Consider the following 61,782-nt stretch of genomic DNA (forward strand, 5'->3'; position numbering starts at 1 on the left):
ATCAAAAGAGTCGATAGATTTCAAATGGTGCAACAGTATACTGCTCTGATTCAGTTCTTAGATTGTCTTCAAAGGCTCTTTGCCGTGAGATGGATGAATTTCTCGAACGTGTCCTCTAAGGGGCAGCATTGAAGAGCAGGTGTCTATGAAAACGGCAGTTTCTGTTGATGACAAGCAGTAGGTGTATGTAAGTGAATAATAAGTAGTGCTCATTCTCTGTTGTCTGGAATGACGGGCGTGCAGAGGTAACCAATATGTCTGAGAGTCATTACTGCCAATCTGTCAAAAATCCTGTAGCAGACATGCTTCAGTTTAAGTAGTAATAAAACCATTGTCATTCTCCCCTATGGAGTACTCACAATCATAGAAAAAAGCTGAGTATTTTGCTCATGTTTTGATTGTTTTGGTTTATGTTTGTTTGTTTTATTTTGTTTGAGAAACTGATCGCAGAGCAAAATGCAAATAAATTTGTGTTTCTTTCTTCTGAGAAATATCAATGTTATGTCATTCCTAGAAGCCATATGTCATCTTGAATAATGCTAATTAGATGTCAAGACTTTCCTGTGAGTATTGCACTTAAACAGTATTGTGTGGGTGACTTAATATGGGAATATTTTGGAATATTAATATCACTGATTTAGTTCTGTACATCAGATCACAAGAATATACACTTCTTCCTTACTAAACTCCTGTGATAAAGAGGAAGAGCATGGCATTAATAAAGAAAAATATGGTAGTGCTTGAACCTTCACTTGCAGTCAGCCTCAGGGGTATGGATAATATTTTAGGAAGAACCAAGTTCAAGTGCTCTTTTTCCTCTCTGAAAAAGAAGCACTTTATGGTCCCTGCTCTACTCCTGTCAGTGTCTCAACAGAAAACTGGTAGAGTCTTGTTTTCTGGGCAAGAGCTGTCCCTGGGTAAGATTGCTTTTGGAATTGTCTTGTATAATTAATCTGTCAGAGCAAGACTTTATTTTTCTTTTATTTCCCTTTTTTTTTTCCCTACTGTGCCTTTATAAAAAGATAATATCTTTGGTTTTGCAAAAATGTAATACCTTTCATTGGAACAAGCAATTTTGTTTGAATTTGAGTTCATGGTAGAAAGTGGCATGAGCATCCATCATTAAAGACCATATGTATCAGAGATGTGCAAGGGTTCAAAACCAACTACAAACTGGGAGGCAGGTCATAAGTCTAACAGTTTTTCACCTTTTTGCTTCTTTAATATAGTTCACTCTACAGAACAAGATAAATTAATGTACACATATCCTGCCATTGAATTATATTTATGTGCCTGATACATCTACCACACTGCTGAACTGCCTGCTCTGCTCTTGCTGGTTACAATATCATACCTTTTCTCTTCAGGGAGGGAAGTAAGATAAATATCTAGAAGAGGACTTCCTGGACTATTCTAAGCTTCATTCACTAATTAAAATTTTTGACTAATAAATATTATAGCATATGTTTGCAGCTGGTGGTATTAACTAAGGCAGTTTCAGTGCTGAATCAGCAGTGGGGTTTCAAGTATGAGCAAAACAGCAGCTGCTGCTGGGGATTTTGATACGTTCTTCTGGATGCTGATTTCTTCCTTAAAGCAGCAAAGCTTCATAAAAGAGTGTGGTGACTTGAAAATCTTACACATGTATCCATCAGAGCATGATGACCTCAGACATCATCAAGTGAGGCTGTATTGTAGTATTTCCTTCAGGTAAGTTAAGTAAGGTAAGTTAGGCATTCTTTTAAGGAATGGCAAGCCCAGTCAAAATGCAATGATTACTCTGCTTTTACACAGATATGAGAGAATATTTTTATCCTAGGACATTTGGATGTGGTTTAGTGGCACAACCGATAAGCCAACTCAATGCATTTGTGTTTAAGTGCTTGTGAGAAAGTGCTGGTGTTTCCAGTTAGACAACAACAGCCAATGCTCTCTTTGAGCACTCAGCTGTTGATCTCTCAGGGAATTGCTGCACACTGTCTATCCATATCTTCCTTCACGGTTCCCTGCTGAGGTGACCCACCATCACACTTCCTGTAATTAGTTTCTAAAAGTTATTACCAGCTCTATGCTGATGTAAGTGAAACATCTAAGTCTGCACCTGTTGATTTCTGACAATAGTGATTTTTTTTCGGTAGTATTTCTAACTTCAGGTTCCATCTTACTTTGCATGCCAGAGAAACACAAGGATCGATGGCAGCATCATATCTCAAAGGTTTCAGTTTCCTTCCTCGCAGCAGAATTAGCTTCCCACAATTTCTGTCTAGAGTTTGCTGTGGAAGTGGTGGAATCTTTCACCAGTCAAGTTCTCAAATGACTCAATGTGCAGTTATTTCCAGATGGTCTTAAGGCCGATGTAAAGATTGTTGAGTCACCTCCTGTAAATCCACGTTGCCTTGACTTGGCCAGTTTTTTAATTTCTCTGCAAAATCTCCTTCATTAGATCTGTATGATCCTATATTAATAAATTCAGCTGTTTCTTATCAGTTTGCCATTATAAAGTTTCTTATGTGCTGTTTTTTAAGTCAGTGCTCAATATATGTTTCATGCTGGTTTTAATGACAATTTAATCTGACAGAGTTCAGCCATTTATGTGTCTAGAGTTTGGAAGAAAGTGCATTATTTTACCTGTGTTAAAATACCACTTGGGTAAGGAGACTGTAAGAACAATAATGAAGTGCTCTGTTGGCTGCTCCAGTTTTCAGGAGTTGTGATGTTAGATTGTGAGTGAGGTTCAAGACTAAAGACTTTGTATTTGATCTATAGCTTTCCATTATCTGAAAGACATGAAAGAGGTCTTCATCTCTGGCTCTGAATTTCTGTCTGGAAAAACTGTATTTTGATTACATCATATTGAATGTTCTTATCTCACCTAGGATACCTGCCTCTGCAGTAAAAAACACTTGTCTACCCTGATCCAAACAGACTTGAAATGGTTCTCTTTATAGACTGCAAGAAGAGACCAAGTCAACAAAGAAATCCTGTATTTGTGGCTGTTGTGAGGAAACTTATTCAATTACCATGGCAGATAAATGGAGTATACTATCTAGCTTTTAATATTTGCCAAATTCTGATCCGTGCAATCCAAGTGGTATTGAAAGTTTTAAAGGTAATGCAGAGTTAAAGGATGTGACTCATCAACGTTTCTGCTCTCAAAATTGATTCTCTGTAGCGTGGAGCAGCTTCACCTTGATCAGCCCCAATGTCAGTAAAGGGGACCAAAACCTTCCCACGGTGGGATTTTAAACAAATTTTGTTACAGAAATAAGGTAACCAGAAGCTGTCAGAAATTCAATTCTGTTTGTATTCAGAACACTCTGTAAAATGAACGTTTTGCTCTGTGTGCAGTTTTAGGCAAAGCATTTTTATTGATTTTACATTTCTTCTGGGAACATCTTCCATAAACTACAACTTTTAAAATGTATTTTTAAATAGGGACTGGCAATCTGTGAAACACCATTTTAGTGTCAGTGAGGTCATATGCTACTAAAATACTACTTATACTAGGAAACTGAGATGAATTGAAAGTAGCACAGCTAAAAAAAGGGAAGGCAACAGGTGTTTTATTAGATAGCAGATATTGGCTTTTTTTTTTCCTATCATCTGTAGAATAACTGATATTTCATCCTGAAAATTGTTTTACAAATTTATATGTTTCTATTACCGATTATCAGTTAAGTCCCTGTGTTCCTAATTTAGAGTATGTTCCTTTAAGGTGTTTATGATGAATAAATCATAATCATAGAATCATCAAAGAATGGCCTACTTCTACTCCAACCTCCTTGCCATGGGCAGGGACGCCTCTCAACTAGACTCAGTTGCTCAAGGCCTCATCCAGCCTGACCTTGAACACCCCCAGGGAGGAGGCACCCACAGCTTCCCTGGGAAGCCTGTTTCAGAGTCTCACCACCCTTGAACTGAAGACCTTCTTCCTAAGATCCAATCTAAACCTACTCTCCCTCAGCTTAAAACCATTCCTTCTTGTCCTGTCTCTAGACATCCTTATGAAGAGTCCTTATCCAGCTTTCCTGTAGGATCCTTTCAGGTACTGGAAGGTAGCTATAAGGTCACCATGGACTTTTCTCTTTTCTAGGCTGAACAACCCCTGATCCCTCAGCCTATCCTCATAGCAGAGGTGTTCCAGCCCTTGGATCATCTTTGTTGCCCTTCTCTGAACTTGCTCCAACAGCTCTGTGTCCTTATGATGGGGACACCAGAACTGGACGCAGGACTCAAGGTGGGGTCTAACAAGAGCAGAGGAAAGTAATAGAATCACTTCTCTCGACCTGCTGGCCACAGTCCTCTTGTTGAAGCCTAGGACATGATTTGCCTTCTGGGCTTCATGAGCACACTGCCTGTGCTCCTGGTGAGCTTCTCAGCAATCAATACACCCAAGTCTCTTTCTTCAGAGCTACTGTCAACACACTGCACCCAACCTGTATTTGTGCCTGGGATTGGCCCAGTCTGGATGCAGAACCCTGCACTTTGACAACATGATGGCATTTAACAAGTCTAAGTGCCGGGTGCTGCGCTTTGGCTACAACAACCCCATGCAGTGCTACAGGCTGGGGTCGGAGTGGCTGGAGAGCAGCCAGGTGGAAAGGGACCTGGGGGTACTGGTTGACAGCAGCTGAACATGAGCCAGCAGTGTGCCCAGGTGGCCAAGAGAGCCAATGGCATCCTGGCCAGCAGGAACAGGGAAGTCATTGTGCCCCTGTACTCAGCACTGGTTAGGCTGCACCTCTAGTACTGTGTCCAGTTCTGGGCCCCTCAGTTTAAGAAGGACATTGAGATACTTGAACGAGTCCAGAGAAGGGCAACAAGGCTGGTGAACACAAACCCTACGAGGAGAGGCTGAAGGAGCTGGGATTGTTTAGCCTGGAGAAGAGGAGGCTCAGGGGTGACCTCATGGCTGTCTACAACTACCTGAAGGGAGGTTGTAGCCAGGAGAGGGTTGGTCTCTTCTCCCAGGCAACCAGCACCAGAACAAGAGGACACAGTCTCAAGCTGCACCAGGGGAAGTTTAGGCTCAAGGTGAGGAGAAAGTTCTTCATGGAGAGAGTTGTTAGCCGTTGGAATATGCTGCCCAGGGAGGTGGTGGAGTCACCATCCCTGGAGGTGTTCAAGAGGGGATTGGACATGGCACTTGGTGACTTGGTTTAGTAGTCACGAGGTCTTGGGTGACAGTTTAGACTCTGATGATCCTTGAGGTCTTTTCCAACCTTATTGATTCTGTGATTCTGTGACTTGAACCTCATGCAGTTGGTATCTTCTTCTACCTTATCCCCAGGACTGAAAGAATTTTGCTTGGGCACCAGGCATCTGATGACTAAGAGTGTGCTGGAAAGGAAACAGGTCAGGCTGTGCTATGCACAAAACCCCTGGAGCTATCAGCATTCTGAACTTTTCACACAGATGACTGTAAGGTGTATGTGCATGCTGTTCAAAAGGACTTTTTTTGTGTTGCAATAAATGGGAGAGTAATTTTCTTAGATGTACAGATTTTAGGCATACGCTTAGTGAATAAGAGAAGTAGGATGCCTTTTACAATAAATTTGAGAAGTCACAGAAGTGAAGCAACCTGGACTGCAATCTCTGCATTGTTTAAAATTGATATCTTCCCTATATTGTTATAAAGTAATTTAGAGAACGTTTTACAATGTGCTTTTAAATCCATATTGTTGGGGGTTTTAACACCATAGCCCAAATAATTAACAGATGATAAAAAAGTTTCAGTCAGTCTCTAGAGAGACCTAATTGCCACCTTCCGGTACATGAAGGGGCCTGCAAGAAGGCTGGAGAGGGACTGTTTATGAAGGTCTGTAGTGATAGGATGAGGGGCAATGGTTTGAAATTAGAGAAGAGTAGATTTAGATTGGATGTTTGGAAAAAATTCTTTACAATGAGGGTAGTCAAGGACTGGAACAGGTTGCCCAGAGAGGTGGTTGAGGCCCCATCCCTGAAGATGTTTAAGGTGTGGCTCAACAGGGCTCTGGGTGATCTGATCTTGTTGAGGATGTCCCTGTTCACTGAAGGGGGGTTGGACTAGATGACCTTTAGAGGTCCCTTTCAACCCAGGTGATTCTATGATTTTATAAATCATTCAGCCTGATGTATCAAATTGAATGTTCTGTATACAAAACACTATAATTTTATTACCTTTTGAAACTATGCTACCTTCCATAAAGTAGCAGATTTGTTGTGTAAAGCACATAACTGACATTCAGATGCAAACCATGGGCCTTTTTATTTGTGCAGTTTTGGTGTCTTAGCACGTGATTCACAGCTTTGGGAAGTAGCACACCCCTTAGAAGAGTGCATAGTAAGTGAACTATAGGTGATTCCTCCTTTTATTGTAAAATGAATGTAATAAAACAGATGTAACTGGAAGCACTGACATTTAAAAAATATGTATTCAATGGATACAAAGTGTAAAATTACTAGGAATTTGGTTTTTATAAATGCACATACTATTTAAACCGAGTTCAACTGAAGTATCAGTCTGGAAATGTGGAGTGTCTGAGCCATCTGGAGAAATCACCCCTGGGTTATACACCCATCATTTCTGTCCAAGACTCTTGCTGTCATGGCTATTGAACATTTTCCATGTCTTAAGATTGTAAGTAGAGAGGCTTTTTTAGACTTATTGTGATGGCATGTAATGAAGGCATTCACACCATCTAAGTACCATCTGTCTATTTCAAGCAGAAGAAGATCTTAAGATTTGGGGGAAACCCTGGGTCCACAGAAACTTCAATCAGAATAGTTTTAGTGAATTCACTAGAGCCAGGATTTTGTGTATCTTCAGACAAATACTTTAACAGAAATTGGAACTGGAGCTGAAGATCAATATCAACTGCTTGATGGTATTAAGGTGCAGGATGCTATTTACAGTAATGGCTGTGATTATAGACAAATCTCTCCTCTCCCCTTCCAAAGGAGACATGTAGGGAGGACACCTCAATCCTTTCAGAAACACATTAAGAGAAGATCAAATGGTCACCATAGTCAAAGACACAGCCTCACTTTTCACTAACTCTTTAACTGCAGTTAACTGAGCCAGTTAAAAAGACTGCTTCATCAGATACCTAACTAATGTTGTGGCTGTTTGATATCCTCCCAGGTCATTGCTGGGGAAAGGCAATGTGGGTAGAGTATCTTTTCAGTTTAGTCATTTCAAAATATGAAAAAGGTCTTTTGAGGCCACAAGAGCAACTGCTGGCTTTCTGAGATTTGCACTGATTTGATTAGACGAATTCTGGGCTAAGGCCAGAAGGTGCAAGGATGAGGAAAGCTGAATATGTGACTTCACATCTCTATTTGTCCTGAACCTCCCTATATCTCAGCTGAGCCAAAAGAATCTAACAATGTGCCTATACAAGAGATTTGTGTTAGATAAACCTTTTTGATTTGGAATTAAAAAATTTACTTTCAAAATGCATTTTGAAATGTAAAAGGAGAAGAATCTCCTTTTGAAGCAGAGAAAACTTAAGTATATTCTGTACCGTCAATTAGTAACTGTTCTCCATTTTCCTCCAATTGTTCTAATGACTATGACAGCCATTAATCAAAGAAATCATGTAGGCAGTACAAGTGCATGACACAGCTACAGAAAACAAAACTTTAAGGTGAACAAATTAATCTCTGTGGTGATGCTTTATCTATAAATTGCTTGCCTGTGGTTTCAAAACTGATAAAAGCTATCTGAAATTGCACTAGAAAATTCTCTGAGTTCAGTCAAATCTCTGAGTTAGTCAGGTTTAGCTATCACTGCAATCACCATCTCATCTATAAATACTTCCATTTTCACAGTGTAAGCATACTGAAATCTGCCCATTGCCTCCTCAGAAGTGCAGGGCTATCGTCTGCTGTTAGACAAATCCAGCTTGACCAAAGCCAACATGAATCTAGCCTAACATGCCAAGCCTATCCCTTGTTGTTAGCTTTGATAGTTGCTGCTATCATTTGATAGTTCGCTTGTAGCTAGTCCAAGTTGGCAGTGTCAGCCCAAGCTGATTGGAGCTGCAGACATTTTTGCTGACTGGAGTCATGCTATCTTTGCCAGTTTGCTGGAATAGACACAGACACTGATTGGGTCATGCTGAAAACATTCCTGTCCTATGAAGCAAGTCTGTTTGTATTTTAGGTTTGCCAGGACTAATGAATTAAAAATCTTGGGCTCGCCACAGTTTGCTGCTTAATAATGCCTGTGACAGAAGGATTTTTTCCTCCCTGAAGCATGACAGCATCATAATCCCTTGTCACTGGCAAGGAGAGGAAGGAAAAGCAGAATTGTGGAGAAAAGTGGAAAAGGGTGATCTTTTGGGACAGCAAAGCCTATGGGAAGTGCAGGTAGCAGCATGTTGCTCTGACAGCTGTCTCAGCTTCTCAGACTGTGTCAGTTTGTTGCTATGCAGCAGGTGCAGCCTTTTCTTTTATTGAAGCTTTACTCCATAAAGGCAACAGCAAGCCAAGGCAGTGGCTGGCCCTGGATTATACAAGTGCAGACACTCCGCTAAGTGAGGTAAGGCAACAGGTGTGAAAACCGAACTAAATTGATAGAGCTATAAGGGCACTTAATCTGAGTTTGTGGCAGATTTTTTTATGGAGAAACAGCACCCAGTTCTGTAGGCAATTCTTCTGAAGACAGGAACTGCTCATTAAATCTTGTTAAATTCCAGGTTGCCCACTCACTCTCATATTGTTCTTTGTGAGTGGAGAAAGCAGGTGGGGAGTTGGGGCAGTTGGTCTGCGTGTTTCCTGTATCACCTCATTTGTACACAGACTCTTTCCATCCCTCCCTGTTCCCTTTGATTGCTTTTTTTTCGTGATGAAGAGCTTGAGGATGCCACACAAGAAAGAGTGAAGGGATAAATGTAATATAAAAAAAATTGAATAGCAGGGCAATTGCTTTTAGAGAACTGGAGTAAAATGAAAACACTCTTTTGTGTTATGATAGAATTCATCATTCCTTATTGAAGAGCTAGTGCTTTTTGCCCTTGCATAGTAGGTGGTTAAAAGAGGTAATTTAAAGCTATTGCAGACCACAGAGTATGTGACTGGAATAAGACAATGAATTTACTCCTAGCAACATTTCTAGGGCAACTTTAAAACCTCTAGCAGAATGCATCATTCTAATTTCTTAGGCTATGATATGAAATGTTAAGTATGCTCTTATGTGGAACACCACTTAGGCAGTAAACAGATGTCAGGGGAATGTGTACTACCAACACAGAATGATGAACAGCCTTGTTTCAAGGATGTGCCTGTCACTTAAAATGTTTTGGACAAGCAATTATGTTTTTTGTTTGTTGTTTGTTTTAACAATGAGATGTTTTAGATGTGTCTTATAACGTAAGGGTCTGGGGGTGGGGTGGGGGAAGGAAGAGATCAGTAATGCTTAGAAGGTAAAGTTATTTTGTCAAATGCAATGCACTTCAAAGTAGACTATTTCAATTGATTTCAGGGATCTTTTCATGAGTTCAAAAACATACTGCAGCAGTTTAGTTGACTTTTCTTTGTCTCTGCTCAGTAGATAAAAGTTCAGTTTTTGGTGTGTCTTGATTATTAGCAATTGGGAATAAAGAGCAATTGTTAATATCCCTTATGTATTAGTTGAAAGAGATAAACCTAGATCCAAGTCAACTTTATTCAAAGTTATTATTTTAGAATGTTGTTATTTTAAGGAAAGATTATCCATTGCTACAGAGTAACCATGTCACTCTGCTAGCTAAATATTAAGACAGACAAAGCAAATAAAAAGGAAGTGCTGAAATTAATGGGTCAAATGCAAATTTGATACTCTTCCATTGATTGCAAGGCAATGATGCCAGGAAAGTGTTTGATTCACTGGTGCATCACCAAAGAATATTATAATCCTGAAATATTGTTCTGTTCTATTGATTTTCTGACACTGACAAATAACTGAGTGTAAACTAGAATGCATTGTTGGTATTTCCATGCAATGCAATAGCTACTTTACTAAAAAACTGCTGGACTATTGACTTAGGAAACTGGCTTTTGTTTTCACTAGTTAAATGTTGTGTTGTTTTCACTAGTTAGATGTTGTGTTGTCTATTGGTATGTGGTACAACTTTTAGTATCCTCATCGGATTTTCCTGAAGAATTTGGTTTCTAATTGACTGGGGAGTTTTTATGGCAACCTAAAAGCTCCTTTCATAATTGTCCACATAGTTGGTATGAATACAATGTACTCTGGAGAGCATAGTCTTCAGTCCTAAAATAATTTCTTTATGGGCAGATCTTTTGCATGCATGAAGTTTCATTGACTTCGCATTCTCCAGTACATGGAACAAATCAGAAGATAAATATCTGTGAATTTTAGCAGCTTTGTGTTAGGTATACAAGGGAGATTAAGTTTGTATTCAGCTATTTAACAGAATTTAACCAAAACTGTTAATTCAGACGGTTAAATACACATAAGCAGAGCTCTGAGTACAACTTCTGTGTGTTCAGAGGTGCTTCAGCTATACCATTACAGATCTGTATTAGCTAATTCTTTTGCTGCTCAAGAATTCATTAGTGCACTGCTTGAAATGAACTAGCAGTTTTCTTAATGTACAGGGTTTCATCTCAGTAAAACCACTTTTTGGAGTTGGTGGTCTCAGAAGAAAGACTGAGGACTGAATAAGGTCCCCATCTGGGAGTCAAACCCATGCAGACAGACCCCTACATCTGCACAGAGTTCCACTGAAGAATCACCACCAAGGTTTGGAGACCAAGTAGCTTTCTGACCATTAAGTGTGTGACTATCAGGCATAGTTTGGCTGGGGGAGTATGGGTGGAAGGTAGGAGGATGGGTGTCTCCTCATTGACACCATGTGGAGTGGTGTGCACGTTTACAATCACATGGCAGGCTTGGGGTCATGTTACTCTCAACTCCCCACCCCTTCTTCCTTCTTCACCTTCAGAACCAGGCAGCATTGCCACGAGTCAAGGCTTGCTGAAGGGGCAATGGCGGGGAGCAAGCAGGTGAGGAGAGGGGAAGCTTCCTTTGCCATCATTCTTTCTAATCTGTAAATAGCAAAAGAATGTCTCTGCACTGAATTTCACTTAAATCCTTTATAAGTGGAGAAGTGAAATGATGCTCCCTTGACTTTAAGCATTGCTTAGCTAGAATGAGAAAGGTAGCTGGGAATGCATGAAGAGCATTAAAACTCATTTGTTAAATGGTGTCACATGCTCTGTATTAAATATATTATTTATATAATTGCAGCTGGAACAAACAAGTAAAAGCATTGACTCAAGTGCCCACATGATCACCACTGCCAGGGTACCTGCTGATAAACCAGTGCGAATTGCCTTCAGCCTGAATGACTCCTCAGGTACAGTTTCATTTATGGAGTGCTCCACAATGAAATAATTGCTTTTAATTTTTACATGTTTTTACCAGTGTTTACAATATCAAATGAAGTCCAGTGTTACGGGTGGATTTATTTTCCTGAGTGATAGTATGTGATTGATTTTCACGTCTGATAACTTGTAATGTTTCCATTAACAATCTCATTAGACTAAACTCACCAGACTGACAGTTTAGATTTTGACTTTCTTTCAATGGTTTGTGAAATATACTTAGGACTGTAATTAACGATTGAATTTACCTGCATATACAATATGTCTAATTTTAAGGGATTTTGAAATAATAAAAGCAAAAGGACATTTTGTACTAAGGAGGAAGCTAGAGCAGGAAGAGACTTTCCCTTTAGCAGGAAGGCTGAAAAGTGCCACACGTGCCCAGCTTGGTGAAAGGTTTCAGGAAATGGATGCCCCACATGGCACGTTCCCTGAGAAAGCAGCAGAAATTTCATTGATGTTTTTCTGTCAGTTCATGCTGACTGACCATTAGTTTCCTCAAACATACCATGTACATATATGGACCCTTTGGTCTTTGGAATAAATTGATATAATTAATTTTCACCTTAAATATTATTAAGGTCTAGAGGGCTGTTGCCAAACAGTAAAAGTCATAATGAAATAAAGTAAATTGGAAGCTGGAAAGCACCCTTAAAAAAAGTTAGCTGTGCTGTTGCTATAGGTGAATGCCTGAAGTGAGGGTTGAGATGTGTCTATGGCAGGAAATACAGGGATCTCTGATAATGGTAACTCAAACCCACTGCTGATGATGGGTGCTTTATGGGATGGTATGCATTGTAGCATAATGTAAGGCCAATTCCTGAGCTTTGTGTGAACAAAAATCTCACCTTGAGCATGATTTTCTCATTTTAAAAAGATTTTAAAATATGCATTATCTTTCCCAGGTAAGTTTTGTGTAATATTGCTTTGCAGCTACAAGCCTGAAATGAAATCTCATTCCCTAAGCAAGGGAATTTAAAATCAAACGTCTTCATATATTATGGCACATAATCTTCACCTCGCAAAGATGAGTGATACAGAAAGACTGAGACAAGGAATGTAAAGAAGCACGTGTGACCCTTTGTCATAAATTAAAATAATCTAGTAATTACATTTTTATGACAGAAAGTAATAAGGAATCATTCTCATCTCTCAAGACACAGTAATGTGGTAAATTTCTTACAGGAACTAGGGCAAAGATGGGTCTTGAAGACAGATGTAAAAGACAGGGGAGTACAAATTACTAAAACAAGAATCCTCGTGTGAGACACTGAAAACAAGTCAAGGAAAGCTGAGACCATGGGAAAATCAAAGAGAGTAGAGTGGTTTGTGACAAGAGACGGCAGTAGGAAATGACAAGGTTGTGAATAGCTTGGAAGGAGGGGACATGAAAGGCAGGAAGCCTAGCTTCCTTAACATTGCATCATATTTTATTTTTACTTTTCTATCCTGCTAATAATTCCAGCCTCTCTGTTAGTATTAGAGAAATAAACATAATTACATGAAAGTAGCATTTTTTTTCTACTTTATTTTGTTAATCTTTTCCAAACTTTTTAATCCCTTATTGCACATATATGTCAGTCTTCTGCAGTATGCACTCCAGAATCTCTGTGAGTATTGGTAAAACTAAGTAGTTGCCTGTAAAGTGAGTGCCATGTTCTTCCCTGCATTGCATCCCCTTGGGGACTACCAGGAGGTCTAAACCAGCACATTGGTTTATTGCATTGTAAGGATTCTGCTCTTCTTAGTGGTAATCGTGGACATGTTTATTATATTTAATATATTTAAAGGAGGCAAAAGAAATTAACTTCTTAAGGTCTGAAATTTTCAGCTAACCATAGTTAAAATCAAGAAAGTAGAAATAAGTATTTGATGCTTCTAAGATGAGCTGCAAAAATATTTAACAAGTAGACCTTTAAGTATTTCACGTCTGACTTTTTATTTTCCTCCTTTTTTTAAGCCTTTATTTAACATTTTTCCTTCTTGACAAGGATATTTATTTTGAGTTCAAACAGGAGTTACCTGCTTTAAGTGTGATGGTAAAGTATCAGGTGAGACACATTTACTGCTACAGCATATACAAAAAGTTCTTTGCCTGGGCCAAGTAGTGAGGCAGTCTGTTTGACTTAAGTTTTTCCTTAAACTCTATCTTGCTGGAAAGGGACAGTGACAGATTTTACCAAGAAAGGCTGCATTCTCCTTCCGGGAGTTGTACAAATGCTTACTAGGAGGAACTGGCAGCATAACTAGATATAAAAAGGGGAAATGGAATGTTTCTTCTGGGTGGTGATTATCTCACTGGCTAGGATTGCAACCAAGCACTGGGTGTGAAGAGCAGCAAAACTTTTCCCAGCTGATGAGAAGATACTACTTTGTGTTAACTGAACTACAAGACTAGAGCTGGCCTATCTTAAATGTAGAAGAAATAATTTAATTTTGTTATATCATTTGTCAGTCAGCACCTGATGACTGAAATCCTGGACAGCTCTGCACAGTATTTTTAACGTGGAAGCAGGCTAAACAGTTCCTTAAAAGTCTCATCAGTGAGTGCTATGTAAGAAGACAGTTTTATTGTGTATCTCTTATTTCTGTATATATAGATACCTATGTTTGGCTCTTTTACTCAAGTTCACTAAGCTGGCATCAAACATGGTTTTCTCAGCGTGCACCATTTTGACTTAAGGTATCACATAAAATTGATGAATTTGAAACATATTATTTTAGCCTATCTTATATCACTTGAAAACTACTGCAAGTTAAATAAAATATGGTGTTCCAAAATTTACATAAGTGTTCCCAAATAGAAAGTTCATTGCAGTTTATCAACATCCATATAATTAAACCAATGAAATTCAATATGCCCTAACTTCTATCACTAACTCTTATTTACTGAACATATTAAGATACAATGATTATAACAGCAACTTTATTAAATTTCAACAACTGGGTTTGTTTTGTGTAATAGTTCTAACAGAACTATCAACAGAAGGTTGATAGGTAAGCATCTCTTCATGTTCCCTCCGAGACTAAAAGCTTGAATCTAGCCAAAAAGTTCTGCTAGTGATATGTAAATCACTGGTTTTGAAATTACTAGTAATTTCTTTTGTATGAAATTAGCTTACCTCTGATAGCACTCTTCAGACTAACCACTAATAGCAAAAGCAAAACATACATCTTCTAACAAAACTGGTGGTGGAACTGTGCAATATTTTTGCAAGCATAGCAGAGAACTTAGTCTACTTCTCTGTATGCCTTTTTTATCATAATAACTGTAAAGAATTTTTTGCTTTTATAGTTCATCATGCATGACTGTTTGGCAATGATTGCTTCTTCAATAGCAACCTTCAGATCCCTACTCTATCCTCATTTTGGTTGTAGTTGGCAACAGAGGCTTTCCAGCAGATAATGTATTGCTTGAAAATCAGTAGGGATTGCTAAAAGGCATGGCTAAAATTTACAGAGCTAGTTTCCTAAAACTACTCTTCACCTACAAGTGAATGGCTTGACCTTTGGGAAATTAGACAGGAGATATCCTCAAAGCTATAGTGGCTGTGCATTCAACAGAGGATGCTTTAGGCTTAGGTGAAGATACATGGAGCAAGAGGGTTTTGCTCCTATCCCTTCTGTTATGGGCCATTTCTATTTTGGGGGGGTCCACAACTCTTATTATCGAGCAAGCCTTCGTAGCCTATTCCTGGGTCAGGCTGTGACCATTCCCCACTATTTTACGAGTGAGGTAACTGTGAGGTTGTGTAAGGTCATGTCAGGCAAGGCTGTGAATAGAAGCCTGGGAGCTTCATGCAGCAGTGCCAAGTCGCAGTCACTTAGCCATACAGCCTTCCAGGATGAATTTGATGAGTCTGTGCTTGCCTGTTGGTAAGCAGGGCTAGGGCTTCTGGATCTCACTGCCCTCCTAGGGCCAAGAGTGGACCCCCATACACAGTTTGCCAGTGTGGTCCTGCTGCAAGTTGCAATGCTTGCAGTTGAGTTTGGACACTTTTCCTGTGCGGGGGCTGATCCACTTACAGGATAACAGCCTACTTATGTTACCAATTTAATTCTTTAATTTAAGAGGAAGAGATCTGAATACACTTACCCACTCATGTAAGAGAAAAAAATAGCACCTGATTGTATAATTAAAGACTGGGTCATAACTCAGTTACTCAAGGAAGCAGAGCTGTGATTGGCATTTCCTAAATTTCGAGTGCTTGATTTAGCAACCTTAATGTGATTTCAGCACATTTAAATCTTTGTGTTCTATTTCTGTCCTTGTGAAGATCCTAGACAAACTGTAATTTGTGAGTTTATATTACAATTAAATCAGATGTTGTTCCTAAAGTATTTGTCCATTAACTGTTGCCCACAGTTCAGCTAAATGGAGCAGCCATATACAAAGAAACTTCATTCTACCAGATATTGTGTCAGTCAAACAACAATGTGTGAGAAATTTCACCCATTCATCTACATGTGGAGGTCTGGGCTATTGGAATATTCAGATGCCCAGAACATGATTAAATCAATGAAGCTTTCAGAAGGCATGATTCCTTCTCAAACGTGCCACATTAGCCTATAGCAGGGACTGAATACATCAGTCACTGAATACATCACTGATAAGTAGCAAGCCTTTTGTATGAAGAAAACCAGTCTTGATACAGTCCAGCCTTCTAAATCAGAAGGCTTGGGTCTCTGTGCCATATATTGGAAGACTCTCTCATGTTTGAATTAGTAGGTGCTACCAGCAGAGAGACAAGAGCTCACCTGGGCAGTGAAGACTAAGCAGCTTAGCCTTGCTGTCCTTACAGAACGCTGCCCATCATGCCATTTGAGCATCAAGATGCAGTGACTGGGCAGACATGCTTAGGGTGCTTGTTCTTTTGTTGGTAGTTTCACTCTAAGCATGGTCAGAGGGGCAATTTGTCTCAGCCCAACTAATGGAAAGCACATGGAGAAAGTGATTTCCCTGGAGAGATGCTCTCCGTTATAACGACGGTTTTCAGCACAAGCAAAGCGAGCGTATGAACCTGACAAAACAAACATAAAAGATAAACTAGTCCATACACCAAGTCTTTGGTTAAAAAAACTATCAATTGTATGTGCAGATGTTAATTTTGTAATCAGGGTACATATATTTACCTTTAGTACACTTTTAAATATAGACCTTCAATATTAGTTTTGGAATCTATGGGAAATCAAGAAGTGGGACTCATTTAGAAATCATGCAATGGATACTTGTCCTGAGTTAACACAGCCCACCCTTACAAGCCCTCTTCCTCCCACAAATGGAAGGGAAAGTAGCACAAAAACAACCCCCCTGGGTTGAGATGATGAATATAACGAGATAATACAATACACAATTGCCTTATCCTATTTGCAGAAAAAAGTGCAGCAAAATGCAGAAGCAGCAGCAAAAGCCAGCACCCCTCCCACCCCATGACCCATAGCCCACCCAGTGGAAAAAAAAAAGCAACACCCCAAACCCCAGAAAAAGGAAGCAGCAACCAGGACAAGAAACCTCTCATGTAACAGTCTGAACTTCAAGCCTCATGATGCTTTGCTCCAGCCAGCACTTTCATTTTGAAGCTGTCATGACAGCAGCATGGTATTGAATCATTCATCAGCAGACAAATGACAACCTGTGACAATACTTTAAGTTAGGTGGCTGTGGTGAAGTCCCTGCTCTGATTCTTTGGCATCAGAGCTTAGTGCTATGGAGTTTGCTGGGATGGCTGTAACACTCAAGTGTATGGTTTTCCTACTTTCTTGTTTTGATCAGAATCTCAACTCGTTTTCAGGTACAGCAAGTTGCACTCTCTAAGTTTTGTAATTTTTTTTTTTTTATTTTGAAACAAAATATGTTTTCAACAACCAGCTTGATTTATAAATCCTTTTTCTTTACAAGTAACAAGTAAGGGAGCAGTAAAAAAGTGACCACAGTGGTGAGATATTATTTGTATCTGGTGAAGAATCAGACTAATTGTTTTCAAGGTTTTGTGGTATGGAAAAGCCATTAACATTATTATAAAGCAGGTGTTTGATTGTATCAGTGCTTCCTTATGACAATCTAGGCACTCATTGAATATCAATGATAATAAATTGAGAAAAGGAGGAAAAGACATATTTCTGAAGTCTGTTGTCTAGTTAAGGAGATGTAGAATAAAAAAGAACAAATGCAGACAGATGAGATAGTGACAAGTTTTAAACTGCAGAATATTTTCTTTGACATATCAGGTATTTTCAGTGGTTTTGGTTTTCAGAGTCACAGTTTTTTAAAGATAGAAGACAATATAATTTTGTCTGATCTCCCACGTAAGTATTCAACGCAGCATTCAAGCTTCTATGGGAAATAGTGTTTCTTTTGGGAGAAAATGCAAGAGTTTACATCTTTCCTCTTGACTTTCTGAAAATATCCTCAAAAAAAAGTTTTATGAGGCAAATGACTGCTGTCATTTGCTTTCTCCTGTGTGAAATCTAAATATGTTTAGTTTTTTACCAATGGATTTTTGTTGTTATTGTTGTGGCTGTTACTGTGACAACAGTGAAATGCAGACTAACCTTATGCATTAATTTATTTCGCTGGAACCTGAGGGCAAAGTTTTTTGTTCCTTTTAGGTTTTTTTGTGGAAAACAAGTTATCTATGAAGATGTCTGTTGATATTTGTAAACCAAATATTTCAGCTGAGCCTAAAAGAATTAAGAACTCAGAAAAATTTAAAACCACTGAAGTCCACAACTTCTCTCTATGATGTTCTGCACATCAGATGATGATTTAAACAAGTCTTAAACTAGCACAACCAAAAAAAAACCCTCGCAGCTGTTCATTAGATGCTAGGGCAGGCCCATTATAAAATGTACTATGGTATGTCATAATGGTTCAGATACCAATATGCTCTATTTTTAGTACCATTGACTCAGTCACTTGAGTTCAAAAAATAAGCAAGGAACATCTGTTTATTGAAGGATTTCCTCTATAGTAATTTCTCTCTATATTATATCCTTTTAAAAGTATCTCTAAACTTTTTTTTAATTAACTGATTCTTTTCAGAATGTAGCCCAATATATTTTCTAATATTCTGGTGCTGCATTAATTTTGTGGGTGGGTTGTTTGCTTGTTTGTTTTGCTTCAGTTTTTAAATATCCAATGCAGTAAAAAAGTGTTTATTGGCTAATGTTTCTTTAAAATTCATGGGGTTGCTTTTGCTTTGTTTTTCTTCAGTTAAAGACGTTCAAGGTCCTTCCTTAAAGCTACTCTTCTGAAGATTGTATTGCTGGAATTGTCAAAACAAATAGCAGCTTAAGTGCTGTCCACGACTCTGGCCCAATATCTCTGTCAGAATATTTAACAGCTATTCAGCCAAATATTTGTAGAGCAGCTGTACCTCTAGTCAGACTGAGTCCTATTTCATCCTTCCTTTTAGCCTTGCCATATGATTCATCTTTCTTCTTTTAGAATATTGATCTATTTTTAAACATTGTACAAGAAAGCAACAGCAAATTAAAGGTAGACATTTGTATATCAGTGTGATACAATTCTATAAAATTAGAATAATTTAAGTATTTTCAAGAACTGGCATGTTTGGGACATAGTGTGAAGAATTAAATTGGGGAGGAGACTGGGTATGACTTTTTGATAATACTATCAAGACCTCTACCTCATGAAAATACAGAACTTTGCTTTATTTCTAGAGGAAGTTCAAAAGCTTTTGGTTTTGCCCTATGTATCACAGTATTTTTTTTTCTTTTCTGGGTATCCCTTTCTAGGGGAGCTAAATCAGTTAAAGTAAAACTACAACCATATGTTAGCCAATACGCTTATTCTTCATAGGATAAAGTGACTTTATTTTTTTCCCCAATTTACTTTGCTGTATGACCACTGAGGGCAGGATAAAGAGATAACAAATATTTGAAAAGTAATTAAATCCTAGTCTGTACTCTTTAAGAATATTCAGAATCAGCTTTGAATTGTGGGTCTTTTAGTCTTCTTGGAATTTTGTTGTAGCGTACAAGTCTGCCAGCACAGAGCAGGTTGCAGGCTCTGACCTATGTTAGCAATTTTCTCCTATGAGAACCATCCTTGCCTAATTTTGACACATTACAAGTAACTGACTCTGTACGAGGGCTAATAGTAACCTTCTGTTCACCTCCCGTAACCTGTAGTGAGATGCATAAACAGTCATCACAATCCAGTACAAAACCAATGGTGTGAAAGTCACTGAGAAAGAAATATTGCAGTGGCTAGCTGTGACACTACCAAGTATGATTCATATTTTTGATCTCAGTCCAGCTACTAGTGGGCAGGTGTCCACACCACAACGCTGACGTAACTGGCAAAGTCTATCCCACCTTTGCTGGAAGCCTGTACTAAAAATAAATAAATAAATAAACCCACAGTTTGGCTTGTTGTCATGAATGAACTAACTCTAGTTCATGAACTAAAGCTTGCTATATACAGGTTAGAGTAAAGACATCTCTTTGCAGTTGGGCAAAATTCACAATGACTTACACATTTTAATGCCTGTGTAGCTAACAGTCTTGCAGTTCCATGGTTGCCAGGCTGTTTCGTGTGTTCTTGTGGTTGCTTTTATGGTGGTGGGAGAAAAGATTTCTCTTATTGTGGTTCAGCCCTAGTAAGTAGTTGTATTGTGATGGGAAAGATATCTTACTCTTTAAGAGTAAGGATACTGTCCTTGGAAGGTTCTTTACTTCACACGTTCCACTGTGCTAACTGGCTCTGTTTTATTTCTTAATCACTGCAACATGAAACAGGCTTCCTGTCTCTTCAGCACCTAAACATTTTCTTATTGCCAACCCACTACTGTTTTCAAGGAGTCTATTAAGGCATCTTAAGTGCAGAAAGATAAGCAGTTGCAGAGGTGTTGGCAGGATCCTGAGATTGTGAATATATGCAATGCAGAACTACATTAAACAGATTATTTGAAATGCCCTTTTCGGTAGAGATTGACTTTTAACATCATGTTTACCTTTTAGATGATGCTGCTTCTGAAAACTTCCCTTTGGCATTTCCAGATCTAGATCAGCAGCTGCAGGTAAACTTTTGGTGTTTTTAAATTTTTTTCTTTTTTTTCTTTTTTCTTTTTTTTTTTGTTTGGTTTGGTTTGGTTTGGTTTTGTTACTTTGTTTACTACAGTTCTATGTCACATTCACTACATTTGCTATGAAAAAAACCCTCTGGTTGTTATATTAAGGTAAAAGTTTTCAGTGGTGCTTCTCTAATATATTAACATTTATTAAGATTGTGTATTTCCATAGGGAAAACAAATGCCATTTCAGGATTTGCAGAAAAATTGATTTCACATCTTCAGTCCAACTGCAGTCTCGTCCAATTTGCCCACATAGCAAAACGGAGCCCTGATATACTGAACAATCAGATAAATGGCAGTCGATGGGAACTCCATGTTGCACCAGGCACAGAGCCAGTTTTGTATCCAGGGATTATTTCCCTTTCCTCTGTGGCAGTTCTGGAGTGTTTGTTGGCTTTTGTAAACTACTTCAGATCATCTGTTTCCCAGGAGCATTTAGACTTCCTCTGATATTTCAATATGAAGGCAGTTGTTTCCTGAGTGTAAACTGAGAAAGGCATTAGCAGACTGTGTTGTCCAATGATGTCATCCTTCCTGTCCACATCAACTAGTGAGACAACACTGGAGGACTGCTGACTTAAAGGACTAAGTTTTCTTTCCTGCTGTTCTCATCTAAAGGCTGACTGAGGATGACAGAGACTCTTCTTGCTCTGTGCCTCTAATCCTGAGAATAGAGGCAGGTTCCTTAGGATTAACTAGGAAAGATTAAAAGAATGAATAGAAACCTAAGATTTGGGCTGAAAGGAGCAGGGTAGTATGTTGGCCACTTTACTCCACTGATCTTCCAGTACAGCAAAGACAATTGATATTTTTTTTCCTCTCAGAAAAATTAAATTTGAGAAAAGCAGTATTGTTTCATGGCTGAAGCACTGAACTGAAAATAAAGAACCTGCATTCTGTTTCCATCTCTATCAGTGATCACACTCTGTGATCCTGGGAGAGTTGCTTCATCCATCTGAAAAAAATCCATGTCTGAAAAGAGGTTAATAATTTTGACCTTTGTTGTTAAAGAGCATTGAGATCAGTGGGTGAAGACCTCTCGAAAAGAGCAAAGTATGATTAGCATTACTGCTGTTAGTGTATATAAACAAAATTACTAATGTCAGATGTAGGTACTTCACAGGCCAAGTGGTGATTTTTTAATTAGGACTTTTATGACCTATTTCTGCAACATAGAATGTGCTCTAAACATGTAACTTCATGACAAGCTGAAATTGCTCCTCTGGAAGCATTCAGGTCTGCTGGATAAATAATAGTCTTCCAGCAGAAGTTTAAGCACATGCTAGAGCAATTCCACAAGGTACACCCTCTTGGTCTGTTAAGTACCTGACATTTTTTCCAGAAGAACCTTCCTTTACTCTCATGATCCTAATATGATAACAAAATCAAAGAAACAGTAGAAAGCTTTGATTCAGATAAAGTTATTTTTATTATCCTTCAGAAACTTTTTTTGGCAATATTGAGGTAGTTGAAAGGATAACTTGTGAGGTCTATCTGTCTGACTCAGCCACTTGAAAGTATAATCTTAGAGGCAGGGCCTCATCCTTTAGCTTTTCAAGCTTACGTGCATTTTTATTTTTAGATGTCTTTATGTTTGACCAGAGGCAGTTAAGTCAATGTAGGGTTCTGAGATGCTGCAGAGGTAATAGTGCATTTAGCTTTAGCAATGAACTTTGAATTTCCTTGCTCTTATCAATCCAGATCACAGTGTAACATTATAACTATTTAATGTAATTATGTGGTTTATACTCCTATAACATTTCACAGAAGCAATAACTGTAATGAAGTTATAATTTACCCAGTCCTATTTTCTTATTAATTACTTTTTAAAATTGCTATAATCCAAACTGTTAAGGATGTGTCAGCCCTGTATAGCATGGGGTTGCAATTTGTGTTAACAGAACCATAGCAGCTTTGAACCAGGTAACTGCTGTATTACAGTAGCAAAGTACAACATGGGCTTCACCAGGACATTAAGAAGTACTGAATGATGGTGTCCCTTGTCATTTTCTCTATTCCCAAGTTAGCTAATATAAAGCAGCTCACATTAAGTGTCATGTAAACGAACCCTATAATCAACTGTCATAGCAGCCTGAAATGCCTGAGTTCATAAGAAAGCTGGTACATATTTTCATAGTAAAAATATCACTTCTAGAGCCACAAGATTTTCATCACCCATGCCTTAAACATAGTCAAAAGGACTTGTGTTTTATTTAAAGTAGCAAACTATAAATGCAAGGTAGGTGGCTATATAATAATAATAAGCACTTAAAAGGAAAAAAGGGGAAAAAAAATCAATAACTTTCCAGGTTTTAAACATACAAAGAAACATTATTAGCTGATCTTCAGGTTGGATTTTGAAAGCTATGTAAGTTCACCGAGTGAATTGGAAAATCAAAGCCTTAGAATTTTATGCATGTAAGCTACAGACCACAACCTGAGTACCAAGCAATTTGCACCTCTGTTTTAGCCTTCAAGCCGTTGTCCTGATGTGTGAGGCCCTGGCAGACAACTTGTCTGTTTAAACAGAATTATCTAGTGTTCCCAATTTTCCTGCCACAATCCTGCCATACCTATTCCCTTGGCACTGGTATCCAGTGGCTGGGCAAACTTCAGCACAGCCTTACCCTGACAGGACAATAAACCCTGCTGTCCAAGCACCAGCACCAGCTTTACAGAAGTAGAGGCAGGACTGGCTGGAGAAAAGGTATTTCTAGGAGACTAATTGCAAATAGCTAATTATCTGTAAGAACTCTTACTAAAGGACAGTCCTAGCTGAATGTTACAGCTTCTTTCTTAAGAATAAAACTGATCAGTCTAGTGTTCTGATGTACTAGCTAGGCTTAGACCAAAAATGTTGTCTTTTCCAATTATCTTTTTGAATGTTTGTTGTTTTTTTTTTCTGCTTCTCTGAGGGCAAGAAGCCCCAAGAAGCAATTAGTAAGAAAATCATATAAATTCTCTAATTTGAAAGTTTTACTTTTTCCTTTTTTTTCTTTTCTTTTTCTTTTTACTTAAAAAAAAATACTGTATGGTGAAGCAGATATAAAAGCCATACATATGAGAACAGAACAGTTTAAGCTATATGCAGGAAAAGTTTGTCCTTTTTTTTGTAGCTTCAGTATGGAAAAAAACTACAAAGAAGTTCCTGATACGCTACCAGTGAAACAAACCTCATATTGATAAAATTCTTGCTTTCAGTTCTGTTTGTCTGCAGTATTGGAAATTATTCTGTTCCCACTGATGAGTAACACTTTGAATAAGGATAAAGCATTTGCTTCTTTGGGTGTCAGTGTCATTTCCCTCCTGCCCTTGTCTGAGCAATGTGGGTAGTGCAGCAAGGGTAGGCTTGCTACATTTGTCAGTTTGCTATTGGGAAATGCTAACCTCTTTGCCTTGTGTAAAAGTTGGACAGGACCTCGGAAGGCGCTTCCTTGATTAGCTGCATAGTGGGTGGTGGCCCCTCTGACAGACACTCAACTGCGGGTTGCCTGCTATATTTAGATACCGACATCAGCATCTAAGGCCTTCTTGTTTAGGTCACTGAATATAGAAGATATCAAGTGTTAAGTACCTGCATTACTATGCCCTGTGTGCTGTCTGTCCTCTTCCAGCATTTCCTGTGACATGCTCAGTTCATCTCGCTCTTCTCCATTGAAGTCTTTATTTCAGCTGGGAGTTTGACCCTAAAGAGGGAAGAACAAAAGCCACAGATGGATGCACTGTGTGTTCCGTAATTCTTTATCGTCTCCTCTCATGAAATTTTGAGCTTGAGAGAGGAATTTATGTCATATTTTTGTATTACAACTCTGTTGACATCGATGGAGTTAGATGACCATAAAATTTGTGCAACAGAGAAAAGGCTCCAACCATTTATAATATCAGTTTGTTAAGTCAAGGGGTAGTTTTTCATGCTTTAGTGGGAAATGTCTGTACAAATGAAGCAACGAAAATATTATGAAAGGCAGAGTTGTGTGCAATATAAGCATTTAGCAGAAACCTTGTTTACTATGGAACTTTAATAACGGAACTACTGCTTCTACTGAGTGCAAAGACTCTTCTTAGACACATGCAAATTATTTTAGAAAGCTTCAAAGTGTACTGTGTTTTTAAAGGCTATGCTGTATTTTTTTAATATGTATTAATTCCAAGAGAATTCCTAGAGTACTGTGGTACTCTATAATTAGATTTGATTGCCTATGAACTTGGTAAGTCTCCTGTAATGCTACTGTGATAATTATGATCTTGAATTACGTAAGACATGGATGTTTACCAAGTCAGGGCATCATACTAAGGTTAGGAAAAAATAGAAAATCTTTCATGAAAGAGCAAAACTCTCTCATTCAGTTGACTTAAGCTGTTTGGAGACAAGAGAACTGCTTACTTTCATAGTACAACTAGACTAGATATATCCTAGGCTACATGTTTGAAAATGGTTGAATTGTTCCAGTTGCACAATAAAATGTAGCTGAAATCTTTTGGGTGGAATAACATGGTTTCTTTCATTGTAAAAGAATACACAAGACCATACAGTGAATATGGTCCATATGTAAAATACTGGCACTGAATGTTCTGGTTTTCAAGAATAGTTTAGCTGAAAATTAAATTTGGAGAAAGTGAGATACCACTTTTTAACTAGACCATTGCAAGTCCTCATGCTCAGCTTTCAGAACTGCATGATACAATTTTTTCTTTAAACATCAACTTTTTCAGGATAAAATTTTGGTTTTTTCACAGGAGAATCAAAAGGTTAATGTAAGCAAACGAAAGTGAAGTAAAAAAGTTTCCATTTTAAATTTTTTGACCGCTTGAGTGACTCTATCAATTATACAAGTGATAAGACAAAACACACTGTGTCATGTGAGTGACACAAAAAAATTACTGAAGACTATCCTCTTGTGTTCCCCAGAAATTATTTTAATTAGAATAGCTCCTTCAAACTTTCTTGAAAAACAAGATGGATAGCTTAGGCTCTTCCTATGTCTTCATGAACTGTCATTGTGTATCATCTTCCAATATCTTTCACATCTCAGTTCCAAACAAAAATCTAAATAAATGATGGATATGTCTTGTAAAGATGTACAGACATGTTACAGAACAGCCTATAGCAAGGATCTCTCAGTGTTTACTTGCTGTATTCTGTAGAAAGTTTGTCAGTGTCACAGTGAAGTATTCAACAAAACACAAGGAAAATTCAGACCTTGTTGAGAATGGGGCATAGTGGGATAGACCACCAGTATGACTGAAAACTGTAGGTTTTATAATAGCTTTGTGAACAAAATCAGAGGTGCTGTGTGTGCATATTTTGCCAGCACAGGAAAATGAGGGTGGATGACACTGAAGCCTGAAATAAGCAGGATTACAAGTAGCAACTGTTGCCCTTAAAATATAACTTTCTTTGGCAGAGGTGTTTTTTTTTGCTTATGTAGCAGGTATGTTTTTACATACATTAATTTATGGATGGGCAAGATACTTCATGAAGTAACAAGCTTGGGCTGTTTTAAGGAAGTGAAAATTATACAGAGACTGCAAATTTACCATTATTAAGGTCTGTTGCAATGAATTGCCTGGGTAAACCATCAAGCTTTTACCAAAAAATATAGTATACAGACTTCATAGATGAAAAGCACTTATTGCTGGGAATTCCAGTTCTTCTCTGCCATGGGAATGCCAACAGTGTAGCATCTGCAGCACTTCCCACAGCCTGGCCGCAGGATCCAAAAAAGTCATTGTGGGTGGAATGGGAAGCATAAAAAGATATCTTGGGTAAGTGAAGGAAAAGTGGAAATTTCATCAAGGATAGCTTGGAGGAATGCAGCGTTATGGAGGCATAGGTCTTGGAAAGTGTATGAGAGCCCTCTAAAACACATCTCACGAGTAAAACAGGTAAGACAGAGAGCCACCATTTGGATGATAGTGCTGGGACATTCAAAGACTACACAAACCTGTCTTCAACAAAAACAGCCACCAGTTGGAAGATAGTGCTAGGACATTCAAAGACTATACAAACCTGTCTTCAACAAAAACAAAGTGGAAATGACAAAAATGTTTCTAATCTGTGGTGATTCTCTGAGTCAGTCTTACAGCTGAGACAGGGACTTCGTTTTTTCTAAGACAGAACTGGGCAAGCCTGTGAATTGCAGGATTCGTCCCATTCTCATTTAGATGTATATGGCCTAGTCTGGTAACTGTTACTATGATGTTATTATTTTACTTTACATGGGAATGTGTTAATATTGTAAATATTTGCTGGCCAATTGGAACACATAAGTTTTGCTTCTGTTTCTGTGTTTGTTTGTCAGGAGTTTGCTCTGCCATCTTACAAAAATGCTTCTGTTGGTGGGAACAGATCTAGCCTAAATTTTTTGCACTCTTTTTATGTAAAAAAATTAGGCTGTTAGACACAGATAAAATAATTTCTTTGTGCTTTTGTGTTGGCTTGCGTTCTCTGATGGGCAAGCAAAGAACTGACTAGACTTGTATCTCTCCATTTTCTCTTGTGATTGCAGTAGAGGTGTTTGTTAAATAATGAATGCATAAGCCTGTTTCATGTCCTCCTGGCCAGAAATTACTCATGAACTCTCTAGGTACTAATTTCAAAACTTACCTTTGACATGACAAAATTGCAAAAGAGCAAACCAAGTTGCTTAGTCATCTAGTCACATTAAAAAAAAACAAAACAAAACAAAACAAAAAAACCACCAACAAAACCAAACATAATACATTTACATTTTGAAGTAAATATACAGAATATTCAGAATTTTAAAAGATCTTGATAGAATGTTTAATACCATCAGCCAGAACTGCAAAGGACTGCACAAACAGAAAATTAGTAAACTGACTGTATCTTTTATTGTTAGTTTATTTTGAGTGGTAAAACGACAATATAAGAAAAAATGACACTGAAGAGGAAACAATGATAGGAAGGGGTTTGAAAGTCAGCAACTGGTTCTAAGCAGGAATTAGATACTAAGTCTCAGCATGACTAGATAATTTTTAGCTCACTATATATATCTATTGAGTGGGAAGCTGGAATATAGAAACTGAATGCTGCTTTAATTTTTAAACTGGTTTAAACTAGCTAGATTAGCAGAAAGTGAGTTGGAAGCAAAAGCAAGAGTTTTCTTTCTTTTGATGTGTCTCCGTTTGGGGACTTTCCCTGAGTACCATTCAAAATTGTTTTATTGTGACGCATTTGTTGTTTGCTGCTGCCTGGTAGATACCAGAGATGCTACTTTGGCTCACCCTTGCATTCTTGGATTAGAGCATTGAGACTTCTATATTCTGTCCTGTTAAATTTATGCTTATTATTTGGGTGGTTATATGAATGGTGCTATTGTTTATCTACATTGAAATGCAATTAAAAGTCCTTTCCCAGGGACCATATTCATCTGGTAATGGACTGCTCTTTCCCTGGGTTCCCAAATTCTCCAGGTTCAGAAACGATGAAACAGTGTCCTGTGAAACAATGCTGCCACAGCATTTTTACATTTAGAGGCATACATTTAGAACACCACATACCATCTACAAGAACTTGCAAGGTCCAGACATAAGTTACATTTGTGCATTGGGATACATCTGAAGCAAATTTACCATCCTTCCTGGATAAAAATATTTTTAATCTTTGTCTCTGAATATATTTAGTAAAAACTAAATTTCAAGAACATAGAGAAACTCAGACTTGTGCTTTTGTTTTGCTAACAATGTCATTGAATGAATATTGTATTACAGAGAAGAGTCAAAGTAGGACAACAAGAAATAAAACAACATACTTATATTGTGAAAGACAATTGGATGTTCTTTAACTGGATAGTAAAGGAACTATTTAGAGTGCTTCCTTTTGCTTCAAACAGGTGGCTCCAGCATGCTATTTGGAGTTCATTTACAGTCAATTGATTCATGGTTAATAATTTAAAAATACTACACTTCCTGAAAGTGTTATAGCCAAAATGTGACAGTCAATCCTGAAGACTGACTTAAGTTATGTTCTTTTTAAAGAACAAAAACCACTGATGTTTTACCAAAATGTATTTTCAAGATCTTAATTGAAATTTATATGAGGAGTCCTAGGATAGAGTAGGTGTATTTGTTATATTTAATACCTTCAGTGTGCACTGAAAAAAATTAAAATCTTGCAGCAATAATGTCAGTATCTAGGCTAAGAGGTAAGAGCTTTTGCCTTCACTGTGCCTTTTTTATCTGATCTTTTGTTTTTAGTTGCTATTCTTAATCTCACCTGCACTTCTCATGGAAATTTCAAACACTCTGCAAATATAGCTGATTTAACTCATAACATTTCCTCTAACAAGGTGTATGTATCCTTCTACCACACAGGGAATAGAGATGCAGAGAAACTGACTATGATCTTGAGCAAACTACTTACACCTTGAAGCATTGCTGGGATAGAAAAATCTTAACTGCACCAGAGTCAGCAGTATAACTAATGTTGAGTTCAGCAGAATCCGCTTTAGTGTCCCAATTCATGGTCCTGTCCCATTTAGTATTAAACTGGAATAAGCAATGCCTTTATGACCAAAAAAAAAAAAAAGTGTAGTCAGTAGAGGTTGTTAGCTTCTTTAGCCTTCTGCCCAGTGCTGCAATTTCTGCAGTGAAAACATGGTCATGTCTTTTATGGGTCTGACCAATACATTCTTATATCACTGTCACTGAAAAAAGAGGGAGGTAAGGGAGAAATCTTTCTTGGAACAGTCTTTAGAGATACTTTGCAAAGGTGGCACAGAAAGTTCTGAAAGTTCTTACAAGGTTTGAAAGTTTATGCATATTCTTATTCAGGGAAATGTTTCAGGTTTGGTTTTTTTTTTTTTCCTTCCTTGAAAGGCCACCATTAGGAATATTTGACAGTATCCTGCAATTACTAGGTGTTGTGGTTTTAAGGCATTGGGATGTCTTAAACCATAGAGTACAGACCTCCAGAGGGCTAGACAGGACCCAGAAAATCGTAAATTGTTATTCTATCCCATAATTCTGCTATCTCTTCACAAGCTGGCTGTACAGTCAGCTCTTCCTCTTTCCTCCCTTCTCTCTTCTCCTGGGAAGGCACAAGCTCTTACCTGGTATGGGGGAGGATTTCAGCTCTATCTGCAGCCTTGAGCAGCCTGGCTAATTTCTCCTGTGCAATTCTGGCCTGATAAGGAGGCATGAGGGGGGAGAGAAAAGAGCACTGGAGCCTGGGTGTTAAGGTATGGTTGAGGAGAAGGTTTTTCTTAGTATGTAGTGTGTGTTATGGATTTGTGTATTTTATATACTTTGTACTGTTATATGTAGTTATGAATAACACTTCCATTTAAACTTCTAATTCTTTCCAATCCAGTGTGGAACAGTTTTCTTTAACTCCTTTGAGAAAGATTAATGAGCATCCATCTTGCTCCTTAAACAAAGACACTAGGGAAAAAAATCCTTAAGTATTCTCACAAGAATTAAGATGAACATTGCATCTTTCAAAATATGCATTATTTTCCTAATATTTCATTCAAAAGCAGTAATATTTTCTTTTCTCCTTCTTTTCTTAAAGCCACTGCCTCCTTGTCATGACTCTAAGGAATCTATGCAGGTATACAAACAGCACTGCAAAATAGCAGAAGAATACCATGAAGTCAAGAAAGAAATTGCTCTACTGGAAGAAAGAAAGTGAGTACTTTTCTAAAGTGTTTACTGTTGTATATCCTCTTTGTAAAATCCTGTTTTTAAAATGAGAGTTTCACATGGTAGTCCCTGACCTTGTACCTCTGACGTGCACAGTATAGTACAATTAGGTCATTGGTCTGTAGGATCAACTGGGGATGCTAAGGACACAGAACTGTTGTAGTCCTGGGCCGTCAGTTATACAGGTGTCCCTTAAAACCTTCATTGTCAGCCTCCAGGTCACATAACAGTCTAGTTCAGATGGCGTGAGTCCCTTTTTAGTATTACAGAATTTTCTTCAGTTCGACTTTACATGTTTTAATGAAGAACATAGTGGATCCTCAATTAGGTTTGAGTACTTGACAATATTAGTAAATATTGTTCTGTGAGGTGTATTGTCTCTAGGTACAGTGATATTTTAAGTGTTCATTTCCAAAGTGCATAAACTGCAAGCTTTCTTTCATGTCTATGACGTATACTCATACCTCTGTAATCTTTGTGTGACTATTAAATGGCAAAGTGCACTCTGTGACTCTTGGTCCCTTTCCATAAGAAAGGAATTCAGAGAGAGGAAAGAGGGTGAGTAATGGAAGTTTCTAATGGACAGCAACCTTAGGAATAATAGTTACTGCTGAGTAAGCTTTTACTTTCAAATATTTTGGGTTTTGTAATCTTTTTTTACATTTTACATTCTCATTGAAGTTGACTTCAAGCAGGGTTGCCTCCTTCAGGAAAAGTTACTTCAATGTCAGTCTCTAAGTCTTCTTGTGAAAACGAAGACCACACCATTGTTCTTCCAAATGCTTCTTGAACAGAAACATTTATAATATAGCAACAGGGGTTGAAAAACCTCTGTTGAAGAGCGGGTTTTGAGTAGAAGGTGCTCCACTGTATCTGTTTCATAGCAAAATTTGCACAGCTGATCATGCAATTCAGACAAGTTTGCATCCATGGGTGTAGTCAGCTGCATAAGCAAGCTGATGAGAAGGAAACTGGTGAAATATTGTAGTCTTACAAGTAAGATAACCAAACACATCCTTGAATCCAGACTACAAAGGGTAAGAAAGTGAGACTTGCCTTTACTGGGATTGATGACTACAGGCCATAATGCATAGTTGTTGTCTAAAGTGATGAAACTAGTTAAGGTTTCCGACTACAAACCCCCTTTCCACTGCATGGAATTCAGTTGCTGACAGACTGGCACAAAAATTAAAAAAAAAAAAAAAAAAAGAACTAAACCAGAAGAGATTAAGTCTACATAATCCCAGTGTTTGCATTTGATTCATTGTTAATTAAACTTGCCCAATCAAAAGTAATCTGTGTTTTAAAAAAAGAGTAGAGGAGAAAATTAATTAAAAAATTTCTGGAAAGATTTGTCAAATCTGGTTTCCTACTATAAACTGCTTGCCTGTGTATTTACCAACTAAGTGAATGCAGCAGAAAGCATGTGTTTGTCTTCCCACAAAATCCAAAAAAAATCTAAAATACTAAATGATTGTTTAAGGGCCTAAATTTAGACATATCTTTTCAAAACCTATCCTTAGATAGTTTGTTTTTTAAGTCTACTGATATAAATGCATTATTATTATTGCCAAATCCCTGAATCACTTATGCACATTTATGAAGTATTCTTAGAGCCCTTGAACACTGGATCCTCAGACATATTTTTACGTTTACTAGAATGATTAAAAATGCTGTTTGAATGCATTTTTGCTTATTTGTGAAGTCTATGGTACTAGCTGAAGCAGAAATATTTTGCTCTTTGGGAGCAACAGATACATGCACAAATTTTTTTTACCTGATCTCATAACTATGAGCCCAGAAGTCAGCCTCTCAGCAGTGGCTATCCTGGATAAACTAAGGGGCTTCGTGCTGGCATATTTTCATTCCACCAGTGGATGTCAACAGGGGGACAATGTGAGAAAGCCTCAATCACTGCTATCTTTGCTGAACCTGTTCTGTGGATGGAAGATTTCATGCCCCAGTAAACACAGTTCAAACAAGAGTGGCTGAATAAGACAGCAAATATAATTATATTACTGTGATTCTTACATGCCTTCTAGTTACATATTTGTGGCCTATGTGTGTCTGTCTATCTGTGAAATGCCTAAACATGACAAATGTCAGTGTAGCACATTTCACCACTTTCCAAATCTCTTAATCTGAAGATGTAGTCTTACAAGCACTGGGATTGAAGATGCTTTATTTCCTACAGGTTGGTCCACTCTGGATATTTGATTTTGAGGTTTAAAAAGCTGAAAATGCCAACTGAAGCTTTCCCCCCACCCTCCCAAAAGGAAACTATTTATGACTCCTCCCTTGATGTAGATTCTCCATTTTGTAGTATTTTGGAGGAGGTCTCACAACACTGCTTTCCCCATTTGAAAACAGCAGCCATTTCCTATAAAACCTTCCAGAAATTAACTGGGACTTCTTTACTGCATGAAGTTTGGTTGAAATTGGAAAATGGATTAAAAAGCTATTAGGAGACACATACATGTACACAAAAATGTACATATATAGGTACACGTGCAAGCTTATGCCACCTGAACACGTTAGCCTTGCTTTTTATATAAAACTAGATATGCGGAGTTGAATGAGTAAGCAAGAAGTAAAAGAGAGTTTGGTCTAGTGATCACTGATTTATTTCCAAAAACATTCTCAACAGTGATAGTTTGAAAGTTAAAGGAAGTTTATGGGGTAGCATATCCTGAATGAAGAGTGGATTACAGTGGCTGGAGTAGCATATGTATTGAACATGCCATTCTCAGAAGGGAAGGATGCTTGTACTTTTCCAAGAAGTATGATGAGGTGTACAGGTATTTAACTTCAGAAGCAGTTATAATCAAATTGGAAAGATGGAGTTTGCAGCTTTCTGAAATTTGCCCCTGTTGAAGGTGTCTTTCCCTTCTTTTACATTTGAATTTGAATGTATGGAGATAAAGATTCACAACTGCCTAATACATATGATATCTATGGTCTATTTCTTTTAAATATTACTTTGATAAAATGGACAGAGATAGAGTTTCATTTCTTGTAATGGGAACAAACAGTTTGTGCAGTGTTCCTCAGTGTACATTTTCACCATTTTCTGCTTCTTAAAGAGGCCTCCTTTAGAAATATGCCTGCATGTCCTATTTCATGAAAGAATTTAAAAGAATGTTGAGTAGAATTTTGTTAATTTAAATAATCAGAGCTTTGTTTGCAGTCTTCACTGAAACTCTTCCTGTGTATGCCAGCAATACATTGTACAAGGGATAAAATCACTCTGGAATGGGAAATATGATTGAAAAGAAAGAAAAGGGTGTGGAAGCAAGAACACACCACATTTAGGTCACTGAATGTAATTTAATTTATGTTCCAGAAACACACATGTATTTCCATAACAGATGTTTTTGGCTATCTAAGTTTGGGTGAAAGGGATGGGATGGCTGGTTATTTTGAGCACTCGTTATATTGCTATTACTAGATAATGACCTTGGATTATGTAGTTAAATATTAGAGTTGCCATGGTTGCCAGCTATATCTTATATTCTTAGCACTGGCTGGGTTTTTTCCTCCTCCAGACAATTCTAATATAACTCTCCAGAAAATATAATTTGATCACCACCTGATTTAGGATCAATTCTTTTCTTTGACATGGATATGATTTATTTTCCTTCTTTTACACATATTACAGTAAAAAGTGCAGTGCAGATGTCTGCTTAGTTTTGTGGGATTCTTCTGCATGCTTTAGCATGCTCTCATAACCATAGGACTGTTTCTGTGGTCTCAAGTCCAGATGGTTTCTCTGGTAGGTACACTATTTTTTAAGTGTCTTTCCCAATCCTGTTGAGACAAACAATCTTCAGACTTTAGGATACTGCAGAAAAAGACTGATGCAAACCACAAATGCAACCTTTTATCTTAATATCAGGTAGTGATAGGACTAGGGGGAATGGAATAAAGCTGGAAGTGGGGAGATTCAGACTGGACGTGAGGAAGAAATTCTTCACCATGAGAGTGGTGAGAGCCTGGAATGGGTTGTCCAGGGAGGTGGTTGGGGCCCCATTCCTGGAGGTGTTTAAGGCCAGGCTGGATGAGGCTCTGGCCAGCCTGTGTGAGGTGTCACTGCCCATGGCAGGGGGATTGGAACTAGATGATCCTTGTGGTCCCTTCCAACCCTGACTGATTCTATGATTCTATGATAATTTGGCCATTTTAGGCTTGATTTTTCATCACCTTGCATGTATCCAAAATTTGTGTTACTTGCCAAAGAGTGGAAATTACTGCTTTTGTAATACAAAATTGAAACTTCAGCTTGCCCAATTACAGTGATTAATACTTGTATGTGCTGGCATCCGAGACACACTTTCCTTTACATTTGAGCAGGCTGTCTTATTGTTTAAAAAAAAAAATTAATTAGGAGACTTTAAACAGAGAAGAGCAGTCTCCTCAGACAGCAATTACCTTACAGGGTCTCATGATTTCCCTTGATGTGAAAGCCATGTCACATATGGGAGGAGTAAATGGCCACCAGAACGCATAGACACATGTTAGCTGTGAAGAAATGTCTGGTGCCACACACTGTTCACAACGGGAGGAAGACAAGTCTGCCTCTTTGCAGTGTGGAAGCTCTTTTCCTTGAGTCTAGTTCATCTCCAAACACACTTATCTCCAGACAGATTTATCTGCTTCATCTGTAATTTTCCTTGGTATTTATTCATAGAATCTTAGAATTATTTAGATTGGAAAAGACCTTTTAAGATCATTAAGTCCAACTTGTTGAATATTCTTGTAAAGGAATGCTGTTCTCTGCATGGTCAGTCATTAAGGCTAGGACAAAAAAAAAAAAAATTTCCCTAAGACCACGCTGGGTTTTTCTTCTGCTGCATAATGGCTTGTGGTTTATTGGTTTATGATGCAGATCACACTTGTCTTCTCTACCCACCCAAACCCCTCCCCAAAAAGGAACACTTGAAGTGTACATTACAAATTGCCTCGAATCTTCAAGTACCTCAGAAATGTTTTTAAAAATACTTTATTAATGCTGTTAATATTTAAACTCAGGGTAGCCGTTAACAGAAAACACAGATTACACAGTGCTAGAACTATTTATTAAGCATCAATAACAAAAGCTAGATGGTGCAAGAGCTTAGTGTGGTGTTCTTTAACTTCTGGAAGCTAAGTTCAAATCCTGGATTAGATCAGAAGCAAATATTAGTTACTGTCCTCATCCTTTTGTGAGCTTCGTAAACTACACCATTCATAACATTTAGCAATTCCCTGGTAGTCTAATTTTAGATCTCAGTGGCAGGCTGGCAGTATTTGCCTGAAACATCACCCTACCCTGTAAACAGGTGTTGATCCTGATGGGAAGGGAATAAGTAGGTTCTGCTGACTCAGAAGTGGGAAATTTTACTACCTCATTGCAAGGAAAACGCTTTCCGCAAAGGAGGTCCTAGGGTGTGGACTACAGCAATGAGTATACTTTTGTTTTAATACATTTATATTTTGTTTAATAGAAAAACTAAATCCCAGGGGGAAAAAAAGTTGTCTGAGCTGCTTGAGTATTACTGGAGAGCAGCATGAAAGCTTTGCCTGCACATAACCTCATCTTATCAAATCAGGGCAGACATTCATTAATAGAGCTGTCTGAGTTTGCACACTGTTTGTCTGTGCCACTCCTGGCTCAAGTTCAAATGGAGTAGTTAGTACCTTTCTCTCACACATACTAAAAGTCCTCTTGGAAAAGTTTTAGCTGCTTTTAAGATTCTGATTACTTATCAGCGTGTTCACTGCATATCCTTTAAGAACCTCTGAAGTGTAGGAAACGTAAGGATGAATGATTTTGAATTAATTTGTTTGGAACACTACTGGCTCAACAGTCTGTAATTTGAAAGCTTTTCATTTAATCCTTCAGTCTAGATTGCACCAGTAGAGTAATTGCAAAGAATATTGCTGAAGCTCTCTTTTGTTCCCAAGAGACAAAAGTCTTCTAGAGGAAGCCCTAAGAGACTGAAGTGATTAAAGCTGCCAGGCTTGTAAAATCTCATTGTCCCTAAATGCATTTCTCACTCTCTAAAGCATGCATGCAATTACTGCTTTGTGGCCTGCAGTCGCCTTAATAGGAGATGGAATATTGAACTGTCTTGGCAAGATCAGTTACTCCTGGCCAATTTGAACATTGGTTGATTTAGAAAAAGAGAAATGAATCTGTTATTAATGGCTTGCTGGTTTTAAATTTTTTACAGCTGTATTGTGCCAAATGTTAACAGAGTTCTGCTGAACAAAACCACACCCTCGATATCTTCTCTTGAAGACCTGATTGAATATACCTTTGACCTGGTGAAAGGAAAGAGAAGAGGCTTTCCTGCAGCATAACTGCTGTGTATTACTTCAGTATAAAACAAAGCCAACATAGAATTATGGAATCATAGAATCAGTCAGGGTTGGAAGGGACCACAAGGATTATCTAGTTCCAACCCCCCTGCCATGGGCAGGGACACCTCACACTAGATCAGGCTGGCCAGAGCCTCATCCAGCCTGGCCTTAAACACCTTCAGGGATGGGGCCTCAACCACCTCCCTGGACAACCCATTCCAGGCTCTCACCACTCTCATGGTGAAGAACTTCTTCCTCACGTCCAGTCTGAATCTCCCCACTTCCAGCTTTATTCCATTCCCCCTAGTCCTATCACTACCTGATATCCTAAAAAGTCCCTCCCCAGCTTTCTTGTAGGCCCCCTTCAGATATTGAAAAGCCACAATAAGGTCACCTCGGAGCCTTCTCTTCTCCAGACTGAACAGCCCCAAACATATTTAGCTACAGGAGAGTTTCTAGATACTGCAACTTTTGAATGATTTAAAATTGCTGTAACGTCTGCTAACTCTTTTTAAAATTATTTAGTTATTTGTTTATTAATACGGGAAACACAGCAGTGTGCCGGAGGAGTCTCTTATTTGTGACTTCTTGAACTCCAGTAACTGTGACTGCAGGCAGCTAAAGAATGGGCAAACCATGCTGTCACTGAAAGCTGTAGTAAGGACACAATCCTAAAAGAATGCCAGACAGAAGTGTTTTTCAAAACCCAGGTGCTTACAGTTTTGCTTCCATAAGTGGTAGTTTTGCAGCCACAAGTAATCTAAGTGATCAGCAAATACAGAAATGTTATCATTTCAGGAATATTTTGACTGTGGCGACAGAATTACTGATCTGTAGGAATTTCCTGAAAGCTGTGATGGTTTAAAGTGAAGCTGGCATGAGGCAGGATGGTATGAATAGCAGCAGACTAAAACTTAACCTGTGACAAAGCACTGGTCTAGTTTGACAAGAGGGCTCCTTTAAAGATTGGAGCTATGCACTTTGAAGGCATTACGTTTTCCCACTGATGGTCTACAAGTGTTGTTTTGACATGACTGAGAAATAAAGTCACAGGGGTATGAACAGTTAAAGATTAACTAATCTCCAAGATAGAATGATCAAAAGAACTAAGAACCTTTTAGAAGAGAATTCCTGCAGGAGGGGTGAATAAATGACTTAACTTAAAGGGAAAAAAAAAAAAAAAAGCAGAGGCCAGGTTAGGCCTGCTGGGTGACTAAGTGGAAAGCAATTAGATAGCCTGTGAGTTACTCAAGCCTTCTGTATGTTTTGTTTTAATACCTCTTTTATCTCAACTTGTGCTGAGGTAATTTCAGCTGATACTATACAGCTCCTGGCCAGCTCTGGGAATACAGGGCACTGTGTGACTCCATCCAGAAATAAGCACCAGCTTGAATCCTCCTGTGTCTGCTCTTAAAAAGACCAGACCAGAAGGGGTAGGTTTTCAGCTCTATCACTCTTCCTCAGCAGTAGGACTAAGGTATGAGCATAAACACATAGAAACAATATATATATATATATTTCAGATTTGCATGTCTAGTTTTTTAATAGAATATTTTTTCTTTGTAGCACTGAAAAGGAGACCATGTGTGCTTCATAGAACTTACTGATAAAGCTAACCAGCTGAATAAAAAAAAATCCCTCACTCTCTTTCAGATTTGTTTGATACTGAAAGAAAAAAAAAATTGTTATTCTTCAGGCAAAATATTAGCATGTGGTTTTGAGGAACTTGATTCTCCTCCATGAATTGCATGTTCAAGTCTTACTGAAACTGGAGATCCTTGAAGGTCCTCAACATTTTGCATGTTGGGTTGCTGAAAAGCAAACCTATCAGAGATTCTGACAGCTTCATATTTTAAGGGGAAAAAAAGAACTCCAACAAATTAATTTTCTAGGTCTTTATTTCACAAGAATTCAGGTAACACCATGTTAAGAACCTATAGTCCAGCTTTAACCTAACACATGATGACAAATTTTTGCATACTGCCATTTTTAATCTTTGTTTTTGTTTTTCTTCATAATTGTCAGAAAGGAGCTGATTGCCAGGCTGGAAGAAGTGGAAAAAGAAAGCATGGACGCTGCTCAGCTGGCTAAGGAGTATGCAGAACTGACAGAGGAGAACCGAACACTGAAGATGGCCCAGACACAGTGTGTAGAGCAACTGGAAAAGCTCAGAATACAGTACCAAAAAAGACAGGGGTCCTCATAACTCTCAGCTAGCTTATGTGAGGCAGTTAATACAGGATTGGTCCTGTGCTGGAAAGAGATTTTAAAATAAAGGTCTGTTCAATATGTTATAATACTGTACTACAGATACAGAGTATGTAGAAGTCTATATTTGATTTAATGCTTGCCAGCCAGTAGCTTAATATAATGGATATTTCATCCATTATATAATGGATATTTTATTTCAAGTAACATAATTGAAGTTAATTTATTCCCATTATATGTTCTAGTAGATCAGGTTTCATTTCTAAACATATTTCTTCCAATTTAAGAAGATATGAACACACTAGAAAATGATATAAATAGTCTCTGTGTTGGGAATTTGGACCATACTAAGGCATACAGCAGGGACAGTGTTAATATATGGAATACATGTATGTTAATTTTAGTTTGGTGAAGATCTTTTTAAATTATTTTGCTCATGCCTAAAGTGTTTGGAAGTTATCCTGAAACAGATCTCCTCACGGGTAAAAACCATGCTTCATTATCCCATGTCAACTTTACCTAGTTGCATAAAATCTGAGAAATTACATATTAAAAAAATGAAGTAACCTAATTTTTTTTTATCAAATGAGGGCACTGCCAGAAATAATTGGCAAGTTATGAAGTTAAAAGGAAACAGATAAGATCAAACTTTCCTTCCTCAAGTGTAAAGATAGATGAGAGTATTTTATTGTGCTTTTTGTCATGCAAGAAATAAGAAATTAATATATGAATAGTACTGTCAAATATTCATCTGAGAATATGTCAGTAAAAGTACTGTGATGATATTTTGTTCTTATTTTCAAATCTATTTTGAAACATAAGTAGCTATAAGGAGGGACAGGAGTTCTGTGATATACAAATAACCCTGAAGTAAAAGGTTAGTTTTACTTGCTCTATTTATCCCTGTATTTTCCTAGATCAACTAAAAATTCTTTGTTATACTTCCATTTCTATTCATACAGTATTTTTTTCATTAAAAATGGATATAGAAAAGCCATCTTATGTTCTGAGTGTTCTTATATCACACTGTATTTTTAACTCCACTTGACAGATGCAGCTTGTTACATCTTCCTGAAGCTGGAATTTAACTTGATGTGTCATGAAATGTGTCTTAGTAATCGGTAACTATGAATTTAAGATTACCTCCAGAGTGTTAGTTGTGATTACTACCACTAATCTACTATAAAAATGGGATTTTGTTTTAATCAGAACAATATCTGGGGAAATTTTTCAGTACCAAGCATCTCCCAGTAATTCTGGTAGCAGAGAGGACCAAAAAAACCCAACAAGCTGCTCTTTGTTTCTCTTGTGCTAACTACCTCCAGTATTTCCTGCAGCACAGGTGTGAAAGCAGGCTCCACATTGGTACAAGCACCTGATGTTGCAGGTGGAAAGTATGAGGTGGTGGGAGAGGACAGCTTTGCCTCCACTTCTCCTCCTGAGCTGTGGGGGCAGGAGTAGAATAACTGCTTGCTACCTTGCTCTGGTCACTGTGGAGACACGAAAGGAAATTACCATTCTGAAACATGGGCTTTCTCCTGGGGTGCTCTGCAGCAGTATAACACTGTATTTATTCCTCTTTTGTTGTTATCTGAGGTCCTATTTTAATTACCTTGTGAAAGCTGAAGAGAAAAAAAAGCATCATAACAAATGAAAAAAAACCCAAAACATTTGGATGTCAAGCCTGGAAATGCTGGAAAAGCCTTGCATGAGTTTTGCACTGAGAGGAAACATACCCTGTATTGGACTTCAGGGTTTTGCTTTGAGCACACAATGCTGCATAATTTGTGATGTATTTTTATCTCTATTTATTTTTCTGAACTGGATTGTCATTTGCGAAGTTAATGTGTTGATTTAGCCAGAGATTTTTCTAACTAGCTTTGAAAACATCTGCCAATCTGTTTGGTGATTTCAGTGAATTCATGGGAGACTGCATAAAGTATATAAAATTATTTCATTAGTAGACTGTCTTTGGATGCAAATGGATCAGATAGCATAACTTTACTTACAGGTAGTTTTGTTTGCCTCGAAACTTTATATTAAAGTGCAGCCAATATGTTTCAGATGCGAGATTAATATCAGATCATACTCTGAGAAAAACGTGAGAGAGAGCCAAAGTCATGTAGAGAAAGAAAGCTGGGCATCATTTCTGACATACAGTGATTTGAAAGTAGCCAGGGAAAATGGCTTTCCTAACCTAGAGACTGACTAGAACAAGAGTTTTCAGGTGTACAGACACCAAATCTGTGGTGTGATCCAGAACTCCTGAAATACCTCAAACTAACTGAAGTGAGAGATCTGTGTTTAATCTGGACTGTGGCTATTTGCAATCAAATTACTCTGTTACTTATAATTACGGTAAAAGTAAAAAAAAAATAATTGCTTTGTATCAATATATTTGCCTGGATTGTCATATACCTGAGAATAGTCATTCAGAGAAAATCCAAATGAGTAGAACTGAAATACAAGTACCGAGGAAGAAAAACTAAAGTTTCTTAGGGGGAAAAAAAAAGAAAAAGAAAAAGCAGGAAAATGAGATTGAAAAATAAAGGCAGTTTTCTGAAAATATTCACAGGCAAGTTAAAATAAACTACAGAAAATTCAACATAACACAGAAAATCATTCAAGTGCTGTAAAGAATGGCTAGAATAGCCTTCTGTGAGGAAACTGCTGTGTCTATCATCAATCTCTTGTTTTTTTTTTTTTTTTATCAAGAGCATAGTAGTGATAAACACTTTCATATTTAAAAAAATAATTTCCAATTTTGACATGCTGAATTTTTCTCTAGATATTAATTTGAAGTGCATAGCTCTGTTAACATCTGAAATGAAGTTTTTAAAGAAAACAGTTGTCACATTTATTCTGTGTTTGCCAAATAGGCAGTATGATTTGTGTCCTTCTGGTATTTCAGGAGAGATCTTTAACAGCCATTTTAAGTCCATTTTAAGTATAGCACAGTACGAAAAAAAATACAATTATTTCAAAGATGTTTTTACATCATATTTCATGCAAGAATTTTGAAGCCAGTTTCAGCTTTTGAGTTCAACTGACAACAAAACTTCCGATTTTATGACTGCTGATTACAGCCTGTTCCAACTGCAGTTATATTCAGCGAAACAACAGCATAGTGTTCAACTCTTGCTGGCAATTCACCAGTGGTCAGAAGGCAAGGGAAGATGTGGAAGACTTGGATGACCAAAGAATTTGCTAAATGCATGCAGCTACATAAATACAGTCTGTTACACAGATAAAGGGTATTTCTTGTTATTCTCCAGGTTATTGAGGTTAGCAGAAATAAGCATGCCACTACAATGACAAATGCATTTGCTTCAGATCGCTTAGGAAAACAGTGAAGTAAATGGGTCTACAAAACCAAGACCTGTGCTTTCCATTTCCTATTATTAACTAACTTCCTTCCATCATAACAAATGCTGAACAAGCTCAATTTAATTATTCCAGTTAGTAAGGATATGACTCATGCACTCTTGAAACAGCCAGAGGTTAAGGCAATTTTACACTTGAAAAGTCTGGAAGATAAGGACCTACAAGCTTCAGTTTAGTTGCTTGTTTGTTTTTGTGATTTTTCTTCTTTTTTGTGTGTGTGTGTTTTGTGGTTGGTTGGTTTGTTTGTTTTGGGGTTTTTGGTGGTGGTGGGTTTTTTTTCCCCTAATAATTCCCTTTCCAGGTTTGTCTTTATTCTGTCTGGTTTTGCAAATTAATGAACTTTGGAAGTGTGTCACCTCCCCCTAGAGGCTTTTCCACCATCTAGGCCTTTGTGAGCATTACACATCATTGTTCATAGCAGCACAAATAACCCAAGAGTATGACACAGAGGTCTTCTCATCCTTCCTTTGGGCTATGTGGTTAGGAAGCTCTGGCATATGTCTTTCTGCTCAAACTCCAGTCGCAGACCACTTTGCAGAAACAAGCTAGTTGCATTCTTAGTCATGTAGTCACTTGGAGTTCTTTTCTACACAAAATTCTTTGCTTGTTCAACACACAAAATGGAAGTGTCGAGAGGAGCAGGGAAGGCTTTTGTCTGAAGGAATCCTGCCCCTCTCCTCATGGAGAGTCCAAGATGTGCCATGATCAAACAATAGTGTTGCGTGGAAAGGAAGCTTGGGCCAGGCAGTGATGTTGCAGGAAGAGTGCTGGTCTTGGCCAGCAGGCTTGTGAGGAGAGTTGACAAAACTTGGATTCTGGTGTGACTTTTCTTTCCTATGCATGTATTTCCACAGAGATACGTGCACACCCACAGCCCTGAGGGTTTTCTGCTTTCCTGTTAAGAGTGTGCTGGCATGTTTATTCATGGGCAATATGGTGATGATCATCTCTGGAAAACCTATGATGACACTATTGACTGTCTTGATGTGCAGCAATGAAGGTCTAGGGCTGTTACTGACGAAAAACCAAAAAGCTGGCCCCCGTTGCCCATCTTGTTGGGCTTCTCTGGGACAAGACCAGACATTGTGACTGCATGACTGTACCACAGTGCACATTAAGCAGGGAAGAGTGTGGCAAGGGGGAGTCGGATGAGCAGCCTTTCGATTCCCTTGGTTTTGTGATATTAAACTGGGAGTTACTGATATGGTCCTTCAGATGCACACTAAAACTGTGCAGCTGACATTTTAAATTTAAGGAGGTCAATTATTTTGTAAGAATGGAAAAAAAAACATCTACCTTGCTTGGAGCAATGCCAGTCACCTCTAGGTTTGTCAGTGCTCCTTACAAGGAATGTCATGCATTATTCATACTTGTATGAATGAAAGTAAAGATGACAGTCATTCACAATTTACTGTTAACCTCAACCCAGGCTTTCTAGACTGCACAGTCTGGTGGTTTACACTGTGGAAAGCATAAGATACAGCGTATGAGTCACTCAGGTTCCCTACATACCAATCAACAGTTCCCCCTTCTAAACCTCAGTTCCCCTAATCCCCCCTGACCACAGCCCATGCATCTACACGCTCTACTAAGCAGTGTCAGTCTGGAGCTGACATCTAGTTGACTGGTGATCTCATGACATGGTCTGATGACTGCCATGTGCTTGAGATGGTTTCTAAATGTTACACTTATATGATGTTTTGTGATTTGGTGCTGGTATATGGCAGTAAAGCACTCTGCCAACCTGCAGGTGTTGCCTGTGAGCTGTTCTTGCATTCTTTGAACTGGTTAGGAAAATAGGAGAACAGGGAGTCTGTGGATTTAGTTATTTACCTGAATTTTGTATTAAATTTTAATACAGAAATCAGGGAAATGAAATGAGGATGTGTGTGCTGATGTAACAAATGTGTGGCCAGATGCCAGACTGTGCCTTGAGTGCTCAGAATGAGCAAAGTGATATGAGAACTGTAAGTGATGGAAAGGAACTAGTTACAGCTAGGAAGAGGAACTGGTGAGTGAGCTGTGTGCCTTAGCCACTTGCTTTCTTGCTTTTTATGGCTTGCACCAGTGGGATGGATAGGCTGTTGTCCTTAGCTTGACATTAAAAAGTTTGGGCTTTAATGTTTCCCAAGGCTTTTTCAAGTTCAGTCTACACAAACATTTTATACTGGAATATTTACTTCATTGAGGTTATGTTTTTGTCTTTTATCCAGTATAAACAGAGCTAAACTGTGATAAAGATGCTCACAGCATTGCAGGTGGTTCTTCTACTATAGAAAGAGGAATAACCAGTATCAGTATATGATTCTATTCTGCTAATCATAGGATGTCTCAAATTGGAAGCTGTCCCTGCAGGATCATTGAGCCCAACACCATGCCAACTGCTGTATTTGCATTAACAATAAATAAACCACAGCCTTGATAAATAGTCTGCATATGGTAGAAATGACACTGAAGCTTAGAGCACTTCAATACTGAAAGCAATGCATCCCTGCTAATGAGCTTTTGCTGCTTTCATTACACAAGCAGTCCGGTGCTTCTGTTAACTAGATCCCCAGTTACACACACAAAGAGATATTGATGTGATGTTCTGTGATCACATCTTCCACCTCTGTCTCTTGACTTTCCTACAAGTGTATAACACATTTTGGTGCACAAACCTTATTGCCCTGTGCCTTCAGACTTTTCCCTGGCTTCCACCTTTGACTCTTGCCTGTCACATTCCTCTGCTGTGCTTGGATAGCTGTGAAATAAATTTGCCACTCGGGAATTTTTAAGAGTAGCCAGAAGCAAAAGCATCATTTAAAAACATTACCTGCCCAAAACCTTGACTGTCCTGTGGTCAAACCCTTTTGCACTCATGTTCCACAAACACATCAGTTTACTGATGTGATGTCAGTACAAAAAAATATGAGGTGAGAGTTAATACTCATGGAAGATACAGGCACATGCCAACATGAATACTGTTCTAAATGTTAGGCTTATTCAGAGAGTTCATTACTTGGTTGTATGTCTAATCAGAAAACCCTCCACTATTCACATATGAAATAGTATCTCTTTAGGAAGTTATCTTCACCAAGAAGAATGTGAACACTTGTTTCTGAAATAATTTCAGAAAAAGAGTATTCTTTCAAGGACAAAACTCACCACAATACAGTTCCCAGCTAATAGAAATTACACCCAGCTATGCACTAATTGGTAAAAATGTGCTAAAAGCTTTTAATAACCCTTTCAATAGATCTCATTTGTTCGTCTGTGAAAGATAACCCTCACATTTGACTGTATGAGCTCCATCTGGTGGGTAATGTGACATCTACCACTATTATTTTGAGCAAATAGGGATACCTTAGTAAAATGTTTTGGCTATACAATTATGTTTGTCCAAGTGGAGTTTTGTTGAAATGTTTATAGCTACCAATTCTTTCTATATATAGGTATAGGACAGTATATTAATTTCTCAACATCTGATCATGTCTGAAGCTACCAAAAGAGTGATATCCAATATTTTTAAGATACTAGAGATGCTTGCACCAAGGCCTAGCTTTCAACAACATACTGAACAATGGCTAACATGAGCACTCAAGTTAAATGAGTTCTGGCATCCTAGAGAAGCTGAAAGAGTTTGTAATTCTTACAAATTATATATTAATGTCTTTATTTGTCCAAAGTACTTCTGTTGAATTCAGCTGGATCTATCTGTCTGTAAATCAGACCTGTATAGCTTTACTTTTCCAAAGTATTAGACAGTTGTATCTGATTGTAGACACTTTAGGTAAAAGGTGTTTATTTAATGACACAAAAACTAAGAGTCAAATATGGTTTAAATAACAGTGCAGAACAGATGACTTATATACCTGTTTTTTTTTGGGGGGGAGGTTGTTGTGTGTTTTTTTTTTTTCTGGCAAATTTTAATATGCCTTAAAATTCATACAGCCTGGTATTGATGTGTTACACTTTTAAAAAATTAAAAACAAGTGCTATCTTACCATTTTCCTCTTTGTATTTAGGTTAAATCATCTGAACATAGGAAGTGTTACAATTAGAAAGAGTGCCTTAATGCATGGGCAATGTTCCAGCCACGGTTCGAGTTTCAACAACCCAAAGTGGTTGTGCTGGATTATTAGGATTGTTTTACCAGCAATGAATTCCAGTGTCTCCTGCACATTCCATGGTTTATTTGAACAACTACCTTTTTTGAAAATTTGAGTTCCTAGAATGTTTTGGAAGGAAAAAGAGCAGGGAAAAAAAAGCATGCTAGTAAGTTTGCTTTTCTATTTTAGGTGTTTTAGAATTCTCTTTTAATTAATAAATAAGGGGTTGTGCTTTGTCACTTGTCTGAAACCTGGGAAGAGGCAAAGTTCTAGCTATACTCTATTTAAAGGTGAGGCATGAAGATGAAAGAAAATAATCAGGATTTTACCAAGGGCAGTGGACAAAATTTTTAATTAGCAGTTTTTGATAGCTTTGTTTTTCCTCAGTAAGACTGTATGTGCAGTGTTTTCAGATGTTTATGATAGTCTCCTAATCCTGTAGTTTCTATTCAAGAGACATTTAATTCACAGGCTGACTGCCAGAGTGCTCTGATGTGTATTTGGCCTGACATAAATCTACTATTAATGTTACTGTCCAAAAGCAAATCATCACTGAATTTTTATCATAAGAAAGTGGCATTTAAAAGTGCTTAACATCATTTCTGGCATGAAGGTGTTCATTTCTAAGTGAGCAAGGCTGCCTTATAGGTAATCAGCCAAGACTGTCAAGAAGGCACCACATGGTAAATTGGATTTAGGGCCTCGTTCAACACAGTACTTACAGTGGGGCACTGTGGCCACATCAAACAAATCTCTTGAACATACACACACCCCTAACTTTAAGTTCCCTGTTTTCTGATAGTGCTGTTCAAAGAGGTAAATTTTTATTCATGGACTGAATTGTTTTGCTTCATCAAGGTCAGAGAGAGCAGCACCTCAGCTTGAAACATGACTGTTAAAAGTTCATTGGAATTTAATTAGGTGCTTGGAGTGTTTAAACACTATGCTGCCTCAAGGCCTTTCTGTTGAGCTGTCTGTCAATGAGCTAAACAGGTCCACAGAGCATTTAATAGAGGGAGGACCTTCATGCTGTGGGGTGTACACAAAACTCAGGCATCTTGCTCCAGTGCTTTGACCTAGGTCTAGGTCCAGCTGCATCTGCCAAACAAACCAAATGCTGGCATGAGATGACAAAAGTAATGAAGAAAACATTCTCTTTTGTCATTCTTGGTAAGCACATTTGTTCCCACTCACACCACTGCAGCCATGCCAACCCTTATGAAGTGGCCCTGCATGGTCATTTCATGGAACTATATGAGTTAAAGAAAAAGTAAGCAAACACAGAAGAAATGTCAAATATTTACAAAGCACTACAAAGTGCATCTAGAAATGGTTCTTAACTAGAAGAGTAACAGCAGAATAGTATTAAAGAATTTTAGAAATACTCATCTTGCTTTTCTTTGGGAAAAATTATCAGAAATACTGCACTATGACAAAAATGCCATTGTTGTCTCCACCAGATAGGTCCTGTTCCTTCTTTCTCTTCCTTTTATATATCTCTCCCTCTCCCTTCGGTAAGAGATCATCTCAGGTGCTTCAATGAGGAGACAGAGAAATAAAGTATTTCTCAGAATTGTGGTTGTGGCACCCTTTTCTCAGAGAAACTCTCTACTTTTGACATTGGAAATGGGCAAAGGAGGAGTGCTTGGGTTAAGAGTATGTTCTCTGCCCTCCACATGAATGTCTACTCCAATCTAGATGTATAATAAGTATTAAAAAAAAAAATCCAGTTTGCATGGGATAAATAGAGAACTGGAGCCAAAATTTTCCTAGGTGAATTTATTCTGTAACCCAAAAGCTTCATTGCATTGATGACTGTTCAGCATGCAAATTGCTCTTCCCAGCAAACACATACTTGACACAGGCTTATATGACCACAGACAATTTTACTTGTGAAGTCATCTTGCAATTTGATTCTGCCATGCTGTCCATACCCTTCCTTTGGTCATGGCACTCTGTGAAGGAGGAAGATGCCACGATCAAATACAAAATAATTGGATGCCTGGATGCACAAAGGAAGAAGATACTGCCTTTAAATTTGGCTAGAACCTGTTGCTGCTTTTTCTTAGCTACTTTATCATCACCAATTGCTACTAATCAAAACCAAATCTCTTCCTTCTTTGTCTTTCTTTCTCCCTTCCCTTTCTCTTCTCCCCAACATCATCCCATCTGTCAGTCCCTGCGCCCCTGTCCCCGTTCCCCTCCCCTCTGCTTTATTGATTTGTTTTTAATTTCTTTTTTTTTTTTCACAGAATTGTCAGGGTTGGAAGGGACCTCAAGGATCATCTAGTTCCAACCCCCCTGCCATGGGCAGGGACACCGTCCACTAAATCAGGTTGCGCAGAACCGCATCCAGCCTGGCCTTAAAAACCTCCAGGGATGGGGCTTCCACCACCTCCCTGAGCAACCTGTTCCAGTGTCTCACCACCCTTATGGTGAAGAACTTCTTCCTGATGCCTAACCTAAATCTGCCCTCCTCTAGCTTGGATCCATCCTTTCCTTTTCTTCCTTTTTATCTAGTCAGGAGTATTGCAACACAGGCTTGCAAAAGGTAAGGAACATAAAATAGAGTGCCTTTGTAAGACAGGTAAGTAGTGAGTTAAAACCTGTCATGATGTGTACAGCTGAACAAACAAAATTACTATTTCAGTATGGTATTAAGCTTTTTGTCTGATGATGCACTCTCCTGTTTCAAGACTGGGAATTATTTAGTATCTATCTGAAGAAAAACAGAGGATTTATACAACATTTTACCTAGTCTCAGCCATACTAGAGCATTATTGAGGGCTCTAAAAGTAAATAAGGAAAACCCTTCAGTCCCATTTAATTATTTATTAAATACCATTTTACTTAGAAGAGTCCATGCTAGCTAAAGGATGATGGGCTTAGATTACTGTACAATTGAATTCAAGTTGAAGTAGTGTTTGGGTGAGCAGCATGCAGCAGTCCTTCAGGGCTTCATTCTCAGGGACTTGTTAACAGGGCTTTCTGAATACCTTCCTTTTGAAATAAATCAAAATTGACATATCAGAGCAAGCCAGAATTCACCTTTGAAAACCTGGACTGCATGAAGATCTTCTCTGACATCTGATAAGGACTTGGACAACACAGAAAGTGCCCAAGTCAAAACAAAACAAAACAAAACAAAAAACCCCAAAACAACAACAACAACAACAAAAAAAAACCCTAAACCCCAAACAACTCACATTCCATGGGGCTAGTGCTATTCTGGGAACAGGCTCAATAGCAGGGAATAGACATTTGTTCAGAATGGAAGTGCCTTAGACAGAGGTCTTTGGCTTTTCCACTGACTGCATATGGACCAACAACCCACCAGCTGTCTCCATGGACCTCTCCCTTACTGCATCTCTCTTACATCTGTATAAAAGAGCCATTCATTCACTTAAAATTTGGCTCTCTACACTTAAGTAGTATCTTTCTGGGAATGCTGTTAAGGCTGAGACTCTGAGTCATGCTATGTGGACAGAAAAAGTACCTAAAACTCAGATTCTGAGTAGTGTGAGCACCAAATTTTTCTGCCTTCACTTGAAAAACCCTTCCAGAAACCAGATACATATCAACAAACTATTCTGCCAATTACATAAAGCTGAGTATGGCATGGGTATGAACTGAGCACACATGGAAAACTTGAAAACTTAGTCCTGTGCAGCCATAGTCATTGCTCTCTTAAATCTAGGGGTCTGACATAAAGCCCCACTGGATGTCACACACAGTGCAGCAGGTTTGTCACTTCCTTATGGAGCCAACTCCAACTTTTGCAGGGGAAAGTGAAGGAAAAGGGACTGCTCCACGCCTTGCCTGGCTCATTCTGCCTATTGCTCTTCATGTGACTGGCAAAATGCAGAGAGGTATTCAGAGGACATAAAATGTGGCCATTTGTCATCAAGGCCCCAAAGGCACTATCAGATGGCAAAGAAGAATCACAGAACCACAGAGTGTTAGGGGTCAGAAGGGACCTTGAAAGATCATCCAGTCCCACCCCTCTGCTAGAGCAGGATCACCTAGAGTATGTCACATACGAATGCATTCAGGCAGGTTTTGAATGTCTCTGTAGAAGGAGACTCCACAACCTATCTGTGCAGCCTATTCAAGTGTTCTGTCACCCTCACAGTGGGCAACTATATTCAACAAGAAGCTGAATTTTTTTGGGGTTCAGCCAGAAGCTTTCTTCAAAGTGGAACAAGATCATTTGGTACTTATATATTCTGTGAAACAAACAAGCAAACAAACCACCCACCCAACCCCCCAAGCTGAGAAATGCTGTCTGTCTGCTGCTTCTGGTTTGAAATTTGATAAAATGAAGCCCAGGAGTGAGACAGCTGAATGGTGGTAGGGCATTGCTTTTCTAATATGCTGAAAGAAGAAATTGCTTGGTGAAACATAGAGAAAATATATCCTACAAAGAAGTTTGTTTGTCAGCACTCTTTTACCTTCAGAGGTTTTTGATATCTCAAGACTAGACTTTTTATTCTATCTTTGCAGAATAGTAAAGATGTGGAAAGAAGACAAAAATGCATTGTAAACCCTGTGACAGTGTAAGTGGGTCTTTTGGGGTTTCCTTGGAAAACTGTTTGGGACTGTTTCCTTTATGTCCACAGGACAGAGAGAGAAAGGCATTCAGTGATTTCTTACCATCCTCCCCTCTGCAGGCTGCTGCTTCACCTCCACTGCTGCATGAACTCTTGGGGATTCCAAGGATGAGCACATCCATGAGGGAGAGAAGTGCTGCTCCTGGGCACCCCAGCATCCTTTGCCATGCTCCCACCTGCTGCCTGCTTTGTTCACTCTGAACAGCTGACAAGCTGGATTGCTTTTTTTTCCCCAGTTGCTATTCCAGGTGATTCCATGCTGGATCTTGTTACAAATTTTCTTTGAGGTTGGTCTAAGCACTCTGTGAAGTCAGCTCCAATTTCATCCTTCCTTCTGCCTACTCATTCCTGGAAAAATCTGCATGCAGTTTATCTATGCATCATTCATATGAACCAACAGTCCATTTTGAGAAAGCAGAAATGTTTCATTTTAATGCTGTTTATAAATGGTCTCAGGACCAAACTTTTCTGTTACCTGTTATTCCTTCCACAACTTTGTTCCTCATTTCCTTTTGTGAACTGAACCATTTGATTGTTTCTTGTTACAATTGCCTCCAATCTGCTGTCAGATGACTGTTTCACAAGAGTTCCTCTCTTTGTAGAAAAGTTATTTTAACCCTCACCCCAAAACTTTATTACAAAAATTGAATTGATTGGTAGCAACATAGTAACTCTTTAGTTAATTTATTAACTAATTTATTAAGAGACAATCAACTTTCTTCATGCACAGCTTTTCTCTGATTGTGAGAGTCCCTAGAAATAAAGTTTGTTTCATAATTATTCTGCTTTCCAGTCTCTGACTGAGAATTTGATGTATTTTTCCTTAATGCACTTCTGACCCTCCTTTTTTTTGTCCTTTTTTTTTTTTTTTTTTTTTTTTTGTAACCAACAGCAACAACTTTTCCCCCCAGTATAAGCTAAATTCTCACTGCCTGTAGGGTGGGGAGAGGACTCTATCTCTAGTCTGCCTGCTTTGGCATTGATAGTCTGGAGGCACCTCGCCTACCTGGAACCCATTTTCCTAGAAGTTTGTTTCCTGCCTTTATCTGGTAATACAAACATAATTTGTACTTCAACAGCTTCTAAAAGCAGGGTGACTTTACACTCAACAGACAACAATACATCTTTTAAAATTTGCTTTCCAGGGGAGTTTTTGATTAACTAATTATACGTCATTCCATCAGTGGTTAAATCATATGCTTTCACCATAAGGATTTTCCAGGCCATTATCTACTTAAATACCATTTTTTGCCTTCAGACAAAGCATCATTTTTAATATGTGTATCCCATAATACTTGCTTAACTATGGTGGCCACCTTGCTGGAAGTTAGCTGGAATAGCTGGCAATGTTGTATGTTGCTGTTTGAAACCTTGACACTGAACAAGCTCGGTTTAATCCTAGCTAATTTTTACGTTTTTGATGGCCTGCTGCCTATTTTTATAGCCCAGCAATTACAAGCTTAAAATAATTCACATGGATTTAAATAAAATCCTTGTGATGTGTTCAGAAGAGCAGCTGTTTGATCAACAGACATGGGCTAATGTCTTGAGACCTAGTGAAGAGGAGATGAAAAACAGAAATGGGACAGGCTGCCCTGGGTGGTTGTGGAGTCTTTCTCGTTGGAGATATTCAAGACCAGCCTGGATGTGTTCCTTTGTGATCTGGTATAGGTGATCCTGCTCTGGCAGCAGGGTTGAGCTAGATGATCTTTTGAGATCCCTTTCAGCCCCTAACATTCTGTGATTCTGTGCAAATGGTGACAATGTTATCTGTTTATCTGTGACTTTTCAGTAATTTCTACCAAAATCATGCCAAAGATGCTGAGAGGAAAGAACTGGAAAGTCTTGTCAGCTCCACAGACGCTGTCTCTGTCACCAGAACACAGTTAAATAGGTCGAAGTGTACATGTGGAGGAGGAACACTGATCCTCTCATGTTGCAAGTGGTTTCTTGTGTAGCAAACCTTGCAAAATCTGTGAGTGGGGGAGGGCAAAAAAGAATCAAGGCCTTAAGGTTTGGGTACTGGCACTCCCCAACCGAATTTTATGCTTATATTTTTTGTTGTAATTTACAGAGCTGGGGTAAGCAACTAAGTACTTTTCTGTTTCCAGCCAGGTGCCCCAGTCAGAAAGCAATGTGCTGCGTTTTGTGGGAAGCCAGGCCTTGCTTACACCCACCAGATGAACTGCCCTTGCAGGCTGAGAATACTGGAAATGTCACTCAGCACATTTAGGCAAGAATGAGACACCAACCTTCCTGGGCTGCAGCTCACCTGCACATAACTGAGAAGCACAATCAGAAGCACCAAGAGAATACTGGGTTCAGAGAAGGAAGAACAGAGTAAAGAGAGACATGTTCTGGAGGAAAGCAAGCAACATATTACTTGGCTGTACATCTTGGATGTAAGTGGGCCTCAGTTTTAGATAACCAGATATATTTGTATACCTAGATATACCCAGATATGTTTCCAGACTGCTCCCACAGCCCAGTATTTGCAGTTGTGCTTCTCTATATCACCAGCTTACAACTGCTGTTTTAACTGCTACACCATATGCAGTATCTTTAAAATGCCCTAGCTTTTTGATTTGTGAAGTTGCCTCCCTCCTTTTTTTTTTTTTTTTTTCTGGTTAGTATTTTACGCCTTGTAGTTCCCCAGAAGGAACACTGAAGAGCAATGTTTGCAAATATATTGAGGCTCTTTAATTTGTCAGAGCAAGCTTTCTAAGAATTCTGTGCTAATTCTTCAGGCATAAGCTACCTACCTAAAGTTAGAAGATCAGAGGGGTGCATAGACCCCAGCTACTACAGTCAGCCTTCTGAGGACAGACACTCGGCACAGGTTCCCCATAGCTGGCATGCACGAACTGCTGGAAATTTTCTGGAGTGTGAGGCTGCTCAGTTCTCTGTGGGTCACTTGGTTTCAGAATATGACTAAGGGCCTGTAAAGTCATGCTTTGCTTGTCAGGGAGCCCCATCACAGGTCTCACCTGCTAAAAATGCTGTCTTTCTTGAGTGAGACTCATCATCTTTATTATCGTTCATCAGGGTATACTGATTTATAGTCCTGAAGGAGTTGTGTCGCCTTGCACCAGTGCATGTTAACTCTCATCCTTCTGGTTGTTCCCTTGTTCTGGTAAATTGTAGCTCTCTGCAACAGGGGATGGCTGCTCTACAATACCTGATATTATCTTTACAAGACTGTTATGATCCCATGTCACTTAAGGGAATTTCATGACAAAAAAAAAAAAAAAGATACATGAGACACTGAATTTTAACATAATTTAAAATTTAATAATGAAAACCACAAGAGGTTATTTCAGAAGTTGCTTCTAAGGTAGATTTCTCTATTTTTAACAGTTTCAGCAGCACAAAACTTGGCAGAGGTTAAATTGAAATAACTGCACCACCTGTGACGAATCTGTAGTGTTATTTCAAAATCAGAAAATACCTAGAAAATACAAGTTTTTTTGTGCTGCATCATTTTCAGGGCAATTGGCAAGTTATACAAAGCCACATAAGCTGCTCCTGCCCTGACAGAAATGAAGCTTCTTTGGCACTGACAACTTTTAAGCCAAATCTATGATGCAATGTCTATTTGAGAAGTTTCTACCAAATTTTAAGTGTTTACCTAAAGAATTTCTCATTTTATGCAACAGCAAGTATTGGTATCAATTTCTATTTGTATTAATAGAAACATGCAAAGCTTTGTCATTGTGCCCTTACAAATATAACTGCCAATGAACACAGAAGCAGTTACAAGTTTGTTGGTATAACAGCCACTAATCCAAATAAACATGATTGTACTGACACATGACCTCTCTCAAAGTGACAAGATGAGAGACAGAACTGGTAGAACCTCAAACTGTTGTATTTAGATATCAGTTTACATTTTAGCTGATCTAAATGAACAGACAGGTTTATAAGCCTCATACAAGGACCAGGTGGGGGAAAATGTAATTTCTGCTATTTATTGTTTTGTAAGATCCGTGTTTGGAAGTTTCATTCCCATTCTGCTGCATCATTTCAGCCTTCCAAATCAAATTGTCACCAATGGTAAGTTGACTTTGGCTGGATGCCAGGTGTTCACCAAGCCTTTCTACCATTCTCCTCTTCAGAAGGACAGGTTGGGGAGAAAATAAGATAGAAATCAACTCATGGGTCAAGACAAAGGCACTTTAATAAAGCAAAAGCAAAGGCTGCACATAAAAGCAAAGGAAAACAAAAATTTACTCTCCAATTCCCATCTCCTAATTCCCGGGAAGTAGGGCTTTAGGACCTGCAGAAGTAGCTACAGAGGACAAACATCATAATAACAAATGCCTCCTCCTTCTCTCTCTGAGCTTTTGTTGTTGAGCAGCTGTCCTATAGTATAAAATATCCTATATGGAATATTCCTTTGCTCATTTTGGGTCAGCTGTCCTGGCTATGTTCCCTCCCAAGATCTTGTCCACACCCCAGTCTACCAGTGAGGGGAGAATGTTGGAGAGACAGCCTTCTCACTGTGTGAGCCAAAACACTGCTGTGTTATCAGCACCTTACTAGATGCTATGGGTAGACAAACTCCACCTCAGCCAGACCCAATACAGCCATCAATGAAACTGCCAAATGGCTACAACCACCCCATGCAGTGTTACAGGCTGGAGTCAGAGTGGCTGGAGAGCAGCCAGACAGAAAGGGACCTGGGGGTACTGATTGACAGCAGCTGAACATGAGCCAGCAGTGTGCCCAGGTGGCCAAGAGAGCCAATGGCATCCTGGCCTGGATCAAGAACAATGTGGCCAACAGGAGCAGGGAAGTCATTGTGCCCCTGTTCTCAGCACTGGTTAGGCTGCACCTTGAGTACTGTGTCCAGTTCTGGACCCCTCAATTTAAGAAGGACATTGAGATACTTGAACGTGTCCAGAGAAGGGCAAGGAGGCTGGGGAGAGGCCTCGAACACAAACCCTATGAGGAGAGGCTGAAGGAGCTGGGATTGTTTAGCCTGGAGAAGAGGAGGCTCAGGGGTGACCTCGTTGCTGTCTACAACTACCTGAAGGGAGGTTGTAGCCAGGAGGGGTTTGGTCTCTTCTCCCACGCAACCAGCACCAGAACAAGAGGACACAGTCTCAAGCTGCGCCAGGGGAAGTTTAGGCTCGGGGTGAGGAGAAAGTTCTTCATGGAGAGAGTTGGAATGTGCTGCCCAGGGAGGTGGTGGAGTCACCATCCCTGGAGGTGTTCAAGAGAGAATTGGACGTGGCATTTGGTGACATGGTTTAATAGTCACGAGGTCTTGGTTGACAGGTTGGACTTTGATGATCCTTGAGGTCTTTTCCAACCTTGTTGAATCTGTGATTCTGTGGTGTTATAAGAACTGAAACCAAAACAGTAAGAAAAAAAAAAAAAAAGTCTCTGATAGTGTCTGAAATAGGGTATTTTCTGAAGCAGGGTATGTTTTGACTAGATTTTTAAAAGGCTTGTTCATTTAGATCTTAGTGGGACTCAGTCTCCTTTCCATACTGGTAACTACTCTGTTAAATGTCTTAGTAGATGAGGGACTCAGTCTCCCTTTTGGAGCATTCAGCACACAACTCCACAGTTGTGTAATTTTGCATAAACATTACTTATGTAGGCTATAAAAGCCAATGTCAAAGCCCACGTTCCCAGCTGGCGTGGCAGATCATTTGTGTTCCTGAATGCTCTCTTTCATTTATTGCTTTATTCAAGAAACATTGTTTAAAATGCCCCTAGATTGTTCATTCTTACCCACGCCTTACAATCTATTAAGAAGGCAATAGTCACTACTATGTATCTACATGCAATTTTTGCATATAATTATTAAGTTCATAAAGAAAGATAGTGAAACTGTGTATGACTCTCTAGATTAAAAAAAAAAATTTACAAAATTGGGTTTTGTTACTTAAACTACCATGTTAAGTAGTTTCTACCATGTTAAGGTTTCTTCTCCTAGCAGTGTCAGCTGTGCAGTTTCTCTGCCTGGAAGAAATGTGGAGTATGATATATCTCCTGATGTCATGTAATAACCACTGTCCAACACAGTCCCTAGCTGCCTCGGTTCAGTATGTTCTCATTTTCTGAGAAGGCACATGAAATGTGACAGGTGGGTTCATTTCCTATTGCATAGTGATTCATAAGGAATTAACAAGAACATTGGTATTTTGTTCTTTCTTAGAGGGACTTCATGTGAGATAATTACCACAATTTCTGATTTACAGCATTTGTCATAAAGGACAAGGCATTTGTATTTTCAAAGGCAGTAAGCTGCATTCATGTGGTGGGAAGGCATGCCAACAAGCACTCAGAACTGAAGGCCTATATCTTATCAGGACCAAACACGACTGCGCTCTGCTGTGACTGCACATAGAGATGTAAACAGTTTGACCATGACTTGCAAAACTCTACCGGAACCCCAGGATCTCAATTTTTTCAACTCATTCTTAGGTAGAAAGATGTGAAGTAGGTAATATGCCCAGGTACAACATACTCCAAAGAACACTGCTCCTGTGAGTACCTCACAAACCTTAACCTGACCCTGGATGTTTTGAGAGGTTAGTCACCAGGAGACTGCTCTGCTAAGCACTTCTTCTTAAAGCTTTGAAAAAAGTAAGTAGAGAAGATACTGCTCTGAAGATCCTATACACAGTCACAGCCCTTAGAAAGGCTGTAGGGTCTTAACCTCCTAAGGAGTACACCCAACCACAGAAAACAGCCTTGCACAATCAAACAGTCTGTGAGTTGACATAGTCAGTATTTGCCAGAACCACAAAAAGATGAGGATTTTGTACATGAGAAAAGAGATCATGGTGTTATGTGAAATAATACGAGAAAAATAATCCCCTAAACTAAACAAGAGTTGGAAAGCACTTTACAGGCAAACTTTACAGGGAATCCAAGATCATATTTGTAATACTCCATATCAAGAAACAAGTCTGTGTGCGAAGTACCCGCAGGAATTTGAATCTCTCCCATCCTTCTGGTAGAGCAGCAGCCCTTCCAGTTTTCCACCTTCCCTCTTCTTCCTCACTGCTTCAAATACTTGTTGAGAGGTTAAGTAGCTAACTGTAACAGTAGACAACACGTAACCCAACCCAGCTGGACTTTTCTTGGGACTGAAGGCCCTATGTGAGCTCTGCAAATAAAAGACAGGGGCTTACTTCAAGAGAGACAGAAAATATGCAACTGGAACTATCACCAACATACTCACAGGCTGCTTTTCATGACTACACTCAAGCCTAAGATACATTCATGCAGCCTGGATATTGAACCTGGCACAAGGCATAAGGTAGCAAGGAATAGGCTGCCGTATAGTTCAGGATGTCTAAGCAAGTCTTCACCAACTACAGGCGTTTTTTGTAGGGTGTTTTGAAAAGTTTCCAGGCTAGGGAACCTCTGTCTGAGACAGCATCCAGGCTCCAACAACACCCAAGGCCTGCACTGTCATTACATGCAACATTTGTACACTTGCCTGACAAAAAGCACATCTCAAAAAGCAACATTCGACAGAGCAGGAACATTACCAGAGGTTTTTGCTGAGTGCCATGTCAGCTTAGTCTCTAGCTATGCTGCCTGGTCTGTTTGAGCCCTTCTTTAGTACTTCACCCCCATTAAGGGAAGGGGCATCTCATTAATGAGCACAAATATGTGAAGGGAGGGTGTACATATGATGAAGACAGGCTCTTTTCCATGGTATCCAGTGAGATGCATTGAGCACACACTGGAACACAGAAAGCTCTATCTGAACATCAGGAAACAGTTTTTCACTGAGCAAGCACCGGTACAGGTCACACAGACAGATTGTGAACTGTTCATCTCTGGAAATACTCAAAAGCCATCTGGGCATGGTCCTGGGCAACTTGCTCTGTGTAGCCTTGCTTGAGAAGAAGGATTGGGCCAGAGGACATCCAGAAGTCACTTCCAATGTCAACCACCCTGTGATTCTGTGTAAGGGGGAAATAAACTCTGTTCCTAAGATAAACTTTGAAAGTGGTTTCAAGAAGCTCCCAACCTGCACCATAAGAAGCCCAACTCAAATAGGTTTCTAAAAAAGGTTATGAGTCTTCTCCAGTCCTGGCATAACCAGTCTCCTCAGGTGCGGATCATCAGATGTCCAAAGGGAGAGGAAAAGCAGGAAAAGTAGGAAACCATCCACCTATTGTGTCCTAGGCAATACCTCATAAGAAAAAAAATTAACAAAGAACCAAGTTATCAGGATGACACCATATAATCAGTTTCATCATTTCTATAACAAGTTCCAGATTTGCAAGTACTCTTCTCAATTGTTAGCTTGCTGTTTTCAGCAACTTTTATCCTCTGATGACAGATGACCAAGTCTGTGCACCATCTAATGCCCTATTTTTGAGAAGAGATTCCATGACAGTTAGAACCAGTGCAGAAAATTGCAGGTACATTTCTCTCTCTCTTTTTGTTTTTTGGATGTTGATGATGATACCTCCCGTGTCTTATTTGCACCGGGTTACCTTTTGCTGTGTTTTAGGTTCTTTGTGGCTTTCACAGAATTAAACTACAGATAAAAATCAAAAGTAAAGTTAAAATTGGCCTTGTTTTCTTTTCAGTATGATTTGTGCACTTAAACCATGACTCATCATGGCTTGCAGTCACACCCAAGCACAGGACAAGCTGATGACTAGCCAGCTGCCAGAGAACAAGAGGAAATCTAGATAAGACACAACAGATGGGTTAAGATTGGCTCCATCTACTTACTGGATCAGTGCAGTGACAAACAAACTAGTAAGCACTCTGATTTCTCAGTTGAGACTCCAGCTTGGTAATGAGTCCCAGAAACTGAACAGCTTCTGTTGTGGGGCATTTAACATGCAGCTCTAAACAGAAGCAGGCACTGAATCAATTTTTCCCCTGTTATGACAAATGGGAAATTGTACAGCTTCAGAAAGATAAACCCTCTTTTCAGAAAGCTGTTACAGTAGAGTTAATATGTTGAACAGTCAAACTGTTTTCCTGGTAAGTCATTGTGTGAACAATACAACAGTAGTAAATTACAGTAAGAACCTTATGCTGTGAAATTAAAACCCAGCCAAGTATGGTATCCTTTCCTAGTTTGGGTATGTTTTACAGTCTTAAGAGATAGATCTTTAAATATACATTTCGCTTCTGCAATTATCCTGCATAGCAAATGCAAGCTGGGTGGTTATAAAAAAGCAAAAAAAAAAAAAAAAGAGTATCTTAATTAGCTACCTTAAAAAGGTATTTTATATCACACTGAAAAAAATCATACTTCGTCTCTTCTTTCTGATACTGCCAGAAATCTCCAAAAGCAAATGCAGTTTCATTGTTCACTGACTGGTAAATTCAGGCAGTCTAATTTAAAGTCCTTCAGAATCTTTATACCAAAATATGACATTCATTTCCATATTTCCTTTCAGAGTGCTTGAAATGTTTTTGTCTAATGGCAGAAACCCCAGCCTTTTGAATCATTTAACCAGTGTTTTTGTTGTTCATCTGTCTGTCTTGGTTGTGTCTGACCTCTGTGATGACTGTAACAGAGAAAACATTCATCTTTTCTTTCCTTTCTTCATTATGACTCAACATCCTTCTCCTCTCAGGGGTATGACTACAGTTTCTTGGGAACTGATCCAAAGTTTCAATGTTTCAAGTGTTGCAGAGATTTCTGAATCTGCATGTGTATGAGAGAGAAGCCATTTCTTTCTTGCTTTAAAGGGTCTTATCCACAAATATTTTTGTAATTTAAGAAAACTCAGGGCATCTCCTTCTATGGATATAAGGAACTTTCTTCTGGGCTGGAGAGGTTTTGCACTTTGGTAGAAGAGCAACAAAGCAGTACTCCTGACAGCACTGACAATGCAGAACTAATGAGTAGACTCCTCAGTTAGAGCAGTTCATAATGAAAGCAAGAGGAGCCCTTGAACAGACACACCTGGGAATAATGCTCATTACCACTCTTAGTCCTCCTGAACCAAGGGTGTGCAAAGGGGCCATCTCAAGATGCTAATTCAGGACATTTTCAATCAACTATATTATAGATTAAAGAAAACAGATGGGCTTTTCCTTCCCTGGTACTGTAAAGGCTACTTTCTTCCCCTGCATGGCCCTTTCATAGGGGAAGGGCACATGGAAATAGTGGGGATTGCTATGCATTTAGTCTGTGGTCCTGTGAATGAATATCCTCAGCTCCCCAACCATAAGGTCTTTCACCAGGTTTCCCTCCATCTTCCCAAAGCTTCTGTCCTTCCATGAATATGCTTGCAGACCTCCCCATCTAGCTAAAAGCTAAGCTTCTGCTGGTTTCAGGCTTAGTGGTTTTCTGTTGCAGGGAGCTAATTCATCTGAAGCCCACACAGCTACAATCCCACAGCATTACTTGAGACTGCAAACGCTCATCAAGCCCTGGATGACATATTCTGCCTTTCCCACATACACCAAGGTTTCCTGCCAGGCTTCAAATGAGCCACTGTATGACAATGCCTGGTTTGGACAGTCCAGCTGCAGTAATTTTATCTTATGTCCTCAATATTTCTGGCCTTTTCCTAGATCCCTAAGATTAGGCATTGCTACGTGACAAAATTAAGCTATTAACAGTTTTACTCCAAGTTTCCAGAAAAGGAAATTCATTTTTCATTAACAGTTTTACTCTTTCAAGCTAAGTACCTGGATGGGGCTTTTTCATTTGTCCTGCTGTAATTCTCATTCTCTGGCCTTTTCATACACCTCCCTTCTAAAAGAATATATTCAAAGACTTAAAAAAAAAATAAAATAAAATTTTCACTTTGCTCATACTAACACAGTTCTGAGGTTTCAGTTGCTTAAATACATCACTTACCATTGTAGCTCCTGGATAGCAGAATTTACAGATAGAAAATGTTACTTAACTGCAGATTAAAAGAACAGCTTTTGCATTTGCAAGTTCACAGGAGGGAGTGGTTTGGTTTTCATTTACTGAAGTGTAGATGGACTACTCTTCTATATGACACCAACAAAAGTCATATTTGACATAGATGTCAGTACAATGGGGTCTTCAGC

General features: G+C 38.7%; 1 protein-coding gene across 1 annotated transcript; it reads left to right on the forward strand.

The window, feature by feature from the left end:
- The first annotated feature begins 10,974 nt into the window (after positions 1-10,974).
- On the forward strand, positions 10,975-38,682 carry MAP3K7CL (MAP3K7 C-terminal like). The gene is made up of 5 exons (XM_054387477.1): positions 10,975-10,992; positions 11,237-11,345; positions 20,359-20,417; positions 30,004-30,119; positions 38,502-38,682. The coding sequence occupies exons 1-5, from the start codon at positions 10,975-10,977 to the stop codon at positions 38,680-38,682; spliced, it is 483 nt and encodes a 160-aa protein (XP_054243452.1).
- The last annotated feature ends 23,100 nt before the right edge of the window (positions 38,683-61,782 follow it).

The sequence above is a fragment of the Indicator indicator genome, chromosome 1, assembly GCF_027791375.1.
Source record: "Indicator indicator isolate 239-I01 chromosome 1, UM_Iind_1.1, whole genome shotgun sequence".
Classification (NCBI taxonomy): domain Eukaryota; kingdom Metazoa; phylum Chordata; class Aves; order Piciformes; family Indicatoridae; genus Indicator; species Indicator indicator.

What these genes read in the sequence shown, in the direction of transcription:
- MAP3K7CL (XM_054387477.1), top strand. An exon ending in CAGCCTGAATGACTCCTCAG is followed by an intron (nt 11,346 to 20,358) that starts GTACAGTTTCAT and finishes TTTACCTTTTAG; the next exon opens with ATGATGCTGCTTCTGAAAAC. An exon ending in GCTCTACTGGAAGAAAGAAA is followed by an intron (nt 30,120 to 38,501) that starts GTGAGTACTTTT and finishes CATAATTGTCAG; the next exon opens with AAAGGAGCTGATTGCCAGGC.